Consider the following 72,089-nt stretch of genomic DNA (forward strand, 5'->3'; position numbering starts at 1 on the left):
TTTCGAACATTCTATGTAGCATGCGGAATAACTTTTCCGTTCCGTTTTTAATTAGTTCGTTTGGTATTCCTCCGGGTCCTTTGGCTTTTTTGTTCTTCAATGTCTTGATTGCTCTCTTAACTTCTGCCAAGCTTATTTCTATCTGGTCGTATGCCCCATTTCCTGCATGTTCTATATTCTCTTCCTGAAATTGGGGACGGTTTTCTGTAAGTAGTTCTACGTAGTATTCTTGCCACTCGTTTTCACTAATTTTGCCGATCTGGGTTTTCTCTGTCTTATTTCGTTGAAGTGCTTTTAATATTCGCCATGATTCTGAATTTCTCGTTCCTCCGATATGTCGTTCTATCTCTGTGCATGCTTGATCCCATCGTTCGTTCTTTTCATTTGTTACTCTTTTCTTTACCTCTCTGTTTTTCGCTCTATATAGGTCTAAGTCTTCCTGTTTTTTGGTGTTTAGGTATTTAAAAAAAAAAAAAAAACAATGTTATATACAACGCTTTATTTTTCTCCGAACGGTGGCAGTGGACAAAACTTTTTACGCTACCTTCAAGAAGTATTTTCATACCGGGAAAGGAAAATTCTTGACATTTCATCTGAAGAAATAACAGATGAGGGAAAGAGAAGGAGATTTTTATCAGAAGTAAAGGTTAGGGAGAATCCCAATGATTCAATTCCAAGAACTAAATGATAGAAATATTAAATCTTACTTACTTACTCCGTGGCATTAAAACCCTTAGAAGGTTTTAGCCGACTTGACAGAAAGCCTCCATTTCTCTCTGTCTTGAGAAATCTCCATCCAATTCTCAATCACAATCCAGTTCCAAGTCCTGCTGCATTATCTCGCCATTTGAGTCAAGGTCGCCCACGTGGTCTTCTTCTAGTTGGGACTTTCTCCCATACCAACCTTGCTATTCTTTTGTCAGAATGTCTTCTGAGGTGTCCTGTCCACAGGAGTCTCCTGGACTTTATTTCTTCTATTATTTTAGTGTCTGTATATAGTTCTTCGAGTTCTTTGTTATTTCTCATACTATATTGTGCTGCTGATCCATCAAGCACAGGCCTAAAGATCTTTCTTATAATTTTTCTTTCCCAAACGTAGTCGCTCTTCATTTGCTATCGTTCACTTTTCGCTATCATACATCACTAGGGGTCGTATGACTGTTTTACATAGTTGTATCTTTATACGTCTTGTTCGTTGTTTCCATTTTATAAGGTTTTGAATAGCATAAAGATGTTTATTACTATACTATAGAATACCTATTAGGGTAACGGGTAGATACTCCTTTGCGATTTTGGCAGAGAACAGATCTACTTCAGGAATAATAAACCTTACGAGCTCATAGTTTTGCTTCTAAATATCTTTGTCCCCGGGGAACCATGTCACGAGCCATAAAAATTCCGATCGACACCTTCTTTCCCTCCTCGTTCTACATATCAAGAATATGGAGAAAACCAGATGCAAAAAATCAGTAAAAGGTGAAAGCCATCGCACAAAAACTGAATGGTCGCACGTCACGCGGGCGCTAACGATACTCTTGGAGCACTGGGCGAAATCCCATGGAATATCAGCCTTGTTCTTGTATGCGGCCCTCTACAGGAATCAACCAATGGTCCTCAGCTACTCGTAGGAGTAAATACGAATACTCACCAACATGCAAGGTAAGCACAGTGTTTAAATGCGAAAAACCCGACCACTCTAAACCAACCCTACTCAAAGTGCGTCAAAAAGATAAACCTTAACATTGCCACATATAATGCTCGGTCACTCTCTACTCAGAAAATATTAGAAGAGAAGCAGCAAGAACTCTCAAGAGTAAATTGGAATATTGTGGATATCAGTGAAGTATGAAAAAAGAGAGAGAGTCATATCACATTCCCATCAGGCCACTTATTGTACTACAGAGGAGAAGAAGAATCGACAGAGGGGGGGGGTTAGTTTCTTTATTCACAAAAAAATTGCCAACAGAATTGTGTCAATAAACCAAATATCAATTTATACCACCAAGGGTGGTCTACTTAAAGATCAAATAATCGCAAGATATATCCTAAAGATCGTTTAAGTATACGAGAGAGTACAGGACATAAAGACAGAGAAGTCCAAATATTCTATGATCAAATATCCTGTGCAATCAAGGAAAATCCTGGCCACTTCTTAATAATAGTTGGCGATTTCAACATCAAAATGGGCACTAAGGGAGACCCCTCTGAAATAATTTTGGGAAATTTTGGAAGCGAAGGCAGAAATAATAAAGGCAAACAACTTTTCTCGTTATTACAAGCTGCTCTTAGTATTCCTTATTTTCTTTTTTGCTGATTTTGCTTCCCATACTTTTTTGGTTTGTCTTTAGTTGTACATCCTTACTAACTGTACCCACAAGCTCAATGGTCTCTTCTAAATAAACTCCACTTAAAGCTCTTCTCTAATTTGGGAACACACCTCGAACTTTTCTTAGATACTTCATTTCTACGGCCTGAACCTTGCTTTTCTGTCTTTGGGACAATGTTCATGTTTCATATCCATAACTCTATATCTATTTTTTCGTCTTTCTCTGCTAGTACCATGACCGTTGTTTTTATAGTCTTTTTAGATCTTCGTTTTATGTTTTTAGACTTTCCTGATGTTTATCCTTATTCTTAGCTACTAGCGTATCACCTGCGAAACCGCATTCAGAGAGAGAAACTTTTTGTAGGTTTCTCTATCCTAAAATGTGCCATAAAAACTGTGCTGTTATTTTTAAATCGAGTATAGAAACCTTATCTGCTCCGAATATCGTAGAAGTAATTTAATTTGGCCTATGGCACCTTATTTATACATTTGGAAAACCTTAATTACTCGACGTGAAAGTTCAAAAATGTAATTTGCTAACTCTAATTAAAATTATATTAAAACAGCTACGATAATTATTTCAAAAATATGATGGCTGTTAAGATTAACCACTGAATAATGAACTTTAATTTCTCTGTCGCCAAAAAATATAAAATCAAACAGTTTATTAATCGCCGGTATTTTATTAAAATTGTAAAAATATATTTTTCATATTTTGATAATACATACCTACAAATATTTTGTGTCAAATTTTGGGATAAAAGGTACCTATACAATTTTCAACAATACACATTCAATATCGCTGAATTGCATCACATCCACAGGAGTGGAAATTTATATAGTAGGTTATAATGTTTTAATCTATTCTACAGATTGGCAAAACTAATTGATTCGATGTAGATCCTTCTATATTTCGTTACATCGGTGTATTCTAATAGGATGTTTAAACGACTTGGTTTTATTGCGTTACTTGCTTTAGAAACAGTAGTTACTACGCCTCTAGTGAGAAGACGAGCTAATTTGACTTGAGAAAATGAATTTGAAAGAAGTAATATTTGGGCACTGCAGGACCGTAATGTCAAACTTTTTGTCGGTAAATTGGAAATAGGATTCGGAGATATTCGTCCGCGGTACTTCGAATTTGGAATGGTTGGATCATATAGCAATCACAATAACTTCGTATACGTACTGGTGTTGTCCGATGAACTACAGACTCCTAAGAATGCTTTTAGAGAGTTGATATCCTTAGAGATCGATTTTTTACCTTTACTGGTGTAGGAATAGCTGGGTGCTATCGAACAATAACTTTCTATACCTACTGTCAGTTTATCGTAGAATCAGGTCTTTGGCTGTAGTTTTATCTTGGTATTGATTCGACGAGATAGGCTGGTGTTAAGAACGTCTATAGTAAGATCAGGAAAGGAATCGAATTGCGTTTAGTAAGTAGTCACTATCGTAACAAAAAAAAACCGTACAAAATTGGTTTAAACTTATTGTGTAGAATTTCCTGGCCAACCTTTACATGTCTAAACTGTTTTAATTCGGCTCATATATAGTTGATATTGGTTTTTAAAATAATTCTTTCTGTGGTTCCTCTAGGTAGATTTGCATTGACCATTGTTACTTCTTCGTTTGTTATTTCTGGGTCGTAGGGATTGTTTATTTCTGTCGGACTTGCTGCATTTTCGAATAATTCTTGCATATTATATTCTTTCCATTTTCGTAATTTATCTTCAATGGTAGTCAAAGGATGGCAGGAAATTAAAGGATCCCAACATTAAACAACAAGTACAGGAATCCTTAAGAAGAAACATTGGAAACTTAAATGAACCCGCACAAGACGCAGTTGCTAAATGGAAAGAAATAAAAAGAGCTGTTGAAATGACAAACAAGACACTTCTGTTACAGGAGCGCGTAAAGAAGAAAGAATGGATGACGGATGAAATCTTTGATATGATGGAAGAAAGAAGACAACACAAATGCCAAAATCAAGTGAAGTATCAAGAAACAAGTCACAATATAAAAAAAAAGATAAAGGAAGCGAAGGAACGCTGGCTGAAGGAGAAATGCGATGAAATCGAAGAGTGCGACAGAAGATATGACTACCACAACATGCACAAAAAGACCAAAGAATTAACAACTAAAAAGAAAACCAATAATCCCCACACGACACTAATAGACGCAGACGGTAACCTTATATCAGACGACTTGAAGCTCATTGACACATGGAAAGATTACGTAGAACGACTTTTTAACGATAAACGCAGAGCGACAGTGGACCAAGATGACGACATGACTGGACCCGAAATATTAAGGTCTGAAGTGGAAAAAGCCATTTCATCGCTAAAAAAACGACAAAACACCAGGTCCCGACAACATACAGGGCGAGATCGTAAAACTCCTATGCGAAACGGATGACCACTTCCTCAATTTTCTGACAGGCCTTTTTAACACCTTTTACGACAAAGGGGAGATTCCGGAGAAATGGCTTCGATCGACCTTTGTAGCCATACCTAAATCACCAAGTGCAAAACACTGTGATCAACACCGCTTAATAAGCTTGATAAATCACATTACCAAAGTTTTCACCAAAATCATACACGATAGAATATATAACAAATGCGAAGCAAATATATCGGAGTCACAGTTCGGATTCCGAAGCGCATTGGGCACAAGAGAGGCGATCTTCAGTCTGCAAGTTTTATTTCAAAGATGCAGAGACATGCACAAGGACGTCCACTTGTGCTTCATCGACTTCTCCAAGGCATTTGACAAGGTCAAACATGATAAACTCATCGAAATGCTCAGGAAGATGCATATTGATGGCAAGGATCTGCGCATAATAACCAGTCTCTATTGGAACCAAAGTGCTGAGATAAAGATGGACAACTTACACAGTGGGAAGATAGATATTAAAAAGGGTGTACGACAGGGATGCGTCCTCTCGCCGCTCCTGTTCAATATATTCTCTGAACAAATCTTCAGAGAAGCACTGGGAGAAGTTTCGGAGGGTATCAAAGTAAACGGAGAGGTAATCAATAATATTAGATATGCTGACGACACAGTTATTATCGCAAATGACTGCAACGAGCTTCAAAGACTCATGCAAAGCATACACACAGCAAGTCAAGAATATGGTTTAGAACTCAATACAACCAAAACTAAATGCATGCTCATCAGCAGAACACAACAACCTCCGATGCAATTGACATTAAACAACCGAAAAATAGAACAAGTGGAGACATACACATACCTTGGAACCACAGTCAACACAAAATGGGACCAGTCAACAGAAATAAGATCACGAATTGAAAAAGCGCGAAACTCGTTCAACAATATAAAAAAGTGGTTCACAAGCAAAATCTCAATGGAACTAAAATTAAGACTGGTCAAGTGTTATGTCTTCCCGGTCTTGTTCTATGGAGCAGAGGCATAGACCACAACGGAAGCCACCCTGAAGAAACTAGAATCCTTTGAGCTGTGGATATGTCGCCGTATTCTTCGGATATCCTGGACAGACCACATCACTAACGTGGAAGTAATGCAGAGAATAGGCAAAAGCAAAGAAATAATCTTCACCGTAAAGAAACGGAAGCTTGAGTATTTCGGACATGTCATGAGGCATACTAAGTACCGGCTGCTACAGTTAATAGTCCAAGGAAGAATCAACAGTAGGAGGGGACCGGGAAGAAGACGACACTCATGGATGCATAACCTGCGACAATGGTTCGAACTAACATCGACCGAACTGTTCAGAGGTGCCGTAAACAAAGTCAAAATAGCCTTGTTAATAGTCAACGTCCGAAACGGATAGGGCAAAGGAAGAAGAAGAAGGTAGTCAAAATCTGACCTTCAGTGTCTACAACTATGCCTGTATTGCGTTGTTTTCTGGCTGCGTTCTGTACCTCTTTAATATTTTGTGCATATGGAAATCATCATGTTTGCATTGTAGTGTTTCAATTTCCATACATTTCTCCATCAGCCATATTTCTTTTGCTCCTTTTATCTCCTTTAGTATAGTCTTATGCAACTTTTTGTATTCGTTGTCATTTCTACCTTTTAATTTTCTTCGCTCTTCCATCATCTGCAATATTTTATCCGTCATCCATTCTTCCTTCTTTTCTCTTTTTTATTAAATAGATATTTATGTAAAATTGTGGTAATAGATGTCTTCATTTGTATCAAATTGTATCAATATTTAATGTATTTAAAGTATTTCTTTATCGATTGTAATGTTACTGTATATTCTTGTAATGTAATGTAATAAAATTGTACCTGTGTCAGTGACATACGCTGTCGAGACACGTATGTAAAGATAAATAAAAAAAGAAATAAAGTTTTAATATAAAAGTGAATGAAGCTTCATCATAAAAGTGTGAATATGAAATATGAAGGTAATTTGAGAACGATTTCCGAACTGAAAATCGAAATGTCAAACAACCTTCATTTTAAATTAAAATTGTAGCTTATTCCCAACAAAATGTTAAATTACATTAGGATGCCACAAGAAAATAATAGCTTCAGAAAGAAATATGAAATTATGAAACACAATTGATTGTTTGTACATCAATTTTCCAGGAAAAATTTTATTTATCTTCTTTTCATCTTCCCACCAATCGCCACTTCTTGTAGATTACCAAGTAAATTATAACGTGTCAGATTTAGAAGCCAGTAGAAATTGAGGGTCCTAGTAACAAAGTCGGCAATATCCATCATTTTGAGTAAAACGTAAAACATAGATATGCCTTTATTGTAGGTGATATCAAAACAAGTATAATTTAATTTATAAGACAATGGCAAATGACAGCAAATAGTGAAGAAACTTTACCTAAATTATTAACAGTTTTTTTTAATTGAAAAAAAAATAATGGAGAATGCCGATTGTATGACTAAAAGATGTATATTACCGGTTTTGATACTAAAATTCGGCAAGAAAATAATTAAAGGTTTTTATGTTACCTTGAAGAGTTTTACAGCTAATTTTATTTATGATAGCTCAAAAAATAAAATAGCAACATTATATGTTCAAAATATTATACACTATACTAAAATAAAAGGAAGTTCTTCAAAAAACTCACAAGTTGCTTCCTCTATTATTTCTTCAGTATCTGGAACTGTATCAGCACTTCCTTCCTGAACTGCTAGCTGCTCTAGTTAATTATTATTGAAGATAATATTTTTAAAAAACTTAAGTTCTTCCATGGTTCTCCAAGTATTTCCAAAGAGCTTGGTGAGAAGTTTATCAATATCTTTAAGCTTAAGTAAATTTAGTTTTTGCAGACCAATTTCTATAATAACGGGGTCAATCATATATATCGTACAACCTTTCTTTAAAACACTTTTAAATGTTTGCAAATCATTTTTGTTATTAATTTCTCCTCTAATGGTAATATTTCTAGTTTTAAATTTTCTTAGGAAAAAGCGCTTTGTATTTTTAAAAGAAAAATACCATGTACCAGTGGGTCTAAAACCACTTGAAATTGTTTCTTTCCAATTAAACACTTTACAATTTTACCCTAAGTGAGTAACTGTAAGTATTTTTGAAAACAATTCCAAATACGCTTTTGGGTGCAATATAACTTCCAGTTTTTTAATATCTTTCTCAATATTACCAAAGACCCTATTGGCTGACAAGAAAGAATGGCCTACCATTGGAAAAATTACCTCGATATTTTGTACATATTTTGGTGTTCTTGATAAAAGCCATTTGCAACACATTCCATCTGCCATTAGCCTAATGGTGGTTACTTCAGAGTGAAAATCAATTTTGTTAAGCAAAAGATTTTGTCTTATTTTGTCTTAAAATAAAAATAAAAAACAAACAGCTTGGCACGTTGGCTGAAAAGAAGCTACGAGAAATTATAACGATAATGACCCCAGCCGACTCCTAGTAATATATCACATGGTCGCTGTGAGGATTTTCATTGGTCAAAGACGACATTACCCATTTTTATTCTAAACCGTTCATGGAGATTGCCGTGTTTTTGCTCCAACTATGTCGGAACATCTTTCTTTCTTTTTTGATTAACCAGTGGTAAAGTTAGCTCTGGCGACACCATATGATTGATAGTTTCCGGTTCAATATTTTGTTATTCGTTGGTTTGAATAGATTCAGAATCTTCATCTTTCAATTGTGAATAGTTTCCTTCAGAAATTCTTTTAGCAAATACGGGTGTTAAGAAATAAAGCAATTCACTATAAACAAATGTTTTGGACTTTTTAGCTGCACTGCCAGTAGGAATATTTTTGGCTTTTTGTACTGCTTTTCGGTAATAGTCTCTAATGTTGGTCCACCTTTTCTTCAATTCGGCACCTGAAATGTGTTCAAAATTAAATTATTCGTTTTGTTTTTCAGATTTCTGGCAACTGGTTGCAATTATGAAGAATTAAAAACCGATTTTCTACTGGGAAGCCGCACTGCATCTGCGCTCGTTAAAGAAACTTGTGAAGCTATTTGGGAAGCGTTTCAACGATTAGAAATGAAGCCACCATCATCAAAAGAACGTTGGATAGAAATTGCAGAAAATTTTCATAAATATACCAACTTCCCCAACTGCGTAGGTGCAGTTGACGAGAAGCATATCCAGTTAATCTCTCCCTTGCACAGTGAGTCGGCTTTTTATAATTATAAACATTACTACTCTATTGTATTGATGGCAGTAGTAGATTCAGACTAACGATTCATAGCTGTAGATGTTGGCGCTTATGGCAAAGACAGTGACAGCAATACTTTTAATAATTGGGTTTTTGGGAAAAAATTAAAAGAAAATGACCTTAATTTGCCAGAACCAAAACCTCTGCCGGGAAATAATGGACCACCTCTACCATTTGTGTTTCTAGGTGATGAGGCCTTTCCACTGAATAATAATTTTTTGAAACCATATCCAAGATGTAACCTCAACATTCAACGTCGCATCTTTAATTACCGACTAAGTCGATCTCGAAGTATTGTAGAATGTGCTTTCGGTATCCTTTCAAACAAGTGGAGAATTTTTTATACTAATATGACCATCCCTCCAGATTATGCTGTACTTGTAACGAAGACTGCATGTGTATTGCATAATTTTGTATGCAGACGGGATGGGTATGATTTCATAGACACGTTAGCACATTACTTTGAGAATTTGCCATTCAATTCTCGACCACAATCTACAAACCGAGGCAGAACTATAAGAGATACCTTTGCCGAGTACTTCATGACACAGCCTGGAGAGCTGTCATGTCAATACAGTGCAAGAATTATCAATCCACAATAATAAGTTTAATCCCACATTAATATTCAACAATGAAAGGTTTATCAAAATAGCTACGTTTGGTTTGTCTTCTTTTTCTTTAAATTAAATGAATATTAAAATACTTACTTTTGTTTGATTTGTCGGTGCACGTTTCCCAATCCTTATAAACTTCTTTACATATCTACTCCCACGCGAGGTCTTTGATGTCTCTGTTATGGTAGTCTGCATGATTAATATCCCATATACAAGGATATTTTTCCACAGACATTATTAAATTTTGGGCTTTACACATTTTTTAATAAGAAGTCACTAAACTCGTAAGAACACGTCCTTTCGCCAAAATGCTAGCGCGGTTCTGAATACAAAACTCCGTTCGTGTGCGGCGAACGATACTAAATGCGCGAGAGAACTGCGTTCGGGGTGACGCCATTAGTTTTTTTTTTTTCGTTCTGACCACCCGAACGAACGGAATTAAACTCGAAACGAATGCCGGGTTATTTTCCGTTCGGAATTAGTAAGGACGTGTGTGCCTTGTTGTAGATTTTGTAATAGAATGGAGCATTCAGTTTTTCGAATCTGAATTCCTGATAAGGAAACCGAACGTATGCGGCAAGCCTTAGGCTAAGTTTCTATGCTATTTTATAGGCGGATAATGCCGTTTTTGATTCTTATTCTTTTTATTTTTGTATAGTGTTTAAAAATAAGAATTATTTGATGTAACTAACTCAATTTTGGTAAAAAGTGGAAATTACCGACTTTATTACTAGGACCCTCAATTTTTAGTTCGAATAAACAATTCAAAACAGCGGCGCTGTCCCTGTAAAGTGAATTCAATTGTAATCCCGGATATTTGCGTGAAGATATTGCTTTTAAATAAAAAATATATTAATAATTAAAATATTTGACAGATCAGGCTATATTCTTAGATATCACTATTAACAAACTAGTATTTAGCAATAAATGACTCTATAATAGTAGTAGTAATAATAGTTCTAGTGACTAACGATTGACATTTTGAGTAAATAAGAGATATAGATCGAACAAACTATTTATTTCGATTAAACTCATTACTTTATGATTGTATAAACCAAATAAATCTCTCTGGTAAGTTGATCAGAAGATTGACGCCCAAGAAAAATAGGCCACGTAGTTTTCACGGTAACTGGAACAGGAGATAATGCGCTTATTTGAAAATATTTCATCAATCCTTTCAAGAGCCACTTGAGGTAATATCTATTGTATTAGCTTTAAATTAATGCTTTGTATAAACTAATGAGATATCGTCGAGTGGTTAATAAAAATGGATTTATTGTGGTCTATTATCTCATTTCAAAGTGTTTGCTGTTTGCTTTGTCAGATATTCGGTACTACCTGTAAGTAATTAGCCGCCGAGGATTATAGAGCAATAAAATTTTATTGTTTTATAATAACGCACATTTATCAGGTAAGTTTCTGTTAAAATATGTGATTTTAAAAGATTTGCGAACTTAAAAATTACACTTTGATCAGTATTCTATCTTAGAAAAACTATTCATCTGTTATTAGTTTCTCGGTTTTTCATTTAATTTTACATTCCATATTTTTCTTTGCCTGTCAGTACGTACTGTCCTTTTAAGTCATTTATATAATATATTACTACGTATTAGTTTTTTCCTCGTTGTGTTTATATCCTTTTTCATACAATTTTTTTATTTGACATCAATATGATGTTCCCATTATTATAATCTAGTCTATAAGACAAATAAACAATTTATTTCTAGCCTAACTTTACTAACACTCTTTAGCGTTCTTAGTTTCATTATCTTAGTTTAGTACACCACTTTAACTTGTACACTTTACACCGCACCCTTTCGCACTTTAGTTTAACACTCACTATATCAGATCAAGTGGTTTTGTTCGTTTAAGTCGTCTAATCACGAATTAATTAATTAATTCTAAATTTAAATCTCTATGGAATTAATCGTTACGAATATATCGGTGACATCCACTATGCCTCGATGTACTTTGTTCTGGAACCTTTGTATGAAACTTACATTGCTTGCGCTGGTACATTCCCATAATTGCATACCGCAAGTTCACACCAGTTTGTGGACTTGTTTGTAGATCAGGAGCTTATTATATATTGATAAGGTCAAATATCAACCCAATAACCAACACATTTTTGATATTTCAAATTGAGTTTTTCTTGCTTTTTCTTAACGTGTGCTTTCCATCTCAATTTAACGTCCAGTGTCATAACCAGGTATTAAGTCGTATTGACATAAGTATCTGTATGATAATTGATATATATATATATATATATATATATATATATATATATATATATATATATATATATATATATATATATATATATACACTGATTTCAGTTTATTTAATAAAATACGCCATTTTTTTGTCCACTTCTCCACTTCAGCAATTGTATTCTGTAACTTATCTGTTGATTAAATTACGTTGTCATTAACAGCCATAATTCCTGTATCGTCAGCAAACTTAACAACGTTTTGCTTTGAAACTGGCAGGTCTTTAGTGTTCAGGAGATATAGAACGGGTCACAGTACACTTCCCTGTGGTAGCCATGTACAAATTTTCTTTAGCTTAGAATAAGCATCTGCTTAATCACGAAGTATCTCTGTGACAAATATGAAATTTTGATCTTTGAGTATTGGACATTGATTGAAGGGCCATTTTTGTTTTGCTCCAGTCCTTCGTGCCAGACCTTGTCGAAGGCCTGTGCTACATCCAAAAATAATGCTAAGGGGATCTTTCGATAACGTCCGTGATCCGGTGGACTTGATGAATTGTAGAGTGCTGATTTCGGAATCCAAATTAGTGATCGGGGATGAGTCGGGATGAATCGTCTTTCTGCAATAATAGGTTTCAGCCTCTTAAGCAAAAGCTTTTCAAACAGTTTTGACATAATAGGTAACAAGAATATTGACCGATACGACGTCATTTCATGTGGCGGTTTGCTTGGTTTTGGAATCATGATGATCTCAGCTACCTTCCACAGTTATGGAACGTAATTTAAACGAAACGATGCCTTAATTAGGTTGGTAACTTTAACCAGGGCCTTTCTAGGTAGCTCGTTAAGGCCTGCTTAGCTATCAGATCGTAGATGGGACCTTTTTGGAATTAATGTTCGTATCGAATTCATTTTTAACTTCTTTTGGTGTGGTCAAAGAAATACCGACATTATTTTGTTAAACAACTTTTGAGAGAGATTCTTCTTCTTCTGGTTCCTATCCATTTGGGATGTTGGAAATCATATTGGCAATCATGACCTTGCTCGCTGCGGCTCGAAACAGCTCCGTTGAGGTTTTCTTAAACCATGTTCTTAAATTCCGCAGCCATGATATTCTCCTTCTACCGGGTCCTCGCTTACTTTTGACTTTACCTTGCAATATAAACTTCAGCAGGGAGTAACGGCGCTGATTTCTCATAACTTGTCCCAGATATTGCAATTTTATGCGTTTGATCGTAAACACAATCTCTGGTTCCTTCTTCATTTTTTCTAGAACTTCCTTGTTCGTATCCTTGCTGTCCATGATATTCTCAGTATTCTTCTATAAAGCCACATCTCAAATGCTTCAAGTTTTTTAATAGTGGTGTCTGTAAGCGTCCATGCCTCCGCCCCGTACAACAACACAGAGAAAACATAGCATCTCAAATGTCTCATTTTTGTATCTAGGGATATGTTGTGACTTTTGAAGATGGCGCTCATTTTGTTAAAGACCGTTCTTGCCTTTCCTATGCTGATAATCATTTGTTTCGTTTTGTGGGCAGTCCGTACTGTTGACTGTACTCGTTTATTCTGTCCATTAGCCTCTGAAGTCCCTCTAAACTATCTGCTATCACCATGGTGTCGTCGGCATATCTAACATTGTTTATTCTTTCACCATTTAGAAGGATGCCTTCGTCTATTCCGTAAAGAGCCTCGTTCAAAATTTTCTCTGAGTACATATTAAATATCAACGGCGATAGGATACATCCCTGTCTAACTCCACGTAGTATTTTTATGTGATCTGTTTCTTCTCCGTTAATTTTCATGTATGCGGTCTGATTCCAGTATAGTTCTGAAATTATGCTGAGGTCTTTGTCATCCAGGTCTGCTTCTTTTAAAATGTTTATCATCTTTTGATGTTGAACTCTGTCAAATGCCTTTTCATAGTCGATCAAGCACACGTATACGTCGCAGTTAACGTCCCTGCATCTTTGAATCAGTACCTGTACTCCGAAAAGTGCCTCTCTGGTGTCCACTGCGTTAATGAAGCCGAACTGTCTGTCCAATATTTGTTCCTCGCACTTCTTATAAATTCTTCCATGGATGACTCTAAGAAACAGTTTCAACATGTGGCTCATGAGAGAGATTCATCTGGCATATATTGTTGGAAAATACATTCGGGATAGTTCGCAAATACTAATGCTTTTTGTTCGTTGTTTTTCGCCGAACCTTCTTGTTTGTTTCTTACAGGAGGCGTTTGCATAATTGGTGTCTTTAAATTCTTGGTGGTCTTCCATAGCGAGTAGTCAGTACTAGAATCATTTGTAAAATGTATCAGGAATTCGCTAATTTATCCATTCTTAGTTGCCTAGTCTCTCTCTTTAGTTGTGAGGCAAGTTAGTTTACTTTTGTTCTGTCTTGTGGTGCTCTGGTTAGTTGCCTTTTTGCTCTAGCTCTTCTTTTTTCATAAACTAATACCAAGATTTTATTAGGGTAGTTTTTCCTTTCAATCTTTTTACTAATTCAGGAATATTTTCCCAAGCCGCTTGTTGAACATTGGTATTGAATTTTTCCACCTCAGTGTCCAAGTCTTCTTTAGTTTTCAATGACACTGCCAAATCAATTCTTCCTTCTAGTGTAATTTTAAAGCTTTCTCACTCCGTTTTATTGTTGACCAACACAGGGTTGTTAGGCTTTTGAATGATATTTTTACTTATTGTTAATATAATGGGAGTATGATTGCTCTATACGTTCTTAATGATGTAAAAGTCTATTAAATCAGGAATTTTCATAGGGTCTGTAGGCAAATGCGTAGGCTTTGCTGTTGAGATTGCTTTATACTTATTGTCATTTATCGTTTTGAGCAATTCTTTACCCTTTGTTGTTATGAGTTTTGGACCCCATTGTCGGTGTTTTGCGTTAAAATCTCCTCCCATGATGAACCGATCACCCGCGAGTTCAAAAAGTGTATCTTTCAGCTTTGATGTTGTGTTTTGGGGGACTATATAGACCAATAACTGTCAGATCATAGTTCTTTGTCCTAACGTTTATCACCGTTGCCTGAATATCTTCAGCAGTTATTATTTGTATTTCCTTTAGTTTCTTCTCTTTGGATATATTCGGTAGAACTTGATTTTTTGAGCGATTTATTTTAATTTTCTGTAGTTGCATCGCCACTTTGCATCCTTGATAGTTAGCAGGATGAGGTTCTTTTTATACATTTAAGAATGTATTTTTCTTTGCAATTCCCATAAATAATTCTTTCCGTTTTGATCTAAATTTGTCTAGGTTGAGTTTATATCAAAGTTGATCTTTCATTTTGTCTATTGCAATTACGTAATATATTTTTTCCTGTTGTTTCAAACGGTATAATAAATTGAGAAGAAGAATGGAAGCGCAAAATATGTAATAGATAGTTTTGAGATTCGTTGATTATTGAGTAGTTATCAGCAAACCAAAGGTATTTTGCAAATATTAAACCTGAAAGATAACACCTATTTTTTAACATAAACCGCTCACGTGAGTATCAGATACCCAGTGATTTTTTTGAAGAAATAAAAAAAGTAAATATTTTATGATTTCTAGAGAATGTCTAATCAGTTAATCACATTTAATAATAAATGCAAGAATAATCAAATCAATCATTTTATTTTGTCTCTTTTAATAGTAGCAATACAAAAAAATATTAAAAATATTTAAAAATAATCAAAAAACATTTTCTAAAAAAGCAGAAATATAATTCAAAATATTTGACCTTAATTTAACTAATAATATTTCTAACTAAAAGGTAACACCTTTTGATTATGGAACTCATATTCATTCTTAGCCAAGTATTTCAATTTTACTCATTTTGATGACCACATTCACAACACAGTTTCACTCTATGCTCCATGCAGTAGATATGCTTTATGACAAGCCGTGCATGCATGCTTCGTTATTATATCTTTTCTTCTGCAGAAATAACACTTTGAAAAGTCTTCAACGTGAAGAATGCCACAAATTTTTTGCCTGAGTAATTTCTATTAAGAAGGTATCTGAAGACTCTCACACATTAATGGTTCAATTAAAGCCATTCCCAAAGATTTTAGAAATAATCTTCTATTATGAGATGCATGAGATGGAAATTTGGGAGAGGAAATAGCAGCATTGAATTTATACCACTTTCATCAAGCATGTTGAAAAAAATTTTTAGTAGCCATCGTCTGGATTTTCGTGATGCAGTATAAGAAAGGCATAGTTAGAACATAGATAGAACAAAAGGAGTGTTGCATAATATACAGCTGCTTATAAAGATATTCCATAATTCGCGTATGGGTGCAAATTTATCCACTGTTTTTCTTCTTGCTCTTATTTCTTCATCATCAAACCTTAGGCATACAGCTAGAAATTCAAACCTCTGCTGCGACATCGTAGCACAAAATATTCCATTCCCAAATTGTAGTTGTAAAAGCTCATCAATATTAGAGTTAAAAACACGTAATACACCATATAATAACAATGACCCAATGAAGGATTTCACTTCTGTTTTATTTTTCAATCTGGTGAACTTTGCACAGCGATACTTTCACTTTTGCGAATGTCTTTATTTATATAAAGGACGATAATATCTAACATTTGTTCAATAAACAGTAAGTTCCAGGCTTCTTCAGAGGACTTAAGTATGCTGGCTCTTCCTTTGGAGCCTGGTAAATGTCTAACAATTTCTGGCTGCTGTACGACATACTCCTTGTCAGATTTGAAAACGGCAAAGGACGACGTTTGTCCAGTATTCTTTCCAGATACATGAAGCCATTTCACTAATAAATTATTATAAGAAAAATGAATAAATTATCACAAACTTCACACAAGGGTGCTACATACCCTAGTGCGTATTCAATAATTTTTGGGGATTGGATATATTGCTCAAATGAGACCGCAACTATAATACACAACTTATGCACACTCGTTCTTGGCAGACCACAGACTGAATTTACATGAAGCGGCATCAACATTGTTGCGGCGCATGCTACATTAACCTACGTGTCTTGATTTTTTTGTAAATTTCAAAAAAGTTTAAAGAAATTATGCCAATAATAAAATCACACTTTAAAATCTTTGTTTAATCTCTAATGTTAAATTCGTAATAATTGGTAGTCGAAGAAAATAAAGCACAGTAATACTATCGAGTTTCCATAAAATAAGATGGATTTGAATGTTGTTTTGAGCATTCGATTCGTAATAATCTCTACAAACTTTGTGACCCTATGTGATCATGAAGAAATGAATGCACTGAAAAAACTGCATTTGTACACTAGAAAAATGTATTTTCAAAGTGCATTTTAGGTATTCAAAGTTAAAAAATCTATAACTCGATGAATATTGATAAAAATTATATTTTAATTTTGTTACTCGGCGATTTTCGAGATCGCTGAATACAAATATGACACCGGCAAGATCATCAGGAGTACCTAGTGCCCGCTAAAGTTATCAACGACTTCCTCAGTTAGGAAAAGGTATCCGGTAAGTTTGTTATCAACGTCCTCCTACGAAATTTTGTGAAAATTCGTTATATGGGCGATTCAGAGGTCGCTGAACATGATTACCGGGTATGACACCGGCAAGAGTATTGGGAGTACCTGGTGTCCGCCAAGGGTCTTATCAACGCCTTCCTCTGGAGCTTTGTGAAAATTCGTTATATATAATAAGCCAAAACTTATTACTTGGGAAGTTTTCGAGGTCGCTGAACATGAATATGATACCGGCAAGAGTTTTCCGAGTACTTGGTGTCCGCTAATAATTAGCAACAAGTAACAAATAGCAGCAATAATTATGTAACAAATTTTCATAACACTCTGAAGAACGGCGTTTATAAGGCCTTTAGCGGGCACCAGGTGCTTAATTTTTTTTAAATGCAGTTTTTTGTTTCTTCATGATCGCATTATTGCCTGTTATTTCCTCTACGACGGATAAACAATGTAGTTGTTGATTGGAAAATTGTTTACTTTATAAACATATACATTTTGCCAATAATGAACGAATAATCAAAGTTTGATAAGTTGCTGTTAGTATTGTAAAAAATATCAATATGTTTATATTACATAAAATGATAATGAACCTATATTACTTTTTTTTCTTTTTTGAATTTCGCTACAGACTGAATTAAGTTTTGACTTTCTATAATTTCTGCCTCCAACATTGACGCTCCCATTGCATTCTATTGTTTACGGCTCTTTTTGATGTGTCTATTTCTTTCTAAGTTATTTTCAAGTCTATCTTTCCTTGTTTTGGATTGTGCTTGCCAGTAATTTATACGTTGTACCTTTTTATAGTTCAGTATTGATTCCGTTTATTACCCAATATACAATTCGTCAAGACCAGGAATGGTTTTCTTTGAAATTTTTGCCCGTCTGTGCACAGAGCAGAGAGAAAAAGTATTCAAGGAGAAATAGCTGAAACTATTTCCGGTAATTTTGCTGCGCATCGAGTGGGCATTCCGATCGTATGATTTTCAAAGTAATTTGTGAAAATGTACCAGTGTACGATTGTAGTGACCTCTATTCGAAGAAACATAAAGTTAAAAGACTTCTCATCAATGACGTTTAAGTATACTGCATCGCTGAGATTCAAGACGATGTTAGGTATATAGTTTCCTAGGGAAATATTTTCTGTAATACAATTTTTTGTTATTTTATATTTTTATTAAATCAATAATATTCCTACATACTAATCCTTATCGCTTTAAAATTGCCGATTACCGAGAGATACCAATCATCTACACTATTGTCATATAACGTAATTTTAACAAATATTAGATTAAACATAAAAAAACAGATAAAAAACAGATTATAATTACTATTAAGATATGTAGAGTGTTTATATCAGTACATAAATTATAATAATTGATGCCATGATAAAGGTATAGATAAGATATATTACAAAAAAGGTACTATGAATACTGCGGAAACTGTTTGAGCAAATAACGGAAGTAGATATTTAAGTATAAAATAAAAATTAATAATCAAAACTACTATACAATCTTCGAGCGCTGTAGCCTAATTAGTTTATTTCGCAAAACTCGCCCCTATTTCAAAACAATAAATAAGAGGTTAAAAAACATCTTGAGCATTTATTTTTATTCCTACATAAAAATATAATTGACCTACAAGATAATTCGTTTAAAATTAGATCTCTATCTTATTAAAAAAAAAAAGTTCTGGCGCAGTAAAATTTATAAATTTTTATAAACAGTCAAACGTATCTCGAAAAGGAAGTGACCGATTGGACCTTAGTACGGCTTATTCGATTTGTAATTAAATAGATACAGTATAATGCTTTTTCATAGAAAAAAAAAATTTTACAAAAGTTATTTCTAAAATTAAAAATGGCGAAAAATTTACATTTTTGAAAGTTCAATCGTTAATTTTGTATAAATTATTGGGTAAAATTTAATGTAGCACAGCTCATATTAAAGCTTTTTTATGTATTACCATTCAATAGTATGCTAATTTTACCCTAAGATATTGACTTGATACAATAAAATTAAAAATAATCAAAGAACACTGGGTTTTCGCATTACCAGTGCTACAAAAAATTATAACCAACAGATTGGAGTTGCAAACACTTAAAGGTTACTCCAGCCATTGCCTTTCATAACGCTGTGCTGGTTTCAAAAATGCATTAATTAATGCTCAAACTCATTGATTTTTGTCTCAACAGCTGGGACTATAATAAAACGATGGTTATGTGTTTCACTAATTGAAGCGGTAATTAAAATAGTGACAATAATGGGATATCCAGACAGAGTAATGACCGTAGAAAGGAAAGGTTGGAACTCTATCCTAAAAAACACCTAACACTATTATCAATCCAACACCGCAAAATATCTTGTTTATTTTCCTATCACATGCACCGATAGCTTATTAAATTACGGAACCTATTTGCGACAAATCAACAATAAACAAACATAGATCATAACAACATTTTTTAATTAAATCGCTCGTACGCTAACAACGGAAATTTTAAAAGGTCAGGAAAGTAAATAAAATGGGCTAATTCCCAAATAAACCGGTCAGTACGAAAAAAATTGGAACGCATTGAAGTTAATTTAATGTCATTTAACCTAAAGCATCGCATAGTTTTTTATCGAAAAGTTAGTGGGGACGATTTACAAGATGACGAAAATCACCAGGTAGGCTAAATATATTGATCATGGCATTTTTTTTCGATTAATTGTTTCAAATATGGAATATTTAAAATTATTTTGATGCCACTGTAGAACTATTCATCAGAACGTCTTTATACTGATATTTTTATGAGACATGTTTGCACATTTAGCAAATTGTAGTTACACTTTTAAATAGGAATAATGAAATGGAATGAATCCATTTAAAGTTTTTTTTTATTGTCCAATTACGATGTAATAATACAATAATTCTTCCTTACTTGATATGATACATCGCATATTTTTAGCGTAAAACTTTTTTTTAGTTTTCTGGATGTAACTTAAATTATGATAATATACATATTTGCTAAACATTCTTTATTTATCCTGTTCATTTGTAAATTTAAGCGCATTTGGGTACTATTTTATTTGGACGTTCTGATAATATTGACAAATTCAGCATAATGTCGAACTTCTTGTTAATTTCTCTATGATAATTAATATTTACAGTAGAACTTATTTATTTAGCAGTTCAGTAATTCAAGAATGAGATTGATTTTATGTTTTAAATCTTGGTATTATTATCTTATCTTTTCGAATGTCTCCTTGTATTTTTAATGTGTTTTTTTTTATTTTACATACTGGCATAACAGATGAATTTTTTTTACATTTACGTACTCGACAACTATGGCCACTCGCACGGGGCGATTACAAACAACATTACAAGAGGTATAATAACATTAATTATATTAATAATAATGAATTAAGTTGTCATATAAAAATATTTTAGAGTTTGTGATACAATAATATTTTTCTAAAAAACTGAAGAGCTCTGTCTATCTGGTTGGGATCACTGAGAATGTCAGCTAGCTGCGGTTTGAGATTTAGCTGTCGTCTTTTTTTATTAACAAAATCGCATCAGCCAAATTGGCTATTAGCGAAACAATAGTAGCAAACAATAATTTGTATTACATTTATATATGTTTAGATAGCGTTTAGAATGTTAATTGAAGTTAAGAAACTTTTTAGGTTTAACATACTGCACTGTGGACCTAAAATATCACTTAGTTTGTTGGGTATATTGTACAACATGCGCTTTGACGTTAATGCTGGACATTTCTCTAATATATGTTTGATTGTTAATTGTTCTTCACAGTTGTCACATCTTGGTTCTTGTTTGTTGGAAAACACATGGCTATTAGTTGATCGCGTATGACCCAGCCGGAGTCGCGTTATTATTACCTGGTCTCTCCGACTTGTTGGTAATGTGGGCCAGGGTTTTATCGATTTTTTACTATCGCGTAGCTTGGCCGTTGACACTTTTCACTTTTCTTCCCGCACATTTATCGAACTTTACGTTTGACCGCAGCTTTCACGTCCACACTCATAAATGTTTCAGTACAGACTGCATTATCACTAGTTGCAGCTTCTTTTGCAGCGTTGTCTGTCACTTCATTTCCTTGAATTTCAATATGGGATGGTATTCAGAAGAATATAATATTTTTTCCATTCAGTTGAGCGGTATGAACTTCTTGTTTTATCTTGATGACCAAAAGATTAGTTGGATAGACATATTGGATTGACTGTACCGAACTTAGAGAGTCTGAGAGTATATTATAATTGGTATTACTGGATGCGTTGACAGTAAGGGTGGTCTGGTATAGAGCGTATAAATCAGCAGAGTAAATGAAGTACTCTGAAGGGAGTTTGTATTTATTTGTCGATGTTGGGGTTATGACTGCAGCACCAGTACCTTCATTTGATTTAGATGCATCTATGTATATATGTGTATATTCCTTGTAGATGTGAAACATATTATTGAAGGCGGATTATTTGATTAACTGTGGGTTTGTTTAGCTGTCGTCTTACTTCACTGTATTGATAACATTCGGTAAGAATGTGTTTCACTCTTAGTTGGCAAAGGGATGTTTGACAGATAGGCCTGACATCTGATGACATCAGGAAGCTGTGTGTTAGTTTGGTGTGGCCTATACGGATTCTTCGAATAATTGTAAGGTCTTGTCTAGATAGTCCCGTGGGCCAGTGTGTAATGGCTTATACATTGAGGGCTGGATTGCACGTAAGGATGTATTTCAGGAGCTCCAGTGGGTTTGCCATAATCTCCTGCCGAATCTGTATGCTTCTGTTTTTAAATCTTTGCAAATTTTAATGTGAGTTATTGATGTAATGTCATATTAACAATTTTTTTTTATTAAGTGCTGGACTTTAGACTGACAATATAACAACTTTGTGACTTGCCTTTTTTTATTTATTTTATATGAAAACATTCTTTTTAATCTTTTGATTATTCCTTCGATAATATTTGACAAGTTCTACAATATTATAAGCTGCAAAAAAGATTTTTGGTTCCTAATGTTCAGCTAATTATAATTACATTACTGCTATCGATCCTGTTTGAAACAACTCTAGTTATATTCCATATGTGACGCAGTTATCATTGATTGTATTTAAATCAACATCTGGTATGCACTAATTTGGATATCTTAAACATTATATAATTTAAAATCAATTTGATAAGTAAGATAATGTTAACTATTCATTTACTTTATCATAAATTCAAGGTCTTACAATAATCTTCAATAATCACAAAACAGATTCAGATAAAGAACGTGCGTAATTCAGGAACGTGAAGCAATCAACTGTCTAAACGGAATCATCTGGAGCAAAAATTTAACGGCGCCAAGAATATACAATATATAACATATAACACTTCTTTTTCTTCTTTCTTCTTGTATGTAGGCTTTAAAGCCTGTTTCTTATTCAATATTAGCCTCCTAAATTGTTTAAAATATCGCACCATTTTTTTCTTGGTCGTCCAATACTTCTTCGTCCATTTGGTGACTTATTTTGTGCTATTCGTACTATCCTATCCTCTGTCATTCTACTAATGTGTTCATTTCACTCCTGTTGTTCTTTTGTCGCCCATCAATTTATGTCGTCTATATTGCATGCTCTTCTTATGTTTTCGCTTTTCTCCCAAACAGTCTTTTCCTTGATATTCGTCGGAGTATTTTCATCTCTGTTGTTTCTAGCAGTCGTCTCGTTTCAGAGTGTCAGATCTTGTTTCCGCCGTGTATTGTCACCTCGGGGGAACAAATAAGGGTCTAACCACCTTCTGATATCCCCGAGTGCTCTGTAGAGGGCTTCGGAGTAAACGTCGTGAGCTCCTCTACTTAAGTCTATTTTCGGGTTATGGACTCGAAAAATATTTATATCTTCGGTGTCTTGCCTTGAAAAAGGCAAGATATTTCTTACACAACAAATTCCTCGTCGAAAATGGTACAATAGGTTGTGGTCTTCCGATGGCTTGTCTTGAGAAAGACAAGATATTTTCTTACATGACAAAGGATTGTCGAAATAAAAACACCAAGTTAAAGTTGAAAATAACTCTCAGCCACATAGTATGGAAAATAGAACAGGAGCAGAGCCCCTAGAGCACTAAGCTCTCGGAGAGCCCGCGAGGAACTGACCAGGCTGACCTCATCATCATACCATGTTCATTCTCAGGAGGATAGGGTAAGGACTCTTTATTAATGAGGGAGAGAATGTTGGAAGTGCCCGTTTAGGGTCGGTTGACCCTCTTCAGGCTAGAGTTTGAATGTTGTTGTTTAAATAATGGCGTACACACAGCTAAAACAACCCGAAAAATCACCGGCGATTTTTCGTTCTTCTTTCTTCGTCACTTTTCAGCAGCCAGCGAGCCAGGGGCGAGAGGGTTTGACTGGAATCGATGTTCTTTCCAGTAAATGTGTTGGTTTTTGAGCTAGATACGACAAGCCCTGTCTCTAGTGACCATTGGTCCTGTGCAGTCTCGAGCTTAACTCGGCCCCAAAACCAGTGTATTGCACTGAAATTTTGTAGACGAGTGTGCTCGTGAGTGGAGGCGCCTCGGCTTTCGAGAGTTGACTTGTCGCATTTCGCTCAGTGTGAATGTGTATGTAAATCAAACAGTGACGGCCGCTGCCATTTCGATGTTACAGATTCCGTCGAATCACTTAGATTTTCTCCGGCCGCCCACAGACTCCGTATAAAGTAACGGAGGCTGCAGATGGTCGGAGGTCCCGGTGATGAGGATATTTCGGTAGCAGAAAGAGTGCCCCTTTCACTGTTTGATTTGTGTGTGTGTGTGTGTGTGAATGTGATTTAGTGTGTATGTGTGCGAGTCTGAATCGACAGAAACTAGAACCGTGTTCTCTAGTGACCATTGTTCCTGCAGCCGTTTATGCGTTTGCAACCGACTTCAGAACTAGTGTATTGCACTAAAATTTTGTTGTCGGTCGCTTACGCTAACGGCCAGGCCTCGTCGGAGTTCGATAGACGGTTCCAGCGATTGTCGATTCAGTTGAGAAAATAGTTGCGGCTATTTTCTCAGGGACGGACAGGTATCGTTGAGTAGTGAGATTGGGAAACCGCAAAAAACCAATCTCCCCCTGTCCGGGGTAGGGAATAGGATGTGATATTTATGGGGTTCTGTAGGCTAGTGGAGTGGCCTCGAGGATGTCAACATATTCATCAGGAAGTTCGTCGTCTATGCATGACTGCAATAGAATTGATGGTGGGTGAGGATATTTGATTTTAGGTATTCGGGTGGATATGTGACCTAGGAAGGAACAGGAACTTTTTAGGGTATTTTGTGTGATAGAAAGGGGGCCGTTAATAGTTTTGAGGGTGAAGTTCCTGTTGAGAGATTTTATTCTCTCGATAACGGGAGTGGTATTTGCTGTGCGGTGGATTTCACGGGAGGGGAAGTGCCAACGTTTTCTGCACGTTCTACGCAAGATTCTACGCTCCGCAGCAGACAGTTTGTTCCTTTGATAACTTTTAAGAAGGCAATATAAGCTAGACTTATACTCAATAACGGGTCGAATGAATGTTTTGTAAGTGTGTGTGAGAGTTTTATTGTTGGTTTTGCCAAACGTCGCTGATAATGGAACTAGGAGACGGGCTCGGTTTCTGACCCTATCTAAAGTTGCCTTTAGATCAGGTTCCCAGTTGAGTGTTTTAGTAAATAAAACACCCAAATAGGTAGCTGTCGGGCTAAAAACGAGTCTTTCTCCCATCAAAAACAGGGGCGTTTGGTCGGCGCGATTGCGCATGATACCAGATGATGAATGTGGGCAGCGAAACACGATAGTTTGTGTTTTCGCCGCGTTTAGTGTGACTCTCCACTTATTACACCATTCTTCGACACCGTTTAAAAGAGTTTGTGCTTTTCTAAAAGTTGTCTCAGGGGCAAATCTGCTCGCTGTTGTAAGGAGGGCTGTATCGTCTGCATAGAGGTACATTTGCGTGTGCGGTAGGTTTGGGATAGGGATAGAACTGTTGTATGTGATGTACAACAGGGGTGCGAGTACTGAGCCTTGAGGTACTCCCGCTAGGGGAGTGAATGGGGTGGAAACTTTATCGCTTATTCTCACTTTCACTGTTCTATTCGATAAGTAAGAGTGTATGATTTTAGTGAATTGTAGGGGTAGCCCGATGTCCATAAGCCTCCGAATTAGTCCGTCGTGCCAGACTTGATCGAAGGCTTTCTGTACATCAAGAAAAGTGGCTATGGCGATACCGTTACTGTTTAACGTCTGAGTGACTTTAGAGGTGAAATCTACTAATGCATTTTTTGTGGATCTATTAGGTTGGAATCCGTATTGAAATTTTTGGATGATATTGTGACTGTCGAGAAAGTCGCTGAGCCTCTCTTTTAGGATTAGCTCAAGAACTTTCCCTAATGAATTTATTAAGGAGATAGGTCGATATGATTCCACGTTAGTAAGGGGTTTACCTTTTTTAGGTATCATGATTGTGTCTGCTATTTTCCAAGGAGTAGGAAAATAGTAGTATTTGAGACATGCATTAATGATTTTTGTGAGAAGTGGGATTATACTCTCTGGAAGTTGCTTTAGACACCTTCTACTGATATTGTCAGGTCCGGGAGAGTTATTTTTGCCTATTTGGCAATAACTCTCCGTTTCTCTGTCAGTAATAGGGTCCATAATTGGGACGTGGTTTGGAGTTTGATGCAAGAGAGTATTTCTTACTGCAAATTCAGTTTCAAGTTTAAATAAGCGATCAAAGTTTGGTTTGTCTGGGGTGCGAAAATTTTCGTTGAGTGAGTTTTTGAATGCCTCAGCTTTTAGTTCGGGAGAACTAATAATTTGGTTATTAATCAACAGATGAGAGGGTTGTGATAGTTTTTGTTTTGTTAGGACTTTAAATTTATTCCAGAATTTACTCCCATCTCTGTAATCCAATTTCGAGGTAGCATCTTCCCACTGGCGAGCCTGTAGGATAGATATTTCTCTCTTAATTCGAGCAGAGATGCGATTATATTCTGTTTTGACGAGGGGGTCTCTGTTGATTTTGTATTGACGTAAAAGCCGTCTTTTTTGATGTATTTTGGCAATGATGTATTGTGGAAGTGCCGGTGAGAATGGTAGAATGGTTTTCATTGGAATTGAGTGATTGATTGCCTCGATTATGAGGTTTTCAATTTGGATAACACTCTGATCGATAATTTCGGTTGAATTTAATTCGCCTAACTCAGGAATGTTGTTATTTATGAAGTTTTGGAATCGTGGCCAGTTTGCGTGACGATAATCTCTTATTTGTCTGGGAGGAGGTGGGATTTGAGGAGACATGATATCAGAATTAACTAATATCGGGAGATGGTCGGACGTTATTGTATCGCCTATGTGACATCTATCGTCGAACCTATGCATCACGCTACCTGTAACAATGATGTGGTCCACTATAGATGCCCCATTTGCGTTCAAAAACGTGTAGTTTGTGTTTGTGATTCTTATGATTGGAAGGTCTAGAAGTATATCAGTTAGTCTGATGCCTTCCGGATTTGTAGAGTGATCACCGAATTGAGTGCGTCTACAGTTCAGGTCGCCCATGAGAATTGCTTTATTTAGAGTAGAGAAATACTCTAAAAGTTCTAAAGAAAGCGGGTTTGCTGGGTGTCTGTAGTAAGAGATTATCGTAAGGGTTTGGTTATTAGGGAGATGCAGATCGATTGCCAGGAAGTCCACGTTGGGTGGAGGGACGTTTTGTGGAAATACGTGGGGGGAGTGTGGTAGTCCGTGTTTGATAAGGATACCATTCCCACGGGAAACCTGACAGCGGCTTCGATAGATTGTAGTATATCCTGCAAAGGTCGGAGTGTTTTGACAAAGTGTGTCAGATAGGGCGAGGATTTGGATGTTGTGATTTTGCAGGATATGTTTGATTAGGGGTCTCTTTTTAGAGATCCCTTGGCAATTAACTGCACCGATTGTGAAATCCATTAACAGCGGATTTAGAAGTTAGGATGAAAAGAGATATCTACGTTGTTATTGTGGCCAGACAATACGATTGTGTGGCCGAATATCTTTTCAATCACAGAGCTTGTGATTGAAGTAATGAGATCTCTCCTTTCGGGAAGGATATTGAGAAGGACAAGGGTGCTGAGTTTAATGGTATTTTTTAAATCAGTGGTTAGGTCGAAAGGTGGAGTTGATCTTTCGATCGTCAGAGGTTGACCAGGCTGACCTGAAAATCGCCAATATTTATATGTGCCGTTCGAGCGATAAATAGGGATTTCCAGGTCAAGAGCCAATGGGAAAATTTGAGGCGGGGCGATGCGCATCGAAATGCTAGTCCACAGACTATGGCATTCGATGACAGTATGTTAATATAGGTCGAATTGCTACTTTATAAATTCTTGTTTTTGTGTCTTGTGTTAGGTGTTTGTTCTTTCAGATTGTGTCATTAAGAGATCCCGCCGATTTACTTGCTTTTAAGCTTTGTTGTAGTACTTTTTCTTCAAAATCTCCGTAACTAGTTATATCTATTCCCAGATATCTAAACTTTACTTCCTGCTTCATTATTTTCCCATCAATTTCAATTTTATACCGTAGTGGATATTTAGATGTTGTCATATATTTGATTTTTTCTGCTGATATTATCATATTGTATTTCTGGGCTGTTGTATTAAAGATGTGTGTTAATCTTTGAAGCTTGTCTTCTGTCTCGGTGATTAATGCGGCGTCGTCTGCATAACATAATATTTGGATTTCTTTGTTCCCATTCTGTAACCATGACCTTTACGTACTGCTTTGATTATTTCGTCCATTATTATATTAAAGAGAAGTTAGCTTAACTAGTCACTCTGTCTGACTCCGCTTTGTACTGGTATACCATTGTGTTAGTTTTCAATGTTTACGATGGTTTGTATTGTTGGTATGCTTTTTTTTTACAGTAGGTGTAAGACGTCTTCGACTTGGATGCGATCAAAAGCCTTTGTCAGTAAAACATAGATATGCTGGTTTATTGTACTCGATGGCTTTTTCTGTCTTATTACAAACACGGCGTCTACGCAGGATCTTTCGGATCTAAATCCTTGTTTTTCATCTGATAAAGTTGCTAATTTATTGATTTTGTTGGTTAGGACTTTTGTGGTAAGCTTAAGTGCGGTGTTCAGTAGATTTATATAACTATAATTGTTGGAGTCTTCTTTATCTCCTTTCTTGAACATTGGTATCATTTCTGCTTCTTACATGTTGTTTTTAATTTTCGCCCAGCTCGCGTTTATATCTTCGATGTCGTCTATTTGTTTTAGCTGTATCTTTTGTGCCAGCCTCCTTTGACATTTCTTCTTCTTGTAGTTCCTTCTCCTATCGGAGGTTGGCTATCATCACAGCTATCCGTACCTTATTGGCTGCCCTAAAAAGATCTACTGACCTTTGACATATAACACTCTAATTAAAAATAGTCTATTATACGGCTCAAAAACATAAAAAACATAAAAGAATCATACAAGCGACCAACATGAATGCATTTAAAAGATCAGTTAGAATATTGAGAAAAAAAATATCACAGAACAAATGGAATTTCAGGATGCAAGGATTAAATACTGACATCGAAAGGAAACAACAAGCACTCAATTGGATACGAAAAGCATGAGTGTAAGGAACTTGGAAAAACTAATGGAGTCTCTATATCGGACAACGTCGCCACATGTTTGAAACCGAATATATATATATATATATATATATATATATATATATATATATATATATATATAATACAAATTAAAATATATAATATCATTAAGACTAGACCACGCACCTAACGAGTTGTTAAAATATAACTTATGGAAGCAATATTATCGAAATATTAAAAATTAACAAAGTGCATCAAGGTTATTTTAAAATAAACAGTAGGTAATCTCAGATGACTGACACAAGTCCCACTATGTCTTTCTTCAAAATGGGTCAAAAAACAAAACCAACAAACTGTAGTTTCCATAATGATAAAGTTATTTACTTACTACTAAAATTAAAAATATGAAACAAAAATATTATACGAGATATATAAACACGCTTTTCAAGAAATACATCTACATGAGACGCACAGCTTGTTCTGAGATAACTTTAAATTTTTAACACAGTAAACAAATGTTCGGCTTAGTTTTATCGACGATGGTGTCTCGATTGCATTATCTGCATTATATATTAAATATGCAGACGATATCGTTTTCTGGCAGATAATGTTGTAGAAATATGTTACAAATACGGCCTAAGACTAAATTGTAAGAAGAAAAAAATAATAATCATTACTAAGAACACCAACATTAACGTCTAAATTACCATAAACGATACACCTTTACTAAGAGTGGAGAAAATATGCTATCTGGGCTGCTATACTAAGGATATCTGAAATCATAGTTGTGAAATAAACTCACAATGAAAGAACCAGAAGGACTTTAAACAATCTTAGGAAGTTTCTTTGCAACTTATTTTGAAGAATACATAGAAGATGCTATAAAACGGCTAGAGGCACAGGAGACATTTGAAATGGGTAGAGGCTACCGACGTATATTAAGGGTCTGATATATACACCATATCTACACCACACAACTAACAGAACTCTTTTCCGGAGGCTAAGAAAGACAAAGAAATTATTAATACCGTACAGAAAATTGGCCTACTTCGGTCACACTATGCGTATTAATAAATACCGACTTCAATAGTTTATTCTACAAGCAAGATTGAGGTTAAGAGAGGCCCTGGACGCAGACGTATATCCTGGCTGGTCAATCTTAGAAAATGGACTGGTTTAACATCAACATTAACTGATTTATTTAGAGCCAATGTGGTCGCTAACATCACTAGAAGATAGACACCTTTAGACTGTTTGCGTTGAAAGTCCTATTCCAGAAGTGTCGTCATCAGAGTAAAGATATTTTTACGTGAATTATTAACGTTCTTTTGAAAAACACTTAAAAAAAACAGAAACAGTCAAACAAACTTTTAACAGTCGCAAAAATTTTGCTTACAATTTAACATCATTAACAACAACATTAATAATCAGATTAAAAATATATCAGACTGAAAAAAGATGGTTTTGCGATGCTTGTTTATAATAACTACAAATGTTGAATTTTATGATCCAATACGTCGCTATATTAGTGTTACAAGACTGCTTGGTCGAATATGCTAGATCCTAGCGGCCAGTGTACTATAGCTCATGCTTTGTGAATTTTTAAAAAGTATTCGATGTAATCCAACTTGCCAAATTAATGGAGATTTATATAATGAATAAAAATTATAGTAATTGATGGAAAACCTTTTCGCATCATTAAACATTTGTACTGGAATTAAACCACTAACGTAAAAATTAAAACAGGTAAAAACCGACGAAATATCTATACAAAGAGAAGTTAGACTGGGTTGTATTCTATCCCTTATATTAGTCGATTTATATTCAGATCTATGTTTAAAATATAAATAATAAATGAATAATAAAATAATTTATTGAATTTTAAAAATATTATTTAATGTAATAGCGAGCATCAAGTGTTCTGACAGCACACAAAACAAACACCAAAGTATCGAGAAGAGTCAACCAGAATAATTACTTACTAAATATTAAATGTGGGAAATTGTCGTACGGTCGGAGTATTCTCCGAGGTATTCGGTGTCTCTGTGCCAGTTCGGCACGATCCGAAATAGCTATAAGACTGTCTAAGCACTCTCTTTCCCTATCTCGAGGATCGATTTATCGGACTTTTCTTTACCTCAACGAAAGATGGACCAACAATTCACAACACCAGTTCCTATACATTTTCGTAGAATAAGTCGTAGCCGACACAGCTTCGTACTTATTAACTACAAAGGTTTCGGACTCTTCTTCAAGCGAAGTTTTCTTACAATCGGTTCACTCTTGGGTAATAATAATAAACGTCGAAATAGTCGCAAGGCACTCGGCCAACAAGGTCTAGCTGAGGTCAAGATGTAGACCGATTTGATCCCGATCGGAAGATGCGATGTCTTTTTATACACTTTTTGTTTGCAACTTGGCAGCGATCTTCCGTCGAAAGCCCAATAACAATGCAGTGAATAAAATCGTTTGTTAATGGCTGGCCAGAGTGACAATGACAATATTTGCTCTGATTGGCCACCGTGGCGACAAAACATCTTATTTGATGCATATATCGAGAGTAGTTGATTCTCAAAGGAAAAATAAAATGTCTTGAAAGTAAATATTGTCTCTGAAAAGTGTTAGTATCTCCATTATAACTAATACGTTCAGTTTGGTTTTTGTTGTCAATGTATCATCCCTCCCTAGTTTTACTTTCGTTATATTACGTGAGAAAAACTGAAATACTACTAAGTGTCAGAATAAACGAATATGAAACATAAATAAAAAACAGAGAGCATACATCAAAAGCAAAGATGCATCAATAGTTATGAAAGAAACAGACTACAAAAACAAAACAATCAAACAGGCAGTTCTCATCTTATTTAATAAGAAAAATGTGTAGCAAACCCATCAAAACAATGTACTCTGGTTACCAATACTAAAAGAAGAAGTCAGCAACAAGAATATACCAAAATTAATGCACTAATAGAAGGTCAGACACACCTCATCAGTTCCATACAGTTAACTACATAAGCACAAAAAAATTTAGAATTTGAGATCTATCCGATGGTACATCATCCTCAAATCGCAATTGCAGTTCAAAACATGGTTATTTGCATACAAGATCCAGGACAACCTAGTTACCTGTCAAATTGGCTGAAACAAAGCGCCATATTACAATCAATTGTTGTTTAATCCGTATAAATACAATATTTAATTTAAACATGCCACAAGAAAACAATTTCGTAACATCTCAAATGAAATTATGAGTAAAAAATTTAACTGTTTTTTTTATAAATAAATAACGATCTCTCATCTAAAAACACATCGTTTCTTTAAGAAACAATAATAATTACAATGTTGGTATTCCCGTTGTATACAGACAATCTAATTATACTTCTGGCAGGCCACCCGATTTAGCATTCTTTCCCCTATTAGGGATTATAGAGTGGAATTTACCATAAATTCTAATTTGGGGGTAGTTGCCAACATCCTATGACGTTAGTCCGATCTGGATAAAACTAGTAGTGATTCACAAATCAATATCCAGAAGAAGTTTTACTCTTTCGTTAGGGAGAGCGCGATATGGTTAAGTTAAATGAAGATATTTTTGAAGAGAAAATTTGTCGGTAAAACTTGTAGAAGAGAAAATGGGAATTATTTATAATTCTTTGTGTGTACGTGTTTATGTTGATTATAAATCCAGGCGTAATGGTGAATTCAAACAGTGTTTTTTTCATGTGAGTTGTGAATTTTGTTGATTTTTATCTTAGTTTTGAACAATAGAAATCAAAATTTTATTTATATTTTTATCACCTTTTTAAACTTTTAGATACGGTGGCTCCATCTACTCTGTATTTTAATAAATTGATTACATTCTTTCGGTTTAGACATAAATAGTACTTAAATCACGCATATCTTAAATGATCTGAAAAAATAAACTCGTGAACAGTATATCAAATATTTTATTTATTTTTTTCAGATTTTGTTTTATGATAACTTAATTAGAGTAAAGTAAATAAATCATTTATTTATTAAAAAGAACATACTTACTATTATTTAGATATTTCTGTGGAAAGAAAATTGTTATTATATGAGATCCTTGCTACTAATTACTAACGAAAATTATAATTAAAATCACAGTATAATTGATAGGATATCCGAGTTGGGACAGATACTGAAAAAAGTGTACAAATACCGGATGTGGATACTCAAAATGTATCCGGATACTTTTTAAATAAGTACGACTATTTTCACTTTTTTTTTTAATTTCGTGTCCATTCATTTATACACTGTACTTTACATTTTCTTTTAATGTTTCCACTTCTCTTTCGAACTCTCAGCGTATTTACTGTAATTCTTCTCAGTACTCTCATCTCTGCCATTTCCAGTAGCCTTTGCGTTATGGCTGTGTCGGGTCTTGTTACTAAGGCATATGTCATTATTGGTCTTACACTAGCTTTATAAATTCTTGACTTCATCTCAGTGTTAATGGGTCCGTTTCGTTATATAGTGTTATTAAGGCATCCTGCCACTCTATTTGCTTTTTGTACTTGATCTCTTACTTCTTTGTCCAGGTCTCCATAGCTAGACAGTGTAATTCCCAGGTATTTTATTTCCATTACTTGCTCAATACTGATGCCATTAATTTCTATTTTACATCTGGTTGGTTCTTTGCTGACTACTATTGTTTTAGTTTTCTGAGATGAGATTGTCATATTAAATTCTTTTGCTCTTATGTTAAATCTGTGGACCAGTCTTTGCAGACTATCTTCTTCTTGGGCTATCAATATTGCGTCGTCTGCGTAACAGAGTATTTGTATTTCTTTGTTTCCCATTCTGTATCCTCTTCCTATGTTAACGCTTTTGATGATTTCATCCATCATCAAAATGAAGAGCATGGGGCTCAATGAATCTCCTTATCTTATTCCGCTGTCTATTTCTATAGGTTCTGTAAGTTGTCCATCTATTCTGACTTCAATGTTTTTTTTTGGTGGATGTTTTCGATAGTTTTTATAATATTTAGGCTAACTTTTCTATTATACAGAAGATGGATATTACATCTTTGACTCTTACTCTTTCCTAAGTGCTTTCCTAAGGTCAATTAGACACAGAAATTCTGGTCTATTACACTCTAGTGATTTCTCAGTAGTTTAGCTAGTAAGTTTAAAACTAGTCTTCATTCTTCTGCTATTTTATTGTGTTTTATAATTTTATTAATTGTTCTCTCATTGCTGCTCCACAATATTTCAGTAATTCGTTTGGTATCTCGTCTTTACCTGCTGCTTTTCTGTTCTTCAGGTTTTCAAGTATTTTCCGAACTTCCTGTACATTTATATTAAGTTCTTCATTTTTGGTAATTTCTGGTGTTTTCGATTCTAGTATCGTTTGTTCTTCCTCTACACACTTTTAAGGTTGGGTATTCATATAAAATGGACAAATTGGTTCTGTTGTCCTTCAAATATCTTAGCAACTCCAACTATATTTTTGAAGTTTTATTATTGATGCTAATACCCCGTTCATTCTGTGTAATAATACAGCTGTCTATTTGCTGGTCTCGGAAATCGCTAAAATCATTCAAATTTTGATCTTCTTTCTCATCTAATTAATTTAAACTTTCTAATTCCATTTGTTATTTTCCCACAGTTATAATGCATATTTTGATATATTTTAAAGTATTTTTGGGATTTTTACGAAGTTGTACTACTTAAGTTTGAATTCAGAAAGAAGAACTAAAGCTATAATTCGATCTTTCCACTCCAAAATTAAAATGCCAGCAAAACGAGTATTTTTGCTTTTGATGTACATTTTTGCTAGTGTTCTCCTTCATATTTTAATTTCGTATGGGCTCTAGATGACAACTGTAGCTAGTTGCCATCTAGAGCTCATCGTCTCGGGGTCAGGAACCTCCAAATTGGGAGTCCCACGTTGCCATGCAGGGTATCTGTTAAAGATTTTTCACCAACTTATTAACAAAGATATAACAAATTTTGTACTATTTTAAGGGTTTATACCCACATATTTAGTGGGTTGACTCGTGACTCATGTACACCTGGTAAATGCACTGATGATAGATTTGTTAGTCCGAAAACGTTCTGTGATGTAGCATGCAAGGGTCTTTTTAATTATATACCTTTCATAAAGGATTTTTAAATAAAACTTTTGTGATTTATATACAGCCAACTACAGGATTTTCTTAATAAATATTTATAAATAAATATAAATTTTATTTATATAAAGGCGGTTCAACTACCTTTTCAAAAATGCCACACAAATTATCTTTCTTTTCAGTACTTTTGAAAAAATCAAGTAAAACCGTTAAGATATTAAGTATCGCAGAACATGCGACCTGGGATTGCTAACAAAAAAAAAAAAATCCACAATAGGATTGGATTTTGCGAAACAATGACGGATTTAACAATTGCAAACCAAAATATTTTACACAATATTTGCTTTACTGATGAGTGTACGTTTTTCTTAATGGACATGTTAACGCGCAAATTGTCGATACTAAAGTGATGAAAATCCTTTGATGAACTTTTTAAGGAAGATCATACACAGTATCCCGAGAAATTGAAAGTTTGGACTGGTATTTTTGGGGATATTCTTATTGGACCTTTATTTATTAAGGTAAATCTAACTGGTGAGCTCTACTTAAATTTGGTTAAACAAATAATAGACCCGTTAATAACAACTACTTTGGAAAATCAAATTGATACGGCTGATAACATAATTTTGCAAGAAGATCTGATTCTCTTTCAAGAAGATGGAGTTCCACCACATTACTTTTTTCTAGTTAGACAGTGGCTAAATGATAGATTCTCTGGCAGATCGATTGGTCGAAGAGGAGTAATTGAATGACCCGAGCTAGCACTTCTACTTTTCTGACTATGGGAATATCTAAATTCAATTATCTATAAAACACAACCTTGATATTTGGAAAATTTAAGTTTTTCGAAATTTTGGAGAGAGGAGTTTGAGAGCAGGCCTTATCACTGTTTACAAAATAATGTCGAACATTTTGAACATTTACTTCAGTAAGTTACTTTTATTCTTTAACATTTACTTTTACTTTATGAAGTTACTTTTCAATTAATTTTTATGTTTTATTGCAAAACATTTTAAACTTGAATATCTTTACAGTTTTACTTAATTTTTCCAAAAGCACTGAAAAGAAATATAATGTATGTGGTATTTTTGAAAAGGTATTTAAACGACCTTTACATTGAAGTATCACTCAACCCCCTTTCTATTAAAGATTTTGGGGGTTGTGTCCGTCCCCGCTAGAGGGTTGATATAATTTAGTTGAAAACCTTCTACAAAATGTCCCACTCACAAATAAGTTTGACGTGTTTTCGCATATTTTAGACTTTTTATAGGGACCAAATTATCTAGGGTGGTAACTTTTCAAATTGACAAACTGTATAACGGTGGCATTGGCCAGTAAGCCACATTCAAAAAGTTTTCTGTGTTTGAGGATGTAGGTCTGGAACTTAAATAAGATACTTTGGCTCCTGCCTGAGTATTTGGCCCATTCATCTTTGTTTCCTAATCAGGTATTCTGTATTTATGGAAGGCTCTTGTATATTCTTTAAGACTATTTGTATTGATGATTTTGTTAATTAATTATAACTTAAGGACGTTTTGTCCTTATGAGTAGAGAATGGTTTATAATCATGATTTATAATCATCAGTCAGTCATGATCCGTCCTTCATCTTTTGTCCATTATAGCAAAGCACATCAAGGCTCTGTTCCATGACCGTTCGGCTCAAGTAACGACTACTTCCGATTATCGATTCGGATTTCCATAATCTTCTTTCTCTTCTTCTTTTTATGTAGACATGCCTCTGTTTATTTTTCAATGTGCCCCCAATAAGTTGTCGTTCCATCGTTTTCGTGGTCTTCCTACTGATCGTCTTCCTATTGGGGAACCGTCTATTGCCGTCTTTACTACTCTATTTGTTGTCATTTGGCTTATATGATCGTTCCATTTTACTCTTCTATTTCTTACCAGTTCTCAATGTTCTCCACCTTGTATCTACGTCGTATATATGTACTTCTATCTCTGTCGCATAGTGTCAGTTGCCATCAGTTTTTCTTAAGTGTTTTCATCCCTGTTGTTTCTAATATCCTTTTTGTCCTCTCTGGCAGCTCACTTTTAAAAGTTTCTCTCAGTTTTCCAAATGCTGCCCACCCAAGGCCGATTCTTCTCTTCAGTTCATGAGTCTGGTTATCCCTGCCAATCATAATTTCATGTCCCAGGTATTTATATCTATCTACGAGTTCTATTTCTTTTCCACCAATACTGATGTTCTGGTTGGGTACCAAATTGGTCATGATTTTTGTGTTTGAGATATTTATATTTAAACCTACACTTTCTGTAGCCACAACGAGTTCCTGTACCATCTCTCTTGCCAAGAGAGACGCTCCAATTTACATCTTAATAAATTTGATTAAATTGGTGCAACATACGTTGTATATCGTCTTCACTTTGAGAGAGTAGTATTCCGTCGTCTGCATATCAGATCATTTTAAGTTGTTTTACTCCCATTTGGTATCCTTTTTTAGTTCTTACTTTTTTTAGTATTTCATCCATAATCAGGTTTAACAATAAAGGATTCAGTGAATCTCCCTGTATTATCCCATTGCCAGCTTCAATATAGTCGGTTAGTTCTTCTTCCACTGTTACTTTTATTGTGTTGTTTTGGTAGATATTTTCGATGATTTTGATTATTCCTAGAGGTATCTTTCTTGCGTACAATAAGTGGATAACGTCCTTTAATTTGTCCCGGTCAAATGCCTTCTTAATGTCCACAAAATATAGATATGCCGTTCTGTTGTATTCTAATGATTTCTCTTGCACTTGCCTCATTATAAATATAGCGTCGGTGCATGATCTTCCGGATCTAAAACCTTGTTGTTCTTCTGCTAGTGTTATAATTTCATTCAGTTTATTTGTTATCACTTTGGTTGTTAATTTTAGTGTTTCCATAATATAAAGTATATATGTAAGCATCTTTGAAGATCTTTAAGTGCATTTTTAGCAAAAACCAAATGCAAAACTAGATTACCACTACAAATTGTGGAATAATAAACACCTAAAAAAAGATGACATTCTTTATTACAATGAAATTACCTAATTAAAGAAGTACCTGATCGAAAAATAAAATCTGAAAGATATACAAGACTTGCTTCTATTGGAAAGTATGTATTATAGCTACGAAATCAATAACTAGGTCCAGTTTTATTATTTTCATTTAGTAGCATACGTTTTTTTTGTAAAAATCCTTTTATGAGGATTTATGAATATTAAAAAGTAAATATTAATTTTTTTTTGGAACACCAGTATATTCTGTAAAAATAACTACATAATTATCTCATTAACTAACCTTAGCTACTAATAAAAAATTCATAACTACTTTACCCCAACAATATTGATTTATTTCTTTCAACCGAATCTCTCACGAACAGTTACTTTGGGCTGAATAACAAGTAATGATTTTTTTTATGCGTATTCTAAAAAAATGTTTTCAAATTTGAACAGATTGAAATAATTCCTGATATTTTTGATTAATTTTTCTTTCTGGAGTCTTTTTCACACCTATATAGGTAACAGTTTTTGTTTATGTTGCTTATAAAAACATTTGAACTTTATTAAATAATTTGATGTTTTGCTTTTAGAAAAATGGAAAACAAGGAGGATCGTGGTTACAAAAAAGTACCAGTGCACGAAGAAGGCGTAGTTGAAGCATCATATGCCTCCGAACGAGATAGTGTATATGTGACTACCACCATTCCTGGGCCCACAAGTAGAAATTTCCTTTACATAGCAGCAAGTGCAGGTAAATTTCTAGTCCGCATACATAAAAGAATTTGTTATCAGTAGCACTAGTAAGCGCATATTTGGTTGCCTAACATACAGTGAAAATTGTGTATAAAAATTACGGTTACTTATTTTGGTTAACGAATATTTGATTACACACAGGGTCAAATAAAACTCAATTCAGCTCAGGAAATTTCAGCTGTTCCATAAAAAAAGTGTAAGGTTTATTAAGAATTGGTTACTAGAATCTTAACATGCAGATCAAAGTTATTGAGTGTCTACAAATGTAATAGTTGTCTAATTTTGTATTTATTTTTTAATATTTCACAACCAATCTTTCTTCTGTCTTCTTCTCTTAATTTGTTATAAACTTCTTTACACCGTCACCCTAAGATGTCAGTTTTTTCACCACCCTATGGTGTCCTTCTCTTTCTTAACGCTTCGTTGTGCTATTTTTGCGTCTTACCGCCTTCTGAACATTTGTTTTTCTTGTATTTGTTCACTATTCTGTCCCTAAGGAAGATTTCTCTAATAGTACAATTAATATTATTTTTCTTGATATTATGAACAAAAGATCTTCTTTCTGCTTTTTATTTTCACCGAATTTTGATAATTTTCTTGTACACATTATACGGATTTGTAGATATCATACGAGGAAAAATGTATATCATATGTAATTTTGTTTTTATCATCTCAGTTTCAAATTAAAACCATCATGTGATCAAAACCATTGATAGAGCGTACGGTACTGTTGGCAGACTCCAACTATATTCTGCTATCATCGAATTTGGGATACCGAAAGGATTGGTAGAATTAATTAAAATGACAACGAGGAAAGTTTAATGTAAAGTGCGAGTAAAAGGGGATCTTTCAAAACCATTTACAACCAACAGAGGACTGCGCCAGGAAGATACGCTATCATGGACGCTGTTCAACCTAGCGTTAGAAAAGGATATGAGAGATTCGTGAATAAACTTAACTGGTACGATATATACCTGTAGCTGTAGTATACAAATAATGGCATATGTTGATGATATCGTGATCATTGGAAGAATCCGAAATAAAGCAGTTAAAGATTTTACACGTATTAAAAACGCCGCAGAAAACATCGGACTTCTGATTAAATTCCAGAAAACTAAATATATTATAATATAATGATATCGTCATATAATATGCATAATAAATATTACTCGTATAACTACTTCCATCTCTGTTTAGGAACAGAGATGGAAGATCCCAATATTTGCACTTATTACATTTCTTCTTCTTCTTCAGTGCCTTATCCGGTCCGGATGTTGGCGATCATCAAGTTTATCATGATTTTGTTAACTGCTCTGCGAAACAATTCCGCGGAGGTCATCCCAAACCATTGTCGGAGGTTTTTTAATCACGAGATAAGACGGCGTCCCGGTTCTCTCCTGCCAAATACTTTACCCTGCATAACAAGTTGAAGAATTCGATATTTTTCTTCGTTCCACATCACGTGTCCGAGATACTCAAGCTTACGTTGTATCACTAAATTAAGCACTTCTTTTTCTTTGCTCATGGGCTGTAGAACCTAATGTGGGTGACATGGTCCACATACGGTATTTTTAGTATCCTCCTGTAGATTCACATCTCGAAGGCTTCAATCCGCTTTTCTGTGGCTTGCGTCAGTGTCCAGGCTTCAACTCCATATAGTAACACTGGCAGAATGTAGCACCTCACTATCCGCATCTTAGTCTCCAAACTAAGATCACTGCAGCACAGCAAGGATCTCAACTTGACAAATGTATACCGTGCCATTGTGAGTTGAGGGTAGTTGCGAGGTAAGTGAATCTGTCGACTCTCTGGATCTCTTCGCTACCTGCCATTAGTGCCCCGAGATCTAAATTTGCACGGCTGATAACCATGAATTTAGTTTTCTTAATATTAAGGTCTAGTCCGTATGTTACGCTCACAGTTCTGACTCGGTTTAGTAAGGCTTGGAGATCATTTAGGCTGGTTGCTAGTAACACAGTGTCATCGGCGTAGCAGATATTATTGATGTATTCACCTACCTATCACTCTTATTACATACTAATTTTTAATATTCCAAGAAGATTACTGTCTGAGTAGTTATTTTTCCCTGTTATATATCTCGAAGTGGTATTCTTTTAAGTATAGTCTGATAATCGTGAGTTTCGAGGTAGGCTCTGTCATTAAGAAATATGTGCGTTAGTCGTTTATGATCCGTTTTACCGAAAATGTTGATGCTCCATATAAACAACATTTAAAATGATTGATTCCCCAATAAATTGCGAGTAATTCCTTAATTATTATAGGTTTGTTAAGTTCTCCTTTGTTGAAGCTGCGCGATGAGTAGGCTATTGGTAAATCTGTTCCGTCGTAGTTCTGACTTAAAATTGCTTAACAGCTCGCATTCTATGCGTCTGTTGTTAAAATAAATTGTTTACTGAAGTCTGGGTATTTGAGAATTGGTGGTTTGGTCAAAGATTATAAATATAAGTTTTTTTAAATGATTCTTCACAATTTTGCGACCAAAAGAATTCTACTCCTGTTTTCGACAATCTATTTAAAGGTGTGCATTTCTACAAAATTTGAAATAAAACGTCTGTAATCATTATAAAATGTTACGAACCATTTAGCTTAGTCCGCTGTCTTAGGTGTCGGGTATTTCTCTATTGTTGAGTATTTTGCTTTATCACATGATACTCCTTTCTAAGAAAGTTCATGTCCCACATATGTAACCACTATTCTGAAAAATTGACATTTTGCTGGTTTTAGCTTCAAGTTAAATTTCCGACATATCTCAAATGTCTTTTTTAAGTTATCTAAGTGATGTTTTTCTGATATTCCTATCACCACTAAGTACAAAAATGCTTTGTTCGGTGTTAAGCCTGAGAATGCTATTTACATCATTCTTGAAGAGCTATTTGGGCTTATTTTTAATTCAAAAAGTAACCTGGTGAATTGAATTGCTTTTTTTCCATGCTAAAGGATGTATGTTTTCTTGATGATTGTTCTAATGGTATCTGGTGGAATCCTGACATTAACCCTATTTCTGAAAACCATTTTGCTCTCCCAGGTTGGTCTAATATTGAGTCTATTCTTCGTAACGGAAATTTATCTGTGACTAGTTTCTTGTTCAGTTGTCTGAAATCTATACATAATTTCCATGCTTTATTTCCGTCTATATCATTTTTCGGCACTAATAACACCGGGCTGTTGTATTCTGATGTCGATAGCTCGACAATTTCCTGTTCTCAACTGTTATACTTGTCTGTTTAGTTCTTCTGTTTGAGCATGTGGTGTCTTATAATTCTCTGTGTAAACTGGTGTGTTTTCTGGCAGGGTCGCCATATAACATAATGATATCGTCATATGATATAATTAATAAATAATACTGGTATCGGTACTTCCATCTTTATTTAGGAACACAAATACTTGCACTCATTACTTACTAATCTTTAATATTTTAAGTAGTACTTAGTTGACGTTGTAACGAGGTCTACATTTCGACATCTCAGCTATCGACTCTACTCAACTCTAGAACTGTAATTGTAACTCTAAGCTGCAAACTGTCAAACTAAACTGTAACTGTGCTAAATTCATTCCTTTCGGTTTTTAGAAACATCCTTGCCTTGTGACGCGACCGCTCAACTTTGTTTTGCATGTTTAAGAAAGGCCGCACTGAGATTGTTTGCAAGTAGGCAAACTGAGGTAGTTGTCTAAAAAGTTATTAAAAAATTTGACCATTAATTAAAAAATTATTTATGGTAAAATTTCGTTTACATTTTTTAAAACGGCTATTTTCAATGCAACGTTCTTTTTTGACTCAAGTCTTCTGCAAGGTGTTTATTAGACCCTGTCTCTACTTCTAGCTGTATGAAATTCATAAGTTAATCTATTACATGTTCTCCAATCATTATCTGGCTTCTGATGGAGTTTTGACATAATACAGCTGCATAACACAGAATCAACAAGAAAAGATTTTCCATTTTTAATAAAATTTATTTAGTTCCATTATGTGGATGATAGTATATTGAAACGAATAAGTTGAGGAGGTCCACTTGTTTAGTTTTTAAAAATATATTTAGTCCTGTTATGTCCCGTTGTATTTTTCTTGTTTTTCTTTATAAAATCTAGGAAGATTTTGATATGCGATGGATATCTTTTTTAGGTGAACGGCTCTTTACCATCTCTTCCGCGTTAGGGGTAGAAATTTAAGTCGAAAGAGTGTCGTACGGTCGGAGCATCCTCCGAGGTATTCGGAGATTCTTGATGCATCCCGGCCGCTGCTCTAGAGACGGAGCGAAGGTTTTTCGCCTCCATCCTCTTACTCGTGGAATTTATAAGTACTTGGTTCCACACTCGGTGAGAAGCTCACCGGAGGCTCTGTGGTCAACAAGGGGCCACCGGTAATGCAGAATACTTTAAGCAGTTCGAGTTTTCTTACGTGAAAAATATATTTGTCTTGCATATATAATTTATCTAGTATTCTAAGCACGGTGGATGCCTTGGATCTCACAGAGATGCCGGCCCTTCACGCTTCAACGTGTGGTTAAGTACTCACTACACGAGGTGTATAGGAACACCGGCAGAGTGTTGACTATTCGCTGGCCCTTCACTCCGTCCTGCTACCTCCCGTGAAATAATCTTAAGTCCAATAGGGACTTTTATTATTTTCGTCCAGAGGTTTTAGCAAAGAAGTGCTACTTCATCCCGGTCACCGATTGAGTAATTCTACGTCCACCTGGGGCTTTTATTTACTCCCAACCGTCGATGGTCTAGTGGAACGCTGTGTCAGATCTGAAATAGCTGTAAAACAACCTGTCTTTTTTCTTATTTTGAATATCAATACCGGATAGCGAGCGTTCTCTCCGAGCTGTTAGCTGGCTTTCGTGAAGTGATTATAAGTTTGTTGTCGTACTTTTCTTCACCTCGATGAAAGACGGACCAACAGTTAACAACACCAGTTCCTATACCGCTTGTTGGCTTCGTGTTACCACACTAAAAGGCGTTAGGACTCGTCTTCGAAGAGATGTTCAGATGCGCTGCGTTTTTATGCATTCTTGTTTGCAATTCCGCAGCGATCTTCCGTTTGTTATTGGCCGGCCAGAGTGACAATCTTTCCTCTGAGTGGCCGCTCTGGCGACAAGAGCACGTGGGAACTGGTCAAAATCTCGACGCGTATATTTTTCGCAGGAATAAATTAAAAGTACTTGTCGAGTTAATGATTTTAAATAGTTATCAAAATCTTTGCTTGCTCCTATAATATATGTAGAGGTTGCCAATTTGACGTGAAAAATTTAAACCTATTAATAAAAAATACATTATCGATTATATAAATATAAAAATAAAAATATCGGTCATATTTATTATGTTAAAAAATATTAAGAATCATAAAAATAAAATATATAGGTATGTAAGCACTAAAGAACTTTTCCAAACAAATAAATGGATTTTATTTTGTTCCATAATTTTTTTAGACATATTTATACTATCAAAAGGTGTTTATATAATTATAACAAAATTTATAGAGCAATGAATATCATATGACAGTGTCTTTCTTTATTTTAATATTCTTCCGTTAGCTGTCATATAATGAACATTGCGTATTATAAGTTTAATTTGTATGTAATTCTACTGGACCTTTTTTGATTAATTTCATTTTTGGTTAATTTTTTTAATTTTAAGTTGTTAAGACCTTTTAATGGTTAAGTTACAAATTGAGTATTTTCGTTGAATCTGTAATAATGTGCTTGTTGAGAACTACATTATTATAATCTATTTTATTTCGTGTCTCTGCTCAGATTTGTTCATATTCTATAAATATTTTATACAACCAGCTGTTAATCTAATATATGAGTCGTTCATTTACAACCAGTGTCAAGGCCGGGTATAAGAGCCCTATTTCATATAGATACTTGGTGTAGATATGTTATTTCAATAACATACTATAATCTTTGCATGGCAATATAATGATACCTGATTTGTACCTCATAAATTATCTGCAGTAATTTTCTTTCACTTTATCTTGTTGGATTAACTTGACAAGTAGCTGTGTTAGGCATGCTTTGTGATGATAAATGGAAATAATGCTATGTCAGTAATATAATTGTTAATTAAATAGTCTCAAAATAATACCATTTTTGCATAATTTGAAGTAACTTAACTATTTATTTTATCATAAGAACCATTTATATTTTAATCCAAATAAATATATTTTTTTCACACAAATTAACAGCACTTGTCTTCATATACCAGTTCAATGTCAGGGACGACAAAGATCAGTTTGCCATCACCTTTCTCGGTCGCCCTCTCACCACCACACCACATCTCTGATATAGGATATATCCATAAGCGATATTTTAGCCGCGGAGTTAAAATAAAGAATGCAACATCAGAGAAATTTGAAGTCAAGGAAAGTTTACTACAAGGAGATTCACTATCAGCTGTGATGTAGTCGGTCATACGAGAAGTAAATAACAATAGAGAAGGAATGCGGAGTCCGGCGTTTGTAGATCTTGTGGGAATATTAACAAGAAGCAAACGGGAGTTGCAGGAAGTAGTACGGAGGTTTTATAAATCCGCAAAAAAGACTGGGTCTGTATATCAATGAAAATAAGACAAAATACATGGAGTGGATAGAGAACAGCTGTCTGAGGCTGAGGGAACAGAATATTAAAGTAGAAATAAAACGCAGAGGAACATACAATTTTGAAAAAGTACAAAGATTTATATACTTTGGTACGCTTTTCACCTTTAAATCGAACAAGAAAGAAAAGATCCAATCACGATTAATGGCTGGAAATCGTTGTCCATATACCATAAGTCGAATTTTTAAACGCATAATATTTCAAAGAATGCAAAAATTCGGATGTATAAAATAGGTACCCAACAAGAAGTGACATATGCTCGTGCAGCATGGACATTGACAAACAAGATGTGCTTGAAGTATGGAAAAGATCTTTGGAGGCAAATTAGAAGACATTGCATGGGTAAGACGAACAGACAGGGAATTTAAAGATTTGTATAAGTAGCCCACCATAACTGGAGTGTTGTTCGGAAAGCTTTCCGCGGTTAGTACAATTAAACCTAGAGCTAAGATTAAACTCAATAGTCTTCCGGGTTAAACCGCGTCGATTGCGCCGAGCTTTCGACTTTCTCTTTGATGTCTTCTTCAGGGCTTCCACGGTCTCAGTCTCCCGAGCCCCCAGACACTACTACACTGATCACTAATCAATGCATTACTGCTACTGGGAACATTGCAAAGCGTTTGTGCCCTCCAATTAAAGAACTGGCAGAACCCTGGTCTACCTGACCTTTCGGCTATACGACCGTTAACGAATCCACTGCCCCTACGAGTCCGACACCAAAATGAAGGTGCCACGCCACGTATACCAGAAACGTTTCGTGGGGCTTCACCTTCCCCGTAGTACCTGTGTTGCGATTACCGCACCTACCCGTTATCCCACCCACGGGCGGATAGGCGAAGCAGGCAGAGGAATTTTCACCTCGCACGTAGACAGGTCGCCGCCGAGGATCTCTCCTCTACCACTCTTGAATCTCCTGACGGGTACGTACCAAGGCACCCACACCACGCTTGACACAAGGCCAAGAGAGGTGTGTACGGGCCCAGCTCGTTCAACCTCGCCAGGTTCTCTTGGAATGAGAGTAGAGTGGTCCCACGTCTCGTCTCAGAGTCTCGTCTCGGATACTAGGAATGTAGACCGGTGACCGTGTCGCTTAAGCGATCGTGTGCGTTTCTACAAATCTCCACAGGGATACACTGGGAACAGAGGACGGTTCATATATACCGTCGATGTGGAGGTTGGCGTGGGGATAAGCGCTGGAATAGGCGCGGGGACTGGCGAAGGGGTTGGCGAGAACATCTCTGATAGTAGGATTTTGATTGGCGGGTGGGGTGGACGATATTTTCTTTATAAGAGGTCTTCATGTCAGGAACCTTCGAGTTTAATTCCCTTCACTATTCGTTATGTGTGCTGATCCTTGTTCTAATCTCACAACAAGATGGGTTGACATGTTTTTTCTTCGATTGGGAATAATAAACATTGGGATTAATAAACACCAGATGTAAAACGCAATTTTATATTACTAAAGTGCACAGAAAATAGAGACAATTTATCTTTTAAAATGTGAAATTTGTTTAAATGTGTTTAATTTTGTTTGTATTCTGAGCGGCGGTCGGAGAGTGAATGATTCAATGTATAATTCTTTCTAATAAGAAACTTTTTACAAAGAGGGTCTGTCTTTTTATTATAATTATCGCGATATGTAGACACCATAATCAACTACGCATATTCACTTTCAGCGAAACGGTAGTCATTGTGTATTGTTTATTGTTCCAAAAGTCTACGAGGTCTGGCTATTAAATAACGATACTGCGCGCGCAGAAGGCGTCCTAGAGGGGAAGAGTAGGAAACCAATGTAGCATTGGATAGCTGGAAGTGTCTACTCTTTCAGTACGAGAACACGTTTTTGTCGCTGTAGTAGTATTTTTTCTGTAGAGGTTAGAAAAGAACGTGTTTTTTTCTAGTGCCGATAACAATGTGTGACGAAAAACATGAGCAACGGATTAATGTGAAATTTCTCGTTAAATTAAAAAAAAACTCCCACTGAATGCTATAATTTGTCGAAAGAGGCTTATGGTGAGAATTGTCTATCTCGTGCGCGTGTTTTTGAATGGTATAAACGGTTTTCTGAAGGCCGAGAGAGCGCTGAAGATGACCAACGTCCAGGTCGATCTATCTCTGCTTCAACTCCGCAAACAGTGACCAAAATAAATGAAATTGTGCGTGGAGATCATTGTATGAGCATTCAGATGATTGCTAAGACTGTAAACGCCAATAAAGAAACTGTCAGAAAAATTTTAGATGACGAATTGAACATGAAGAAAGTCTGTGCGAAGTTGGTATCAACAAATTTGACCCCTGACCAAAAGCTCGTCCGTCAACAGATCTGCTCAGATTTTCTTGAGAGGTTACATGAAGAGCCTGAATTAATGGAAAACATCATCACTTGCAATGAAACCTGGATATTCAAATACGATGTTAAAACTAAGCGACAATCCATGCACTGGAAAAGTCCTACATCGCCAGGAATGAAAAAAACAAGGATGTCGAAATCAAAATTTAAAACCATGCCAATCGTTTTTTTCGACATAAACGGCATCGTGATGACTGAATTGGTTCCAGAGTTCCGGTTAAATAACGCTGTGAAGCGTTATTTAACCGCTAGAGACATTCCAGTGCTCGAACACCCGCCGTACTCGCCTGATTTAGCACCCTGTGACTTTTTCCTGTTTCCGAACATCAAGTCTGTCTTAAAAGGAATCCGGTTCGAGTCGATGGAAGAGGTGAAGCGAAAAACGGCGGAGCTCCTAAAAGCTCTAACAAAAGAAGACTTCCAGCATTGCTTTGACCAATGGAAAAAACGAATGGAACGGTGTGTGGCGAGGGAAGGGGAATATATTGAAGGAGAGCATTCGATTGTAGAATAATTTTTAAAATAAAATTTTTTTTCATAGGCAGTCTCCTTATTTAATAGCCAGACCCATATATCATTCGATAGTGAATGGTTCTGTAAGCGAAATTTTAAGGAGTCATTACTAGAGAAAACTAAATTAGAAACAACGTATGTTGATATTTTAACACTATGGATACGAACCCATGTGACCTACTGTTATATAATTACTGTAATTTACTAAAACATTATTCTGTCAAAATATGGGTCAGTGTTTGTTGCATTCCATTTTGCCCAAATACGTGTAGAAATGTTTACGGTTTATTTGCAAAACAAAAAAAAAAGAATAAAATATTTCAAAAGAGTATATTTTTGATAACTTTATTAATACAATTGACTTTTACAAAATCACTTAATTGTTATAGGTTATACTTTTAGATATTTAAATTATTTTTAACATGTTTAATAAAATCTTCATTTCACAAAACAATATAGTTAAAACTACCAATTAACGTTGGCAAATAAACAAATAAATAATCACAAATACTCCGCCCATTAGTACATTTACACTTGATACTGTGTGTAGCACTTTTTACGATATAAACATTTTTTTTTAAATTAAGTAGACTTCGTAATAGAATCTTAAATTTGAATGTTTATAGGAGATTAAATAATATCAGTAGGTGTTATGTACTTATGTACTTACTTCTTGATTCTAAAATAGCAGATAAAAGAGTATTTTTTTCAGTATTTTTTTCATAATAGAAACCACTATTAAAATATTTTAATATTTTAATTAAACGCAACTTAAAATAGTTTTCCATTTAAATTCTCTACAGACTGTACTGCAATTCAACTTGCAAACTGACCACAAGATGCCTCTGCCATCGTGCGCGTAGCGAATAGCCTAGCCATGATCTCTTTCTTCTTCTTCTTAACATGCCATACACCAAAGTGCGTAGGCGACTATCTCATTACTAGAATTCTGTTCTTGGCGGCGTGACACAGCTCGCCTGTATTGTGTATTCCTGTCCATTCTTTAATATTCCTTAACCAGGATAATTGTTTGCGGCCGGCTCCTCTCCTACCTTCGATCTTCCCTTGTAGGATTAACTGTGGTATTTCATATTTTGCTCCTCTCAATATGTGCCCAAGGTAACCAATCTTGCGTTTTTTAATTAATTCAAAGAGTTCTCTTTCCACGCCGGCTCTCTTAAGGACGTCATCGTTTCGAACTCTATCCACCCAAGGTATGCGTATGATCTCTTTACTTTTCTCTATTTTTGAGAACTTTATAAAATAAATCTTTGGTTACGTTACGTCCTACTTTGCCGCTATTACTTAAATTTGACTTAATCAGATTTTTAAATCTCATTTTTTTTTGTAATATCTTTCTGAATCTAAAAAGCTTTGTGGCTATGAACCAGGATCCCTAAAATCAAAGGGAGGACATTTACTTCACCAGTAGGGCTCAGTTTCTTGCAAAGTTCCACTCCGTTACGAGCCGTCCTCTTCAGCTTCAGTTTTATCTAAAATATTAAAATTAAAAACTAATACCAAATAGGCAACTCACATGACATAGTTAAAATTTCTAGACGAAATGCCAATTTATCCTTATTTAGACTAGAAGTAGGTAGTAATTTTCTCGCTAAGTCCATCACGTTGCTTGGCTTTTCGTTTGACTTCACTGACACCTTTAAAACAAAACAAAAATCAAAAGAGTAAAGGGACATCCACAACTCGATTAAAATTAAACTGTGCTTGAATAAAATAAAAATACTTAAACTCACAATCTACTATGACTTCAGACTTGCTTCGAAGAAGATTAATTAATCAGTGTTTTATAATCAAGCACTTGGAAGTGTGGTTCTCATCTAATGTTAGAATAAAGGGACATCCACAACACATGCCATGACTTAATAATATTAAATCATGGCATGCGTTATTCATTCTTGGGTCTCATAATAAAGATAATAATTTTGTATATAGTGGCAGTGTAATAAAGCTGATATATTGTGAAACAAAATCAAATAAAGTTAAACAGTATTGATTGTGGTAATTTTATCTTGAAAATTCTAAATTACCTTTCTTTTTAAACTTGTCAAATTTTGCCGCCCAAGGCAAATTCATATTTCCCCTTATTTCCGTACCAGTATGGTTGGTAATCACGATAGTTCTGCAAGTTATATTTGTAGACGATAAAACAAAGAAAATATCTTATACGAATCTTTTGAACTATTTTTTAAACTGAATTTTAACTCTAACAAGCAGTATTGAAAATCGTGCATGTAGCTTGTAGTATGATGTTTACAGCAAACTTGTAGAGCAGTACAACTCTATGACAAAATTTGTGGGAGAGAAAAGAATAAATTTCAGTAAAGCTATTTTCTATAAAGCAAGATATACAGAGTAATGGTTTCCTATAATAATTCAGTTAAATACACTCGCGATCATAAAATCCGGGCCACCTTGAAAATTTCATTTTTAACGAGCTTTATCGTAAATAATAATAACACAAATACAAACTAATGCATGTTTCTGATAATTGTTGTCAGCTTAGCGGTTTCCTTTGTAACAAAGAATTCCAATAATGCCGATTGCGCGGAAAACTGTACACTTCCCAAAATGAACGGTACCTGTAACTGCCGCTTGTTTTAAATGTCTCATTTGTGCTTCGACTTTCTGTTCAAACGCAACAAACAAACGTTTATTATTGCCGCCATTAGTGTTTATTAGTGCCTTTATTAGTGTCTATTATTGTTTATTTTTTTGCCAAAAATGCCTTGACTGTTGTTGAAACCGCACGCATTGTTGCGTTTGTGGAAGACGGTCACACTCAACGGCAAGTCGCAAGAACTGTTGGCGTAAGTCTTTCTACGGTTCAACAAGTACTTCAACGCTTTCGGAAGACGAGTTTGCTAACCAGACGACCTGGCTCTGGCCGAAGAAGAACGACCACGGCACGAGATGACCGTTTTCTTGTGTTTCAGGCTTTACGAAACCGGACCTCAACTGCGGTTATGCATCGAAATTGCCTACAGGAAGTACGAAATTGCAATGTTAGCGTTGCAACAGTCAGGAGAAGACTTCGTTCTTCTGGACTATCTTCTCGGGTAATGGCTACAGGACCGCCACTTAGCCAATGGACGTGTAAGAGTTTGGAGGAAAACCGGTGAACGATTTTCACAAGCTTGCATTGCTCGAATAATGCCGTTTGGTGGAGGCTCGGTCATAGCTTGGGGAGGTGTATCTTCCGACTTCCGCACAGAATTACCCTTCATCGAAAATGGGTCCTTAACTGCACGAAGGTACATTACGGAAATTCTGGAAGAACATGTTATGCCCACCATGGCAGGGCTAGGAGAAGACGCCGTTTTTATGCAGGACAACGCGCGACCGCACGTTGCCAGGATCAGTATGCAATACTTGGACGAGGTTAGAATTACGAGGTTACCCTGGCCAGCTAGGTCTCCGGACCTGAATCCCATCAAACATCTCTGGGACGATTTGAAAAAACGTATTCAAACCCATACACCTCCTCCTAACAACTCACAGGAGCTTAAGGATCTCTTAGTGAGAGAGTGGAATAACATACCACAACATGTAATCTGGAGAAAAATTGAGAATATGCCCCGTCGTCTGCAAGAGGTTATTAGAGCAAGGGGAGGCAATACACGATATTAGTCATTGAAATTCCACTGATGTTTTACCAAGTTCTGTATTTTTCATTTTTTCTTTCGTATGCCTGTTTTAACAATTTGGTTTGTTTTCTGCTTTTTCAATAAAAACAATAAAAAAACCGTTTTTTTTTCTTTCAAAACAAACATTGATGACAAATAAAAAATACATTAGCTTAAAAAAAAGGTTATTACTGCACCAGATGCAAAAATATTCAAGAAACTTGAAATTTTAAAGTTGACCCGGAGTTTATGATCGCGAGTGTATATTCGACAAATATAACTGAGACTACTTAACAGTCAGAAGGCAGATTAAACGCAGTGGACAAAACAGCTCCAAGAACATAATACAGTTCCCTGTATTCGCAAATAAAGAAATAATGACAATAGAGAAACTAATATAATGCGAAATGTATGTTAAATGTGTTTAAAATAAAGTAGATAATAAGCTAAATTATATAATTTCCTCAAGGTTTGCAAAAAAAAAACAAACACAAACTCAGATAGCCAGCAGTGAACTAGAAAACAAGAACAGTTTAAATATAGAGGGGTTCGCTTTAATTGTAGATCTAGCAAACATTTATGTGGGCTCACCTCTTGACAGTCTTGCGGACTCTAATGAAATTGTAAAGATAAAATGTCCCTATCAGGTTTTCACTTTGCAATTTTGTAAAAAAAAATACACTAAAAAAATCTTTGAAAAGAAAATTTCTCTTTGTTAGTCATCAACTCATAAACAAACAAAATAAATTTCTGCCTGGTTGGTAGAATATTGGTAAAAATCACCGCTTGTATATGACACGATTTAGCCTTTATTGTATTTTATAAGCAGAACTGCTATAATAAATGCTCTTGCAGGAGTCTGTTACACACTTACAGCACACAAACATTTTAGAACTATCAACCCACAGTCTGAAGGGATTGCTCTGAAACAAAAATTCTCAAGTATGCAAAATATGTAACCATTTATACTAAACCAGTTTTGTAAAACCAAAATTCTAATCTATCGTTTTTTTTTTAGCTAACATAGCATCATTTGTTTGCGGCACAGCTTTTGGATGGACTTCTCCAGAAATTCCAAAACTAAACAATTTAACAACAACTCCACTGGCGGAAGTTTTAAGTCCTTCCCAAGAAGGTTGGGTCGGCTCATTCTTACCGTTAGCAGCAGCTATTGGACCGATTGGAGGAGGAATTATGGCAGACATGATTGGAAGAAAAAAATCGTTGCTTGTGGCCACACTACCTTTTATACTAGCCTTTTTATTGAATATTATGGCTAGTACAGTTTTTTATTTTTATGTGTCTCGATTTTTGTGTGGTTTGGGAGTGGGTATGATTTTTACTGTCTTGCCAATGTATATTGGGGAAATATCTGATGATGAGGTCAGAGGCTCTTTAGGATCATTTATGCAGCTGTTTATAGTAATTGGATTACTGTTTTCTTATGGACTTGGACCTTATTTGCCAATAAAAACATTTAATATTATATTATTATTCCCCCCAGTGATATTTATAGTTATATTTTTGTTGTTTATACCTGATAGTCCCTACTACCTCATACAGAGTGACAATTCCGAAACTGCTTTAGAAGCTCTTATTAAATTAAGAGGTGGAAATAAATCTTTAGCCCAAAAAGAATTAGAAGTGATCAAACTTCAAGTGGAGGAAGACCTTAAAAGTAAAGGCAGTTTTACAGGAACTTTCAAGACAATATTTAGTTCGAAACCATTAAAAATGGCGTTGTTTTTAGCTCTCGCGTTAGTAAGTTGGCAACAGCTTTCTGGAATTAATGTTGTGTTGTTTTACAGTCAAAACATTTTCACAGATGCAGGCGTGTCTATACCTCCAGAAATATGTACAATTATTATAGGAATTGTTCAAGTTCTGGCAAGCGGTGCTACTCCTCTTCTTGTAGAGAAGTGGGGTAAGAGGTTCCTATTAATGTTTTCTGGAATAGGCATGTTCATATCTCAGGGTGTATTAACATACTTCTTTTATCTTAAAGATAACCAGCACAAAGATGTCTCTAACATCGGGTGGGTGCCAATTTTAAGTCTTGTAGTCTTTATTATTACATATTGTCTTGGTTTCGGACCTCTACCATGGGCAGTTATGGGAGAACTGTTCCCAGGAAATGTGAAATCTGTAGCTTCTACAGCTACGGCTTCATTTTGCTGGATTCTTGGGTTCTTGCTAACTAACTACTTTGGTGCAGTTGCAGAAGTTATAGGAAAATCTGGATCTTTTGGTTTCTTTACAATTTGTTGTCTTTTGTCGGCTATTTTTACTTTTAAATTTTTACCTGAGACTGCGGGAAAGAGTCTTAACGAAATCCAGGCTCTTTTAGCCGGAAAAAAATAAATGACAATTATTATATGTTGTTAAATTTTGATTTCTATTTTTTTAATAGATTGTCCAGTTTAAGACTGCTAATCATTCTAAAAATGTTAATTACGTTACCTAAAAGGAATTATATTTTTTTGGTGCAAATAAATTAACACAACTTTATACAAGTGCTTTAAGCAAATTTTATAGATAAAAAGTAAATAATTTTGTATCCAACCAGTACTTCAATGTTTTTGACTTATGTTAGGCAAGGAAATTGAATGCAGGAGTTCAGAAATAATAAATAGTCTGTACCGAAAGTATCCGACTTCGACGATACTCCGAAATGCTTTCTTTTCCGTCATTCAGCTCGGGGAATCCTTGTCTGTAATTCACAATCAATTGAATAACACTCCACCATTATAGTAGGTACTCAGTTTCATCGTAGCATGTTTCTTTAAGCTATACCTTTTTTTCTTAAAATACCTTTTTAAATGTATTTTCTGTTTCGGAAACGCGAATAAGTCGTAGTCTATTATTTCGGTTTTACCAAAAATTGTTGCACAAGGTGTCATGAATGTGCTGGAACGTTTTCGTAATGAAAAACGTGCTATTATTATGAACTCAACACTTTCTGTCTGTTGAATACAACGGCGCTGGAACTTTTTGGTGCGAAGTTATGAACAAAGGTCAGATAAATTTTGGACGGCGCAGTTTGTGTTACTACCGTTGACGTTTGGTGTCTCTTATCACCTATATTTGGAGTATTTTTTCAATGCACTATAGCAATATTTTGACATTACGATAATAACAATCGAGAAGTTTATTTGTTTCAACTACTAGAAAAGTGCTTTGGAAAAATGTCTTTATTTTTATAATAACCCATTTTCTGTAGTTATCCTTCTTATACATTACTGTTGTTTTATTTTTATTAAAACATTTGCGTTAAAACGTTCAAATATGAAGACTGAAAAAATGTTTACTTATTTATTCATTTTATTTAACGTAAATCACTGTTTTACTTACATCAAACTATTTATTTATTTATTACCTATTTGTAACCATTTGTACATACTGTATAGACACAAAGAACTGATTATTGTAGTCAATGATGATTTGTAAATATGTATGTTTTATTACAATAAATTTTATAAACACTTATTTTTTTTTATTTTTAACATTTTGATAAAAATTTGAGCATGAAAGTCCCAAGGACATAGTACCAGGGTAAATCTTCATAAAACATAGATGGATGATTAAAAATATATAGTCTTTATGCCATGAAAGTTTTGCAGAGCAGAAGGAAAGTAGCTAACGGCAGTCTGCTATCTAAATGTATACGTGTCTTTCGTTTGTTTTTTTCCACATGGTGCTAAGAATATGCGAAGTCTAAACCGTTACCCAAAAAAACAGCAACTCTTTATATAGCGACAAATAACCGCAGCTCGCTATCGAAAATATAAAATGGAACGTCATAAGAATCAGCGAAGAAAGACGGAAAGACAAAGAGGTATTGGAATTACCGGCACGAAACACCCATCCACGAACATCAACGGACAGAACAGGCAGTTTTAGATTTCTAATTAACAATAAATGAAAATGAAGTGTAGAAAAAATAACTAGTACCTCGGATAGACTAGCTAGCTTAACCTTACAACCATCAAAGAGATGCAATATACAATTTATACAAATATACGCTCCAACGATTACTCACACTAACGAAGAAATAGAGGAACTCTTCAGTAACATAACTAAAGCATTAAATAACAATAAAAGTCACTTCAAGTATTTACTTAATTGGTGACTTTAATACGAAAGTGGGAAAGAGAAACGGCAAGCAAAAAGTCATGGAAAAGTATGGAGTAGGTGAGAGAAATGAAAGGGGAGAAAGCCTGGTTTAGTTTGCGCACTACCAAAATATGCCAATTGCAAATACATTCTTTAAGAAAAAATCGAACAGAAAATAGACTTGGATCGCTTCAAATGGTATCACTAAGAACGAAATTGACTTCATTCTAACCAATAAGATTGCTACAATAAAAGATGTCAGTTTATTAAATAAATTTCAAATAGTCGGCGACCATAGAATAATCAGAGTAAAAATTGTTTTAGATCTGAAACTAGAAAGTATAAAATTAATTGATGAAAGATTACATTATCAAATCGACAGCTCTCACTGAATGAAAATCATCCTTGATAGTGTCAAAGAAATTGGAGGTCCGCAATAACAAAATGAACATAGTAAACTGTCTAATAAAACCAAAGCCAAAACAAAGAAGGGAAATAAGAGTAAGATGATAAGGAAAAGTATTAAGGACGACATAAGAAAATACAAGACTAGTAGAAAATGCAATCAAAAACAGAAAAAAGTATAAGAAAAGAAGAAATGCATTAATCATTGGGAAAACAGGTGTGGCAGTCCAGTGGGACTGCCGGTAGAAGTTACACTTCTATACACGCATTCACCGTTACAAATTTATTTGGGAGTCAATCTGCACAATCATTACATATGTAATGCTATACGTAAGACATAGCAGAAAGAGAAACAGAATTAATAACAACTTACTAACAATTAATAAACAACATTTGAATTGTAATAGGAGTATAGTAAATGAAGGATTGAATCAATAATTTGATGAAAATGTATATTTTTATTTTCATATATGTATGAAAGGAGTTGAATGCAAAAATTTTTTTACACATACTCTGCAGTAAAATTCATTGTTTATTTTGTTATTAATATAAAAATACAATACAATACACTGCAACATAATTCAATATAATAATACAATACAAATTAAAATGCAATATTCATAAGTATTTAAAAATGACAATAATATACATACCTTTTTTAATTACGCATTTGTTTAATTTACTATGTAATAATATTAATAAAAAAGTCCTCCCTGACTGGGAATCGAACCCCGGTCTCCCGCGTGACAGGCGGGGATACTGACTACTATACTACCGAGGACATGACACAAACGTATTTCAAAATTGACAGTTCTGGGTCATTCAGTGATTTATTGAGATTATTATTTTGAAATACAAAAGATAATTATGAACATTTAATAAATAATACAAAACATATCATATAAATAATCCATCCATCCAATGGCGCTACAACCCAAATCGGGCCTTGGCCTCCTTCAACAGGCTTCTCCAACCATCTCTATTTACCGCTGTTCTTTTCCATGAACGCGTTCCCAGGCAGTTCCTGGCATCCTCATCGACTTCATCTTCCCATCTCTTTTTAGGTCTTCCAACAGGTCTTTTTCCCTGCATTCTTGCATTTAATAATTTTCTGGGGATTCTATTCTCATGCATGCGGACCACGTGCCCTGCCCATCGTAATCTCTGCAGTTTAGTATGTTGTGCTAGAGGTGGTTCGCTATATTGCTCGTATATTTCTCTATTGTACCTAATTCGCCAGTTGTTGTTTTCACTTATTGGGCCCAGGATCCTACGTATATATAAATATATAAATAATAATATTAATAAATATTATATTATATATATATATATATATATATATATATATATATAATATTATATGAATATATATAATATAATATAATAATAAATATATATACAAAAGGAACATTTTTATATTCATGAGAGGAAGAGAGAGAAAATATATCTTCTGTCTCTCTCTTACTCATTATCTTACATATGTAATGATTTTACAGATTCACTCCCATACAAATTTCCAACGTGGAGCGCGCGTATAGAAGTATAACTTCAAAAAAAGCAAATCGTTACTCTGACAAACGAAAACACCAGAATTACAGACAGAAATGAAATAATACAGCTCGTGACTAAATTCTACAGCACTACTTATAATACTTACTATACAAAGCCCCTAAAACACTTAAATAAGCAATCAATAACCAAGAAGATGTACGAGAAGTCCGTCTGGAAGAAGTAGAATCGACAATTACATAAATAAAAAGCGATATAACAGCTGTAATAGACGACCCATCATATACACAATATTCACAAAGATCATCAACAACAGATTAACAAATGCATTAGATACTACACAGCCAAGAGAGCAAGCAGGCTTCAGAAGTGAAATCAGTACCGTGGATTATATCCGTACACTTCGAGAACCAAGGATAAAAGCTAAAGCATATGAAATACCGCTAGCAATAACCTTCATAGATTTTCGAGAATTTCAAATCTATATCCCAAGGCAGTAATAGAAGCTTTGATCAACCAAGGCATCAAAAAACCATATATAAAGACTTTAGCAAATATGTATAGACAAGCAAAAGCTAAGGTAAACATTTATGAAAACACTCCAGAATTTCCCACCACCAGAGGCATCCGACTAGGAGACGCACTATCACCAAAGCTCTTCCCTGCAACTCTAGAAAATATATTCGGCAAAATGAACTGGCACAACAAAGACCTATTTATTGTATTAATGGAGAATACCTCATCTAAGATTCACAGATGACGTCATTCTGATTGCTAATAGTCCTGCAGAACTACAAGAACATATAAGAGACTATGCAGCTAGCAATGAAGTTGTCCTAAAAATGAACTTGACATAGCGAATGATCAAGATGTATTAATAAACAATACTGCACTTGAGACAATAGACGAGTATGTATACCTGGAACAATTTATACATAAATCTGGCTCCTTACTTCCAGAAATCAACAGAAGAATGAAACTGGTTTGGGAATCTTTTGGTAGAAATGCAGTTATATTCAGGTCAAAGATGCCACTCCACCATGTTTAGTATAACAAAGAGAGATCGAAAAAGCATAGAATGGATCTGACAGAAAACCATGGTCACTGATGTTGTCCACAGAATTCTTTAAAATGGCAGTGGCCGGGACATTAAGCGATAAGAACTGACACTAGATGGTCCACTAGAATTACTCTGTGGTATCTAAGAGGCGTTAAGAGACCAAGATGACGTCCAAATTTAAAATATGGGACTATGACATAAGAAAACAAGCCGGTACAACATGGCAGAGAAAAGCGAAACAGAGCGTCACTTAACTTTTTGCGAATCAAAGATGAAAGTTGAGAAACGTTAGATTTTTAACAACAAATTACCTTCTGAAAACCAAAAATGTAAAAGATATGGAATTTACAATTGTTGATTAAATGTTGCCTACATACTCTGTGGCATTACATGTTAAAACACCGAAAAATATTTTCAACCTTTTTGCGTCGCTGAGATTGATAATATAATCATTTCAATTTTGTTTATATGACACAGATGGTATTTCTTTGATGTTGATTCCGCTTAATATTGCGCGTCAAATAAATATCCACATAGATTGGTGAGAAAGTTATGCGGGGACGCGAACGATTTTTAGGAATGATGTCACTCTGCAATAGACCGCGGAAGCAGTTAGTTATTGTTTGTGTCAGGATTTTTCTTCAAATTCCTTATTGTATGTTCGTTATTCGTTTTTGTCAAGGAAATATAGTATAATTTGTTATAATTTAATAACTTATAACGTTATAATGTGTTATAGTCCCATTTGTTATGGGAAAATGTGTAGTGTAGCAGTGTGGAGTTTAATTGAGAGTTAAGATTTTGATTCGGAAGAAATAGCTTGCGGCGTGTAGTTCTTTAAAGCCGGCAATTTTTTTTTGTGAAGATGTGAGTTTGTTGACTTAATCACCGTTTTGTTGTGTTGTGCCCTACGTGGAAGATTTGTAAGGCAGTGTCACAACAATTTGAGAGGTCCACATGGTTTTTAGCAGGAGCGTTTGAGAGGCCGAGTTTTGAAAAGTGCAATTTGTTCATCCAGGATAATCCGAAGCCCGAATCAGTGTCCTACCTCTGCAGGACTTTTTGTTGTGTTCCATGGTCGTCCCAGACCATTTACAGTTTGTGTGGGACAGTGTTTTTGATCCAATTCCAATCCCAAAAACTTCTTAAAGGAAATACCAGCCAGAGTGATATAAGGTAATTTTTGTTAAAATTTTTTCAAGTAAAAATAAACAATTTTTTATTAATAAAAAAAATTGTTTTCATGACAAACTAAAAAATTGTAAATAAATGAAATTATAAGTTTTATGAATTAGCTAATTGTCATATTAGTTAAATGCAATTAATTTTAAAGTTTAATTAATATTTAAAAAATGTTTAATATGTCATTTCGACATATGACAGTCAGTATTATCCTTTTCGGACATTTAGTACATAACCATAAATTTGAATTGTTTTGTTTAAAGTTTAACCTCAATGTAAGCTCCGTTGAAAAATTTAAATAATTTTCATTTTAATAATAATTTAAATTCCTATAAGTGTCCCCAACATCTGGAGCTTGTTGTAAATCGTTAAAAATAGCGTTACAAATGTAAGTTTTGTTGATAAATTTTGTTAATATTATTTGTAATAACTATTGATGTGAAGTAATAATACATATGTAATGTTTCTCTCTAAACCAGGAGTTGAAGAATTATTTCCTTTAAAAAGATTTTCACCCTTTAATATTTTTTAGGAAAGAAAAGCCTTTCTTTCAATCCAGCAAGATGATTCTTTGAAACGGCGTCCAAATTCAAATAGTTTAGGAACCTTCTTGTAATTTGTTGCCCAGGAAATCTATGTAAGTATTTTCTTGATATCTTTCTTTGTAGTTACCCCTCCCCCTTTATTCACTTATTTACGACTCAACTCTCCAACCAAAACAAGAGTTGCCGTTTGCAAACGTTTCGGTTTGTTTGCTTACCCTATCTCCAGCCCAGTAATTGCTTAGTCCCCACTTTCAACCCCCTATAAGTGATACCCAATGTGGTAGGCAAATTATATCGTTACAATAGGTTCGAAATAGAAAATTTTTTCTGTGTATGTTTGTTCATGTCTACTCGAATTTCACTTGTTGCAGAACCTATGAGTCGGAATGGCTGGGAACAAATAAAAACACTATCCACTTCAATCACAATAGTCAGATAATTCCTAGAGATAAGTTATACAAAATCAAACCGCTTTTAGAGCCAGTTATAGCAAATTTTCGGAAAATTCCAATGACGAAAAAACTATCAGTGGATGAACAAGTTATTCCTTTCAAAGGAAAACAAGGTCTAAAAATGTATATAAAAACCAAACCAAAAAAGTGGGGCTATAAAGCGTTTTTCCTATGGGGTACCAACGGAATTATATGTAATTTTGAACTGCATACTAGTAAAGAAGAGCATCCAGAATATTTACCAAATGTTGGAGTCAGCGGAAATGTGGTTCTTCGATTGGCCACAATAATTCCAAGAAATGCTTACCATAAGATATATTTTGATAACTGGTTTATAAGTATGTAATTGCAAATTGACCTGGTCAATTTAGGTATTCCCTCTGTAAGTACATACAATACACCATGAAAAGATATAGGGTTGTGTTTCAGAACATATATAAATCCATATCTATATAACCTCGGGCTAAATAAATATAGCTTAGTATCATTCAGGGCTCCCGGGTAAGGGTCTAAAAATAAATATTTATTTGAAAATATATAAGAGAAAAGTAATCTTTAAGGAAAGGTCTCTTTAAGAGACCACTTAAACAAAATAACGTTTTGAATGTTTGACGTCCAAGGAGATAAAGATGGAGGAAAAGGAATTTCGCTCGGAAATTGAGACGAATTAACGAACGCTCTCATCTATCGGAGATGTTAGGAACTAGAGTAAGTTTCTTGAGGTAATTTAAATGCACTCGGCGGATAGATGTCATGAGTAGTGTTATTTTGAATATTTACTCGAAATTATAATAAATTTTTTGAAACTTTTGAAACGGTTACAGTACCTGATATTGAAAATCACCGGTGGCTTCAAGCGTTCTTTTTGTGAGAACGATTAATTCTACACAAAAAGTGCTAACAAACATTTTTGTTCAAAATCATCTCAGCTACATTTTTTATTTGAAATATTTTTTTCTACAGCGTACATATTCTTGGTAAATCGATTTTTTCCGTTTTTCCTCACCTATAAGTTTTAGGAGAAAGCCTTGGGGTAAAAGTGGTAAACTTCGTTGCATATTTTTTGGGTTCATAAAATTGACATTCTCAGTAAAATTCAGCTGGTTTGTGTAATTTTTGGATATATGTTAGAAATATCTGACGACTGGACAATTATTGTACATTTTTTATGGTTTTATGTGTATTTCAACTCATTTTAAAGATTGTTAGTCTGATTTTAAAGGTGCGATATGTTTCTCTTATTTTTGTGAATAATTCAATCTCTGTAAGTAATCATGTAATTTTATTCTTATGTTGTTTATCTCTTTGTTTTACTTAATTGTAGAGCCCTTCTCATAAAGCCAGCCAATCGGTTGGCGAGATATTAAGTTGACGAGTAAAGAGAAAACATGATATTTGACGAAGATTATTTTAAATAACATACTGTCGATAACAAAAAAAATTTCACAAAAAAATTTTCATGTAAAAATCAGCTTAAAATTATTATATTTATTTACTTTTTGATACTACATTGGCAAAACACATATTATCTTTTCAGTTTAGATTTATAGAACGTTAAATAAATACCTACTAACAATTCAAATTTTGCATTCCAAAAATAGAACGTAACAATTGTATTTGATATCTTTTATAATCCTCTTAAATCTTCGTTAGATATATAGTTGAAAACCTAATAACCTTATATTAACATTGTACATATTCTTTACCAAATTTGATGCTTATTAATTTATTAAACGTCTATAATTCATGTAAAAATGAGGGAATTTAATTGAGGATAGTTGTGGCACGTTCAACGTGGAAATGATAATAGCCCAAAAAAATCGCTTAGTATATTCAGTAAATCTTAATAAAACAACACTTCTTGTTTCCATATGGAAAAAATATATCCCAAAAAAATTTTCAAATTATTACATTCTTCTTAAAACGCCCTCTACTTAAAGGTGGTTGGCTACTCCTCGCAGTTTTCAGCTATTCTTATTATACCCAGCTATCATTTGTTGATAGCTCACTACAAGTTTAACCCTAATTAGAAAACTGAAATACAGAGAGGATAGGTAATACGATATAATAGTGAAAACCAACCTAAAACTGACGGTTTAAGACGTTTTCGACTATCCCACCTTATATCTGAAGGAATACAATACCTTATAATCCTATTACGGGGGTATTTTGAATGGATAGAGATGAACGACCAGTGTCGTAAAGTATATGATTAAAACATTTATTTGAAGTAAATAAATATATTTTTTAAATTGTACTTATGTAAATTGTATTTTTTAATAAAACTTATTTATTTTATTCAAAAATAAAAAGTTTATTGCCATTTGTAAAAGATACATTTATTTAATTAAGGAAAAAGGCGCCAAACGTCGCTTGGCAAAATTTCCAGTGTTTTAAATGTATCCATTATTTTCGAATCCGGAGAAAACTAATAAATATTTTTGAAAAGAATGAAAGATTACATTATTACTCAGGGCAGAAAGTCCCTGAAAACTTCTAGAGTGTTTATTTTAATATGTTATGTAACAGGGGTGAAAATAAAAGAGAAAATATAGTATAATTTTTAATTGAAAATATTGCATGTAAAAGAAACTTTTTATTTATTCTAAAAAATATTTCATTCTGCTTTTAAATTTTTCAAAAATGCTTTTTAGTTTTCTCAGGATTTGAAAAACAAAATGGATACTTAAAACACATTGAACATTTTGACAGGCGACATTTTGCGCCTTTCCCCTTTAATACCATACGATTACAACTACTATTACTTACCTTATATAATTACGATTAGAAAACTATTCAAATTCAAAATAAATAGGATCAACTTCGGAATTCAAGTCGTCTTGAGGGTTAATAATTAGGTTAATAATCTCTACGGTCGCATCAATTATGTTATCAAGATCCCACATTTTTTGTTCTTCTTCTATTACATGTCTTACTGCATCTTTCCAGTTTTGTTTTGTAATATGTTATAAAGACTCGTATAACAATTCACATACAGTTTGTATTTTATATGACGTATTTTTTCTAGCCACATAAATTTTCATTTGTGCCCAAATGAGTTCAATTGGATTTATTTCGCAGTGGTAGGGTGGAAGTCTAAAGACTGTGATGTTTCGCCTTTCCGCCATTTTGTCAACTACGTATTTCTTGAACTTAGATTTGTGTTGCCGGGCAATTTTTAAAAGTTCTGCTTTTACCATTCCATCTTCGTAAGGCAGATACTTATTCCGCAGCCAGTCAAGAATATCCTGTTTCTTCCACGCATTCGTTAGAAGTCTTTCTACTAGTCGTGAATGATAAGGTGCATTATCTAATACTATAATTGAATTTGGTGGTATGTGTTCAATCATTTGCTCAAAATACTCTTCGAAAACATCAGCTGTCATCTCCTCGTGATAGTCTTTTGTGCTTTTGGAATGAAATTCCAACAAACCATGCTTAACAAATCCTTTTTCACTGCCAATGTGAGAAATTATTAATCTACTGTTTTTACCAGAAGGTGGGGAGATACCAGTAGACCAACCTTCCATAAAGGCTTGCCTGGAGCTTAATATATTTTTATCTGACCAAATTTTTTTTACAGTATGACCTGAGTTTTCATCCTGGTAGAAGAAGCCTTTCTTCAGTCCGGAATTTTCGTATGAATCTTAGATAATTTCTTCTCCAACATCATCTTCTCCTCCCGGTCAATCAAAAGTGATTTTCGGTCTGATTTCTCCCACCGGAAATTTAATTCTTTTAAAACTTGCCACAATTTAGTTCGTCCGATATGAGGCAAATCCGGGTCGTCTCTAACTTCTTGTAAAATTTTGTTTAGGTTTGGTTTTTTTTTTGAAAAAAAATCCATGAATTTTCCTTCGAATACCATTTTTGGCAAATTCATCAATTTCAATAGGCTTTTTCCCTCTCTTTAAGTGTTCGTTTGTGTTTGGGTTAGCTATACCGTGTTTTTTTCTTTCTGATAGGAACCTATATAAAGTTGACTCTCCTACGCCAGTCATGTTGGCACAACTTTCGACTATGTTGCGAACAGTGTTTGTGGGATTCTGAGAAACCAGAGCATCGTGAACATTCAGGACAATAGTCTTCTCTCTTGGTGAATAGACAGACTTACTGACTGTACGCAACAGTACCGGTGTAAAACTTGATGATGAAGCCATCACAAACAATCCAACAAAACGAGCACGAGCGAAAGGTACGTATATGTTCGTAGGTATATGGAATAAAAAATCACTCACGCACTGCATATAATTCGCAAAAGAAATATTCGAGACGCTAATTACTGCCGTAGACGCGGAAACACCGACGAGCCGTAAATTACATGCGATCAAAAACGTACTAAACAAAAAAATTGTATTCGTTCGTAATAACTTCACCCTTTCAAGTTAAGTTTCGAATATAATTATATTATTAAAAATCTGGGGAATTCCATCTTAATTATCTTGCAACGAATAGTACATTCGGATATGAATTCCAGGTTTTCTGGTAAAGTGATTAAACGCGAAGATTAGTATTGAAATATCCAAAGAGATAAGGTATTCTTATTTACAAAATTGTTAATGGTTAAATTCTTATTTTTATTAATATAATATAATAACCAAGATTAGTCGTGAAAGTTTTAATTGTTTTTTTGCTAAATATATTAGTATTAAAATATTATCAATATTATATATAACAGTATTAAAACATTATATTATTATTTAATGAATAAACACCTTAGGAACGCCTATGATTTACGACCGTTTTATGAGTTTGAGGCATATTTCGTGCTCTCAACAATTTGTGAACGAAGAATAGCTGTTTAAACTTTACCCATATTCATTGTTGGATGTTTCTTATCAATGATATTTATTTACTTCCTAGTCCTCTTTTTTCATCGATCTTTCCTTTCACTATTAGTTGAGCAAATTAGTGCTTATTATTTCTCAGTATGTGGCCTAGGTATGATGTTTTTCTAATTATCACTGTTCTCGTTCTCGTTATCTGCCTACTATATGCAGCATATCTTTAATTGAGGTATACAATGGCAATGAAATCTTGAGAATCCTCCGGTAGATCAAAATTTCAAAGGGTTCTATCTTATGTACGGTTGATGTTTTAAGCTCCTACTTTTCCAGTGGCGCACCTACAATTTTCCTAGTGGGGGGTTGGTTGGGCACCGAATTTTTTTTATGCTACCTCCAAAATTCGTGATTTATTTTAATTTAAAGTACTAAAGATAGCAGTGCCAAAGATTCAGGTATCTGTTATCCTGCCTAACAACTAAAACCACCCTCTTCTAGTTGTGCGCATTTGACTGTCGCTAGTACCGTACTCCGAAAGTGGAATGGCCGCTGTAAGGCTGACGACATTTTTGGAACACTTCCTTCTCTTATCTAGATACCTATTATCTCTGTCGTTCGCCCGGTTGGTGTTTCTCTTCTTCTTTTTTCCTTTTAATTACTGTTCGAATATCATTGTGAACACTATTCCATCCCTCCCTACTTCCTGTCATCTTCACGATCAATTCTTTCGCAATCACAAGGTTCATAACTGTTTCTCTATATATTCTGTTTCTCTCCACTGTACATCTATTACACTCCAGCATTGTGTGATTAACAGTGTCGGGATATTCGCAGTATAGGCATTTATCTGTATTTTGTCTTTCTGGACCTATGAAGATACGCCCCAAAAAAACAGACAATCTACCCAGATACAGTCCTGTATAATAGGTGCATGCTACTCGCAAGTGACTCGTTCTGTCTACTCTTATTATGAACCTAGTATTATAGTATGAACCTAATATATACATAAATCTATATATATATATATATATATATATATATATATATATATATATATTGAATATCCTGATGAATAAACATTAAAGCTAAACCATTTAGTCTTTCTTATGTAGAATCATATTCCATAATCTTTTAATTATCTATCTAAGATAACCTCATCAATAATAATTGTGTTTTAACCTATAACGAGATACACTTTTTAAGTTTCTTATCATTTAATTGTTCTTCTAATTAATTCGGAAATAGTGTATTGGTATCAATCAAGAAAAAGTTATCTTTATCCATCTACAACGATGTGGCGTTTTTCAAAATACATATTTTTAAATAATTATACGTATCCATTATAGTCAAGTAGATGTTGTTTTAAGAGTTCCGATACGATTTTAAGTAGGATTAACAGGCCAGGGAAATAAGCAAAAAAAGTACCCTGTTTTTGATACTCGTCCTGCTAAGCAAACAACAGTTGTTTTGAGTAGTATGGACCTCTGTAACAAAAACCTATATGTTTCCTGCTTAAACTTAAAAAAAAACGCAGTTTTAAAGGTTTTATATGACTTATAACTCTTAAACTTGTTTGAAACGGTTCGGTTTCAAAAGTCGGTGTATAATTTTGGATAATAATAACTGACGCCTTCAGTCAAGTTTCCAACCTTTTTCCAACCTCCATTTGTTCTTCTGAGTAAACTGCGTCTAAAAAATCAAGTTCTTCAATGTCTTGCTGTTGCTCATGTATTTCTATAAGCTCATCAATTAAGCTTCTCATTGTGGGAATCCGATAGCTCTTGAACGTATCCACTATTCCACTATACACTATCCACTTCTAAATTAATTGGCCTGGCGAAATCGACGACTTCTTTAATCGCGATACCAATTTTATCAGGCTCTGGCCTGAATTCACCTGGGTATCAGTGATGAAAAAGATAGGAATGCGATTTAACGTTGTTTGTAAAATTTCATTCCAAGATCGTATAATGATTCTTACTGCATCCAAAAGATTGAATTATTTTCAAAAGTCGTTAATAGAGAGCTCGTTGTTTTTTATAGCTTCTTGCAGTTCTGCAAATAATCGTCTTGTGTAATAAACTTTGAGCCAGTTACACCAGAGTGGATCTCCGTTGAGTCTCGGTAGACACAACTGTACATAAGAAATACGTAACACAACACAAATTTTAGCTATTCATTGATTTCGTGCGACTAGTCCGAACACGTACATTAGCGGAGCAATAATAGTGTGAGGGCAGTAAGTCTATAATCCATAATCGAGAAATTGTGTGACGCTCAAAAATAAAGGACGGATTAACGAGATTTTAAAATCGTGTAACTTCGAGTTCGCGTAAGTCGAGGTAGCATAAGTTGAGATATTGCTACTGTAAGTGGGAACTTTGATCAATGAAACCAATGATCATACTGCAGAAATAAATAGGCGAATAGAGATTACCAGATCGGCATTTATACGAAGGAAGCCAATTATAATGTACAGGAATCTTAATTTGAAAATTAGACTATGTACCATTCGATGTTATATATTTTCAATATTATTATATGGAGCTTTAACAATAAAAAGCTGCAATTTAAAAAGAATTGAGGCTTTCCAGATCTGGTTATATCGCAGAATATTCATATTATTCCTCGCATGATCTTCACTTGGTCCTGTATTCTGGTAGGCATCTTGATCTTAGGCAGTTCGTAAGTGTGCCTGCTAAGATTTTCCCGTTTTTTTTTTCAGTGTATTTAAGGAGTTCCGCTGTTATGCCATCTATTCCAGTTGCTTTACCGCTTTTCATCTTTGGTAATTGCCGATTTTACTTCTTCCGGAAGGACTTCTGATACATCTATTTGGTTTCTACAAGTATTTCAGGGTCTTTCAAAATTCGCTGTAGAATTTAGTCACGTATTGTCTTATTTCGTTTCGGTCTGTAATTCTGGTGTTTCGGTTTGTTAGATATATAGTGGATATAACATCATATTTCTTCTGTGAGATTCTTAGCCATTATTTTAATAGATAAAATATTTAATTCTGAAATTAACGACTGTAATATTTTTTTGTCCCTTTAAAAATAATTAAATATTTACCAGTTTACCACTTATACGTTCTTTTCCAAACTATTTCTTCTGTTATGTTTTATTCAATATTATTTTTATCACACTGTATATGATTTAGATTATAGTAGATAAAATAATTGTATTCTTTTAGTACAAAAATTAAGTACTATAGTCTTATCAAAATGTAAATATTTTGAACTAAACTTAAAATTTGATATATACATAATTTAAATAAGAGATGACAAAAAATGTAGTATTGTATTTGTAGATCAGATTGCAACGTCATTACCCTTTAAACAAAGCCGAAGAGAAAATGTTCTATAATAAAAGATTTGTTCTATGATATCAAAAATTGTTAAATAAGGAATTAGAATATAATTTATTGTAGACTATATAAGATGCATTTCCAAAGAGCAATGTTAGTTTTTGTACGACTATCGTGGGGAAATGGGGGCTAGCGGACCAAATCGTACATACCTATATTTGGTAGCAATTGCTGGTAAGCATTTAAGTTAACCAAAAAATTAATTTTTCTACGTAGTAGCCTTGATATACAATACAAAATAATTGTGTTACATTTGAAATACCATTTGATTATAAAAAAAAATTATTTCTTTAGAAGAATTCTTTCTTATAGAATATCAAACTCCTATTTCAAATCTATTTTGATTTTTTATTACACAATCATTACCCTATCGTATCATTATGAATTATAATGTATCATAAGTGTCGGCTATAGCTCAGTGACTAGGTACTGACGTGCCAAGCCGGACGGCCCGGTGGTTCGATCCCGACAGACAAGAGAAATTTTCAATTTTAAATTTAACTGAGTCCTCACCGTGCTTCGGAGGACTCGTAAAGCCGTCGGTTCTGTCTTTGTAAACAGTCGTCAATACAAAGACCTGAGCCATAAGGTAACACGAATGAAAGATGTTTAATATGTCAAATGGCTGCAGTACAATCGGTTATAACACAAAACAATTTCCGAAAAAAAAAATAATAATGTATCACAATATGAAATGGTTGTCTGCTTATTTCACTTGAAATCAATATTCTGATCATCATCGTCATTCAGTCTTCAATGTCGACTACTGGACATAGGCCTCTCGCATGCCTTGTCACGCCAATTTTGCGCCTGAATACAGTTTGTGGTTATCCTTTTTATATCATCGGGCCATCTCATCGGGGGTCGAACTCGGTTTTTGTTAGCTGTATTCTGAGTTTCCATTCCAAAATGTTTATTTCCATCGATTATAAACTGCTGTTGCTACATAACCTGTCCAGTTCCATTTTATTGTTGTTATTTTTTCATTCAGCGTATATCATTTGCGTATAAAAGCATTAGGTGTTCTGTCAAGTAGAGAAACCCCTTACATTATTTTCTTGTATTTCTATTATATCACTGGCAGAATTCACTGATTAAATACTTCTCGTTTTAGACACCTTGGCATCTTTGACATAAAAATATTCTTCATCATTTTAACTGCAGCCCAAACTAGGTTTATTTATATCTTCAGCTGGATTGTTTGGTTGTCTTGACTAATTATGATCTCATTTCCCAAATAGTTACAGGAGTCAACTGGCTTGAATTTTTAGTTAACGACTTGATGGTTTGCAAATGATCATTTGTTCCGTATTTAGATCTAAATGCTGCTTGTTCGCAAGGTTGATAGAAGTCTAGTTTTTATTTAAAACGATTGGCTATTATCTTTATTAACAACTTATAAATGAGAACGATAATAAGCTAAGTCTATAGTTCTTCAGCTCTTTTATATCCCACTATTTGCGCATGACTATAAACATGTTATACTGATGAATGGCATAAGTTATATAAGTGTGTTAATGGTTTTAATATTGTCTTTCCTCCTACTTTAATAGCCTCAATAATGACTTGGTCATCACCAGCTTTTAACAACAATATTCTTCTTACCTGAAGCTTGACTTCTCTTCAGCACTTCTATTTTTCTCGACAACCGTTGTTATCTTTGTGGTGCTATATTGTCTTAAGTTTTGTCTCACAGTTGTATTAATATCTTTATTAAGTTGTCGTAGTATGCGTGCCTTTGTACATTTTTATTCTTAAATTTTCTTCGTGTTTTCGTCTCTTCTGTCCTTTTGCCTTTTAAGTATTGACTGACTGTTTCTTCATGATCCTTCCTGCAATTTGTATTACGTTTTCTCTGCGTTCTTGATAGCTTTTAAGTTATCATTTATCGCTTATACGTATTTGGACCTTCTTAGATCTCCTCAGAGCGATATATGCAGAAGCTAGACTTAGAAGGTCGAAATACGTATAAGTGGTTGCAGTAGCCGTGCATTGAAAGTAAATCTCAACCGTCTTTCACTTCCTCGTCCGAGCGTGTAGATGTAGGGTCATAGGTTTGAATTATTTTAACGCTGGTTTATTAGTGTATTAAATTAAATTGTAGATATTTTGAACATTTACTTTAAACTTTTTTTCCTTTAATTACTTTAATTTAAGGAAGGACATTTGAAGAGCTCCTTTATATGATAATGCTACTGTCTTATCCACGTTAAAAGAGAGTAAATTAGAGTCGGACTTGGTTTTTATTTTAAATAGAATAGAAGGTATAGTTGCATGAGTAGTTGCAATATTAGAGTTTCTCCAGGTGATACTGGTATCATCAGCAAAAAGAAAAATTTTTCCATCGATTTTTAAGTTAGTAAGGTCATTTATAAAGATAAGGAAAAGTAGACGACCCAATACTGAACCTTGTGGTACTCCACATACAATGCTTTTGTGAGTAGAGTCAGTATCATTTACTCTAACTAGTTGTTTCCTATTCCTCAAGTAAGATTGAAACCAATTGAAAAAAAAAGCCTCGAATTCCGTAGAAATTTGGATTTTTTATTAAAATGTCGTAATTTACGCAATCAAAAGCTTTGACATAGTCACAAAAAACAGTGACAGTGTAAACATTATTGTTTAGTGCTTGATAGACCTCATGTAGTACAGAAAACATAGCATCACTGGTACATTTATTTAGATAAAAAGCAGAACTGTCTTTGTGATAAAATGATGTTTTCAACGAAAAGGTACCTAAGTCGGGCTTTTATAAGTCTCTCAATAATTTTGGATAGGACCGGTAATAAGGCAATAGGTCTATAGCTGCAGTTCGATTTTTCACCATCCTTATGAAGAGGAATAATAATG

At 34.5% G+C, this 72,089-nt stretch overlaps 2 protein-coding genes across 3 annotated transcripts in view; both read left to right on the forward strand.

Annotated features, from left to right (window-relative positions):
- Nucleotides 1-10,807: 10,807 nt before the first annotated feature.
- LOC140439374 (facilitated trehalose transporter Tret1-like) lies at nt 10,808-55,306 on the forward strand. 2 transcript variants are annotated; one of them, XM_072529232.1, is made up of 3 exons: nt 10,808-11,005; nt 38,533-38,693; nt 52,841-55,306. In XM_072529232.1, the coding sequence occupies exons 2-3, from the start codon at nt 38,537-38,539 to the stop codon at nt 54,181-54,183; spliced, it is 1,500 nt and encodes a 499-aa protein (XP_072385333.1). In that variant the 5' UTR covers nt 10,808-11,005; nt 38,533-38,536; the 3' UTR covers nt 54,184-55,306. The 2 variants fall into 2 exon arrangements, with proteins under 2 accessions (XP_072385333.1, XP_072385332.1); XM_072529231.1 differs by lacking the exon at nt 10,808-11,005 and adding an exon at nt 19,821-19,952.
- A 13,989-nt stretch (nt 55,307-69,295) lies between these two features.
- The window catches only part of LOC140438187 (facilitated trehalose transporter Tret1-like), a 7,068-nt gene continuing 4,274 nt past the window's right edge, over nt 69,296-72,089 (forward strand). The window contains exon 1 of the mRNA XM_072527898.1: nt 69,296-69,413. Coding sequence (XP_072383999.1) covers nt 69,362-69,413 — 52 coding nt within the window. The 5' untranslated portion in view covers nt 69,296-69,361. The remainder of the gene's footprint in view (nt 69,414-72,089) is intronic.

This window comes from Diabrotica undecimpunctata, chromosome 4, assembly GCF_040954645.1.
Source record: "Diabrotica undecimpunctata isolate CICGRU chromosome 4, icDiaUnde3, whole genome shotgun sequence".
NCBI lineage: Eukaryota > Metazoa > Arthropoda > Insecta > Coleoptera > Chrysomelidae > Diabrotica > Diabrotica undecimpunctata.

Bases quoted from the DNA above. Each gene is read 5' to 3' on its own strand.
- LOC140439374 (XM_072529231.1), top strand. The intron at 38,694-52,840 runs GTAAATTTCTAG...TTTTTTTTTTAG, and splicing joins TTACATAGCAGCAAGTGCAG to CTAACATAGCATCATTTGTT.